Source organism: Triticum aestivum, chromosome 4A, assembly GCF_018294505.1.
Source record: "Triticum aestivum cultivar Chinese Spring chromosome 4A, IWGSC CS RefSeq v2.1, whole genome shotgun sequence".
Lineage (NCBI taxonomy): Eukaryota > Viridiplantae > Streptophyta > Magnoliopsida > Poales > Poaceae > Triticum > Triticum aestivum.
Genome location: NC_057803.1, coordinates 204975978 through 205048066, shown reverse-complemented (window position 1 = coordinate 205048066; position 72089 = coordinate 204975978).

The window sequence follows — 72089 nt, the reverse complement described above, 5'->3', positions numbered from 1 at the left end:
ACCTGGGTAAGATTCATCGGCTTAGGCGTTCTCGCTCACTCCTGCTTCTAGAGCCTGGCAACGTACTCTTGGCCCTCTCCATGATAAGCCACCCCTTGGCATATGTCGCCCCACAACCCCGACATTTGGCGCCCACCATGGGGCCTGGTGCACCGTCGTTCGGAAACACGTTCTGGATGGGAACCCTCTTCCTTCCCAGCGAACGCTGTCAGCCCGGCATGTCGGCTGGCGTCAACATCGACACGCTGCATGGCGTGGAAGCCGACTACACCGCGAGCACTCTTGCTGACCTCGCCGGTCAGATTCATCTCTCCGATGAGCCTGCACCCGACGAGGGAGCAGCCCGCTCCGAAAGCTGCCTTGTAGACTTCCTTCGCAAGATCGACATCACCAACGAGCCTACCTTTGACAAAGAGTCTGTCGGCTCCACCGACCCAATGCTTGTTGACTTCGACATAGCATCCCCCGATTCCTTCCCTGCCAACGTGGTGATCTTCGACGACCGGCTCCCACCTACGATTAGCGATGCCAGCGCCAGCACCATCACAGAGGTGATGGTCATTAGTCATGATGGAGCTTTTGGTGGGGCCGGCTAGGACCCGCTGCAGGCGGCGATGCGGGACCTGTCTGTGCCCATTGCAACAGACGCTAACGGCGAGACGCTGGAGGCCTGCCGTGTCACACTCGTCGAGTGCGCCAAAAAGTTGGCCGCCATGAGACACCTCACTAAGGCCTACCACCGTGAGATCGACCGCTTTGTATGCGACATGCCGACTACTGGCGAGCCCAGCTGGATGCGCACCGTTCGGCAGTGGGGTGCAGCCATCGCCAGCATGTTGGGGTTGACTGCCCCATCTACGCCACACCTTTAGAGAATCTGCCTGCTGCCCAGGCGGCAGAAGACGAATTGGATCAGCTCGAGGGTGACGAGCGATGCTGCATGACGGAGTGCGTCCAGCAGCTCCTCGACGCGGCTACCACATAGCAAGAAGTCGGCCGCCGCATGGTGCAACCCGGCATGCAAGATGAGAACCTCCTCCCTGTCCGAGAACATGGCGCGACCTCCCAGACACTGACAGGCTGCGCCCATGACCGAAGAGACACAGAGCCGGCTGCTAGCCGCAGCCGGACGCGCGTCACCATCGAGCGTGACCAAGACGTCCGCCCTCATGCAGTCGAGCAGCGGGGTGATCGACCGCCTCCCCACCGTAGGGAGAGGCGCGTCTCCCCGCTGGATGTTGATCACCCAACTCTCGGCGACTGGCTAGGCCGCCGTGTGGGTATCAGAGAAAATGATGCCTGCCACCGGATCAACCGCTTGGCTCGATCCCTGGCGCTTGAAGAGGAAGATGCAGTTGGCCTGCCTTTTTTCGGCCCCCGCATTCGCGACGAACCCTTCCCCAAAGAGTTCTAGCTCCCTCGAGACACTCCCAAGTACAACGGTTCCGTGAAGCCGGAAGATTGGCTGGTTGGCTACTCCACCACCATCAGCATAGCCAATGGCAACATGCGTGTTGCCGTGAAGTATGTTCCCCTCATGCTCCAAGGCACGCCCCGGACATGGTTGAACAGTCTCAAGCCCTACAGTGTCAACAGCTGGGTGGACTTCACTGAAGTCTTCATCCGCAACTTCACCAGCACCTACAAGCGACTGCCCAAGCCTCACCAGCTCTCCCTGTGCCTACAAGGCCTCACCGAGTCCACTCGTGACTACTTGACGCGGTGGGCCGAATTGCGCAACTCCTGCGAAGGGGTGCACGAGGTGCAAGCCATAGAATACTTCACTGTCGGATGCCGAGAGGGCATCCTACTGAAGCATCGACTCCTCTGCGATGAGCCAGCTACACTCGACGAACTGCTGATTATAGCAGACAAGTACGCCACCGCGGACCCCTCTGTCAAGTCAGAGCTCCGAGTGGACGCGTCTGGGAAAGTGCTCCCTCCAGCTCCTCAGACGCCGGCTAGTGATTACAGTCGGTGACAACAGTAGAACGACAACAAGCGCAAGGCCAGCAAGTGGCAATAGTTGAAGATCAACAACCAGAGGGTCAGCCTGGCCCCAAACGTCAGAATGCTGGCAAACCAGCTTAGCTGCCCTCCTTCTCCTATGAGCAAACCCTCGATGCTCCTTGCAAGTTCCACAGCGGCGCGATGCCGTCCAACCACACCATCCGGAAGTGCCACTAGCTCACCCGAATCTCCAAGGGTGAAGGACTGCTGCCTCCTCCGCTTGCTGGCTAGCCGGCACCGCCTCCTCAGCAACAGTCGGCCCATCCAATCGCCGCCATCGAAGACGAATTCCCTGAGGAATAGGGAGCCTATGTCGGCATCAACAACATCATGAGGTGAACGCTTTCACTTCAGAAGCCCTAGAATTCATGCACTGGTCCGAGAAGCCCATCAGCTGGAGCCGAGCTGACAAACCGGAGGTGATGCCTTCTCCGGGTTCCTATGCCTTGCTGTCGGCTACCACCTTTTCAACAGATAGGCGAGCTGCTCGCTTCTCCCGACTACTGATAGATGGTGGTAGCAGCATCAACATCCTCTACTGTGACACCATTGAGAAACTGCACATCAAAGAAAGACAGCTCCAGCCCAGTCGGACTGTTTTCCATGGCTTTGTACCTGGCCTTTCCTGCTCACCAATCGGCAAGATCAAGATAGATGTCATCTTCGGTGACAAAGATCACTTCCGTGGAGAGCCAGTTTGGTTTGAGGTAGTTGACCTGGAGAGCCCTTACCACACACTCCTAGGCCGACCGACTCTAGCCAAATTCATGGTGGTGCTGCACTATGCCTACCTCAAGATGAATATGTCGGGAACCAAGGGCATTATCACCATAGCCGACGACTACAAGAAGTCAGCCGCCTGTGATCGCTGCTGAGAAGAAGCTCCTTGACCGGGTTGTGGCAATGGTCAGCAAGCAGTCGGATCTGTCATCGGACCTCAGGGAGTCGGAAGCATCGGGTTCTTTCCAGTCGGCGAAGGAAACAAAGAAGATTCCCTTGGACCCCGGCCACCCGGAGAGGCACACTATCATGGAGACCAACCTCAATAGCAAATAGGAAATCAAGCTCGTCGATTTCCTCTGTGACAATCAGGACATCTTTGCATGGTCTCACAAAGACATGCCGAGTGTTCCGACGGATTTCGCCGAGCACAAGCTATATGTCAGATCAGATGCAAAACCAGTCAAGCGGCCCCTCCGTCGTCTATCAGAATAAAAAAGAAGAATTGTTGGTGAAGAGATAGCCCGACTCCTAGCAGCCGGCTTAATTATGGAAGTGTTCTTTACAGAATGGCTTGCCAACCCAGTCGTTGCACTGAAGAAGAACAACAAGTTCTACATGTGTATTGACTATACCAGCCTCAACAAAGCCTGCCTAAAATATCCATTTGCTCTGCCCCGGATTGATCAAGTGACAGACTCCATAGCCGGATGCGAGCTGCTGCCTTTCCTTGATGCCTACTCCGCCTACCATTAGATCAAGCTGAACTTAGCCGATCGGCTGAAGACCGCCTTCACCACACCATTTGGAGCCTTCTGATACCTGATCATGACATTCGTCCTGAGAAATGCCGGTGCGACTTTTCAGTGTTGCATCCAGAAGTGCCTCCTCAAGCAACTCGGCAAAAATGCCCACATCTACGTAGACGATATTTTGGTGAAGACGGAGAAACGTGGCGCCCTCCTGGAAGATCTCAATGAAACTTTTGATAATCTGCGCCATTTTCAAATCAAGCTCAACCCGACAAAGTGCATCTTCGGAGTACAGGCCGTCCAGCTCCTTGGTTTCCTTGTCTCGGAGCGCGACATTAAGTGCAACCCTGTCAAGATCATGGCCATCGAGAGGATGGAGAGACCCACCCGACTACGAGACACCCAGAAGTTCACTAGCTGCTTCGCGTCCATCAGCCGCTTCATCAGTCAGATGGGAGAGAAGGCACCTCCCATGTTCCAGTTAATGAGAAGAGTACTTACTTCGAGTGGAACGACAAGGCCGACGAAGCCTTTCTCCAGCTGAAGAAAATGCTGACTATGCCGCCTAATCTGGCGGCTCTGGCTGCTAAGAAACCCATGCTCCTCTACATCGCTGCCAGCAACTGGGTGGTCAGCACTGTCATTGTGGTAGCGCACCCGGAGGACGGCAGAGCACAGCCGGTCTAGAGGCCTGTGTACTATTTGAGCGAGGTGCTGTCGGCCTCAAAGCAGAACTACCCCCACTACCAGAAGATGTGCTATGGCGTGCACTTTGCCACCAAGAAGCTCAAGCCATACTTTCAAGAGCACCCCATCACGGTCGTCTACACCGCGCGCTTGCTGAGATCATAGGCAGTAGAGATGCATCAGGCCGGGTGGCTGGGCCATTGAGCTGGCCCCCTACACCATCTTCTACCAGCCATGCACCGCCATCAAGTCCCAAGCACTAGCCGATTTCCTCGTCGAATGGGCGGAAACCCAGTACCCTGCCGCTAGCTCCGGACTCCACTCATTGGCGGATGCACTTTGATGCCTCAAAGATGCGCACCGGCTTGGGAGCTGGCATCGTCCTAACCTCTCCGAAAGGCGACAATCTCAGATACACACTACAAATCCACTTTGCCGCCTCCAACAACGTGGCCGAATATGAGGCGCTAGTACATGGACTCCAGCTGGCCAAAGAGATCGGCATCCGCCATATCCTGTAATACGGCGACTCAGACTTGGTGGTCCAACAGTCGTCTAGCGACTAGGATGCCGAGGATGCAAACATGGCGAGCTACCGCTTCCTCGTCCAGAAAATCAGCGGAAATTTTGACGGGTGCGAGTTCCTTCATGTCCCACGGGCCGACAACGAGCAAGCAGATGCCCTGGCACGGATTGGCTCCACCCAGCAAGCCATACTAGTCAACTCCTCCCTTCAGTGCCTCCTCAAGCCGTTACCAAGCCTTCGCCGGAATCAGAGTCTATCTTCGTCCCGGCTGGCGGGGGCTGCATCAGTCGGCCTGGGGACTTCCGCCGGCGGCTCAGGGACTGCGGCAGTCGCACCTGGCCCGGGGACTGCGGCAGTTGGCCCGGGGACTTCGGCAGGTGGCTCGGGGGCTGCGGCAGTCACATCCGGCCAGGGGACTTCAAAACCCGGCCCTGGGGCTACAGCAGTCGGCCCGGGGACTACAATGACACAGCAAGCGGCGGCCGACTCCACCCCGCCAGCTCCCAACCCAACCACCCTAGTTTCAGTGGCTGTGTTAACAGCAAACAAAGTTGAAGCACCATCATGGGCGCAGCCCATCCTCAACTTCCTGGTGACCGGTGAGCTACCAGTCGACGAGATCTCGGCCCGGTAGGTGCAACGGCCGGTAGGAGCATACATGATAGTAGACAAAGAACTTGTCAGGCGTAGCGTCACTGGTGTGTTCCAGCGCTGCGTGGAGCTAGAGAAGGGCAAAGCAATCCTCAGAGACATCCGCCAAGGCGAGTGCGGCCACCACGCGGCCTCTAGATCCCTTATCGCCAAAGCCTTCCGCCACAGCTTCTTTTGGCCGACTGCTCTAGAAGACGCCAAGGATTTGGTCAAGAAATGCAAGGGGTGCCACAAATTCAGCTCCAAGCAACATTTGCCGGCTTCTGCACTAAATACCATCCCCCTTACTTGGCCTTGTGCCATGTGGGCGCTGGACATGGTGGGCCCATTCAAGACAGCATGCGGTGGCGTGACTCATCTGGTTTCCGCTGTGAACAAATTCACCAAGTGTATTGAATAAAAATCAATCAAGAAGTTGAATGGTCCGACTGTTGTGACCATTATCGCAGATATCACCGTCCGGTACGGTGTACCGCACAGCATCCCCGAACCTATCCCAAATGGGACAATTTTTTCACCACGATATGTTCATGCCGCTCCATGATAGCATGCCAAGTTTCATCAATTTCGTACGAGTTTTGGATTTACTAGAATTTAAAAACCATGCATCTCAACATTTTGCCGGCAATCAACAGTGCCCCGGTGTTTGAATTTCATTCCCATCTGTTGCATGGGACCTAGAAATTCACCCGAGGACACACATTAGATTTTTCCACCAACTTTAGTGCATTCGAGCATGTGCTGGTAGTTCAAATTTGAATTATGCACATAAAATGCCTAGAAAACCAAGTTAATGCATTAAAAAGTCCAAACGAACCCCGAAAAATCACAAAAATTGACATAACACTCCTGTTGTTCTATGTTGACACTAGAAATTTTTTGAAAGCAATAAGAGGAAAGGGATATCATTTCGTCCCCAAAGGTGGGACGTTCCCTATCGAAACCATCATGCTTGTAGTGAGAAGCTCTGGTTTGTGAGAAGCTTATACCCTAACCTGCCCCAAATGGGACAATTATTTTACCACGGCATGTTGATGCCGCTCCATGATATCATGCCAAGTTTCATGAATTTTATACGAGTTTTGGATTTACTATAATTTAAAAACCAGGCATCTCAAGGTTTTGCCGGCAATCAAAAGTGCCCTGGTGTTTGAATTTCATTCCCATCTCTTGCATGGCACCTAGAAATTCACCCAAGGACACATATTAGATTTTTCAAACAACTTTAGTGCATTAGAGCATGCGGTTGTAGTTCAAATTTGAATTATGCACATAAAATGCCTAGAAAACCTAGTTAATGCATAAAAAGTCCAAACGAACCCCGAAAAATCACAAAAATTGACATAACACTCCTATTGTTCTATGTTGACACTATAAATTTTTTGAAAGCAATAAGAGGCAATGGATATCATTTCTTCCCCAAAGGTGGGACGTTCCCTATCGAAACCATCATGCTTGTTGTGAGAAGCTCTGGTTTGTGAGAAGCTTATACCCGAACCTGCCCCAAATGGGAATTTTTTTACCACGACATGTTGAGGCCGCTCCATGATAGCATGCCTAGTTTCATGAATTTCATACGAGTTTTGGATTTACTAGAATTTAAAAACCAGACATCTCAATGTTTTGGCGGCAATCAACAGTGCCCTGGTGTTTGAATTTCATTCCCATCTCTTGCATGGCACCTAGAAATTCACCCAATGACACATATTAGATTTTTCAACCAACTTTAGTGCATTAGAGCATGTGCTTGTAGTTCAAATTTGAATTATGCACATAAAATGCCTAGAAAACCCAATTAATGCATAAAAAGTCCAAACGAACCCCGAAAAATCACAAAAATTGACATAACACTCATGTTGTTCTATGTTGACACTAGAAATTTTTTGAAAGCAATAAGAGGCAATGGATATCATTTCGTCCCCAAAGGTGGGACGTTCCCTATCGAAACTATCATGCTTGTTGTGAGAAGCTCTAGTTTGTGAGAAGCTTATACCTGAACCTGCCCCAAATGGGACAATTTTTTTACCATGGCACGTTCATGCCGCTCCATGGTAGCATGCCAAGTTTCATGAATTTTTGGCGAGTTTTAGATTTACTAGACTTTAAGAACCGGGCATCTCAACATTTTACCGACAATCAACAGTGCCCTGGTGTTTGAATTTCATTCCCATCTCTTGCATGGGACCTAGAAATTCACCCAAGGACACACAAGTGATTTTTCAACCAACTTTAGTGCATTGGAGCATGTGCTTGTAGTTTAAATTTGAATTATGCACATAAAATGCCTAGAAAACCCAGTTAATGTAAAAAAAGGCAAAACGAACAGCGAAAAATTCATTCCCATTTCTTGCATGGGACCTAAGCATGCACCTGAGGACACAAATTTGATTTTTCAACCAATTTGTATGCACTGGAGCATGTCCATGTACGTAGTTCAAATTTGAATTATGCACATAAATGCATTGAAAACTCAGTTAATGCATAAAAATGTCCAAACGAACCCCAGAACATCCCAAAAAATTGACACAGCACACCTGTTGTGCTATGTTGACACGATAAAAATTTTGAGAGCAATAAGAGGCAATGGATATCGTTTCGCCCCCAAAGGTGGCACATTCCCTACCGAAACCATCATGCTTGTTGTGAGAAGCTTTAGTTTGTGAGAAGCATATACCCGAACCTGCCCCAAATGGGACTATTTTTTTTACCACGGCATGTTGACGCCGCTCCATGATAGCATGCCAACTTTCATGAATTTCACACGAGTTTTGGATTTACTAGAATTTAAAAACCAGGCATCTCAATGTTTTGCCGGCAATCAACAGTGCCCTGGTTTTGAATTTCATTCTCATCTCTTCAATCGGACCTAGAAATTCACCCAAGGAAACATATTAGATTTTTCAACCAAGTTTAGTGCATTGGAGCATGTGCAGGTAGTTCAAATTTGAATTATGCACATAAAATGCCTAGAAAACCAAATTAATGCATAAAAAATTTCCAAACGAACCCCGAAAAATCACAAAAAATAACATAACCCTCCTATTGTTCTATGTTGACACTAGAATTTTTTTGAAAGCAATAATAGGCAATGGATATCCTTTCATCCCCCAAGGTGGGACATTCCCTATCAAAACCATCATGATTGTTGTGAGAAGCTCTGCTTTGTAAGAAGCATATACCCGAACCTACCCCAAATGGGACAATTTTTTTACCACGGCATGTTGATGCCGCTCCATGATAGCATGCCAAGTTTCATGAATTTCAGACGAGTTTTGGATTTACTACAATTTAAAAACCAGGCATCTCAACATTTCGCCGGCAATCAACAGTGCCCTGGTGTTTGAATTTCATTCCCATCTCTTGCATGGGACCAATAAATTCACCCAAGGACACACATGTGATTTTTCAACCAACTTTAGTGCATTTGAGCATGTGCTTGTAGTTCAAATTTTAATTATCCACATAAAATGCCTAGAAAACCCAGTTAATGTATAAAAAGGCCAAACAAACCCCAAAAAATTCATTCCCATTTCTTGCATGGGACCTAAGCATGCACCCAAGGACACATATATGATTTTTCAACCAATTTATATGCGCTGGAGCATGTGCATGCACGTAGTTCAAATTTGAATTATGCACATAAATGCATTGAAAACTCAGTTAATGCATAAAAATGACCAAACAAACCCCCAAAAATTCGAAAAATTGACACAACACTCTTGTTGTTCTATGTTGACACAAGAAATTTTTTGAAAGCAATAAGGGGCAATGGATATCGTTTCGTCCCTAAAGGTGGGACGTACATTCCCTACCGAAACATTTGCCGGCTTCTACACTCAATACCATCCCCCTTACTTGGCCGTTTGCCGTGTGGGCGCTGGACATGGTGGGCCCATTCAAGATAGCATGCGGTGGCATGACTCATCTGGTTGCCGCTGTGGACAAATTCACCAAGTGTACTGAAGCAAAATCAATCAAGAAGTTGAATGGTCCGACTGTTGTGACCTTTATCGCAGATATCACCGTCCGGTACGGTGTACCGCACAGCATCCCCGAACCTGTCCCAAATGGTACAATTTTTTCACCACGACATGTTCATGTCGCTCCATGATAGCATGCCAAGTTTCATCAATTTCAGACGAGTTTTGGATTTACTAGAATTTAAAAACCAGGCATCTCAACGTTTTGCCGGCAATCAACAGTGCCCCGGTGTTTGAATTTCATTCCCATCTGTTGCATGGGACCTAGAAATTCACCCGAGGACACATATTAGATTTTCCCACCAACTTTAGTGCATTCGAGCATGTGCTGGTAGTTCAAATTTGAATTATGCACATAAAATGCCTAGAAAACCAAATTATTGCATTAAAAAGTCCTAACAAACCCCGAAAAATCACAAAAATTGACATAACACTCCTGTTGTTCTATGTTGACACTAGAAATTTTTTGAAAGCAATAAGAGGAAAGGGATATCATTTCGTCCCCAAAGGTGGGACGTTCCCTATCGAAACCATCATGCTTGTTGTGAGAAGCTCTGGTTTGCGAGAAGCTTATACCCTAACCTGCCCCAAATGGGAGAATTATTTTACCACGGCATGTTGATGCCACTCCATGATAGCATGGCAAGTTTCATGAATTTCATACGAGTTTTGGATTTACTAGAATTTAAAAACCAGGCATCTCAATGTTTTGCCGGCAATCAACAGTGCCTTGGTGTTTGAATTTCATTCCCATCTCTTGCATGGCACCTAGAAATTCACCCAAGGACATATATTAGATTTTTCAACCAACTTTAGTGCATTGGAGCATGTGCTTGTAGTTCAAATTTGAATTATGCACATAAATGCCTAGAAAACCCAGTTAATGCATAAAAAGTCCAAACGAACCCCAAAAAATCACAAAAATTGACATAACACTCCTGTTGTTCTATGTTGACACTATAAATTTTTTGAAAGCAATAAGAGGCAATGGATATTGTTTCTTCCCCAAAGGTGGGACGTTCCCTATCGAAACCGTCATGCTTGTTGTGAGAAGCTATGGTTTGTGAGAAGCTCATACCCGAACCTGCCCCAAATGGGACAATTTTTTTACCACGGCATGTTGATGCCGCTCCATGATAGCATGCCTAGTTTCATGAATTTCATACAAGTTTTGGATTTACTAGAATTTAAAAACCAGACATCTCAATGTTTTTGCGGCAATCAACAGTGCCCTGATGTTTGAATTTCATTCCCATCTCTTGCATGGCACCTAGAAATTCACCCAATGACACATATTAGATTTTTCAACCAACTTTAGTGCATTAGAGCATGTGCTTGTAGTTCAAATTTGAATTATGCACATAAAATACCTAGAAAACCCAATTAATGCGTAAAAAGTCCAAACGAACCCCGAAAAATCACAAAAATTGACATAACACTCATGTTGTTCTATGTTGACACTAGAAATTTTTTGAAAGCAATAAGAGGCAATGGATATCATTTCGTCCCCAAAGGTGGGACGTTCCCTATCGAAACTAACTTGCTTGTTGTGAGAAGCTCTAGTTTGTGAGAAGCTTATACCCGAACCTGCCCCAAATGGGACAATTTTTTTACCATGGCATGTTGATGCCGCTCTATGGTAGCATGCCAAGTTTCATGAATTTCAGACGAGTTTTAGATTTACTAGACTTTAAAAACCGGGCATCTCAACATTTTACCGACAATCAATAGTGCCCTGGTGGTTGAATTTCATTCCCATCTCTTGCATGGGACCTAGAAATTCACCCAAGGACACACAAGTGATTTTTCAACCAACTTTAGTGCATTGGAGCATGTGCTTGTAGTTTAAATTTGAATTATGCACATAAAATGCCTAGAAAACCCAGTTAATGTAAAAAAAGGCAAAACGAACAGCGAAAAATTCTTTCCCATTTCTTGCATGGGACCTAAGAATGCACCTGAGGACATAGATTTGATTTTTCAACCAATTTGTATGCACTGGAGCATGTGCATGTACGTAGTTCAAATTTGAATTATGCACATAAATGCATTGAAAACTCAGTTAATGCATAAAAATGTCCAAATGAACCCCAGAACATCCCAAAAATTGACACAATACACCTGTTGTGCTATGTTGACACGATAGAAATTTTGAGAGCAATAAGAGGCAATGGATATCGTTTCGCCCCCAAAGGTGGCACATTCCCTACCGAAACCATCATGCTTGTTGTGAGAAGCTTCAGTGTGTGAGAAGCTTATACCCTAACCTGCCCCAAATGGGAGAATTATTTTACCACGGCATGTTGATGCCGCTCCATGATAGCATGGCAAGTTTCATGAATTTCATACGAGTTTTGGATTTACTAGAATTTAAAAACCAGGCATCTCAATGTTTTGCCGGCAATCAACAGTGCCTTGGTGTTTGAATTTCATTCCCATCTCTTGCATGGCACCTAGAAATTCACCCAAGGACACATATTAGATTTTTCAACCAACTTTAGTGCATTAGAGCATGCGCTTGTATATCAAATTTGAATTATGCACATAAAATGCCTAGAAAACCTAGTTAATGCATAAAAAGTCCAAACAAACCCCGAAAAATCACAAAAATTGACATAACACTCCTATTGTTCTATGTTGACACTATAAATTTTTTGAAAGCAATAAGAGGCAATGGATATCGTTTCTTCCCCAAAGGTGGGACGTTCCCTATCGAAACCATCATGCTTGTTGTGAGAAGCTCTAGTTTGTGAGAAGCTTATACCCGAACCTGCCCCAAATGGGAATTTTTTTACCACGGCATGTTGATGCCGCTCCATGATAGCATGCCTAGTTTCATGAATTTCATACGTGTTTTGGATTTACCAGAATTTAAAAACCAGACATCTCAATATTTTGGCGGCAATCAACAGTGCCCTGGTGTTTGAATTTCATTCCCATCTCTTGCATGGGACCTAGAAATTCACCCAATGACACATATTAGATTTTTCAACCAACTTTAGTGCATTAGAGCATGTGATTGTAGTTCAAATTTGAATTATGCACATAAAATGCCTAGAAAACCCAATTAATGCATAAAAAGTCCAAACGAACCCCGAAAAAACACAAAAATTGACATAACACTTATGTTGTTCTATGGTGACACTAGAAATTTTTTGAAAGCAATAAGAGGCAATGGATATCATTTCATCCCCAAAGGTGGGACGTCCCCTATCAAACCATCATGCTTGTTGTGAGAAGCTCTAGTTTGTGAGAAGCTTATACTCAAACCTGCCCCAAATGAGACAATTTTTTTACCATGGGATGTTGATGCCGCTCCATCATAGCATGCCAAGTTTCATGAATTTCAGACGAGTTGTAGATTTACTAGAATTTAAAAACCGGGTATCTCAACATTTTACCGAATATCAACAGTGCCCTGGTGCTTGAATTCCATTCCCATCTCTTGCATGGGACCTAGAAATTCACCCAAGGACACACATGTGATTTTTCAACCAACTATAGTGCATTGGAGCATGTTCTTGTAGTTTAAATTCGAATTATGCACATAAAATGCCTAGAAAACCCAGTTAATGTAAAAAAAGGCAAAACGAATAGCGAAAATTCATTCCCATTTCTTGCATGGGACCTAAGCATGCACCTGAGGACACAGATTTGATTTTTCAACCAATTTGTATGCACTGGAGCATGTGCATGTATGTAGTTCAAATTTGAATTATGCACATAAATGCATTGAAAACTCAGTTAATGCATAAAAATATCCAAACGAACCCCGGAACATCCCAAAAATTGACACAACACTCCTGTTGTGCTATGTTGACACGAGAAAAAATTTGAGAGCAACAAGAGGCAATGGATATCGTTTCGTCCCCAAAGGTGGCACATTCCCTACCGAAACCATCATGCTTGTTGTGAGAAGCTTCAGTTTGTGAGAAGCATATACCCGAACCTGCCCCAAATGGGACTATTTTTTTACCACGGCATGTTGACGCCGCTCCATGATAGCATGCCAACTTTCATGAATTTCACACGAGTTTTGGATTTACTAGAATTTAAAAACCAGGCATCTCAATGTTTTGCCGGCAATCAACAGTGCCCTAGTTTTGAATTTCATTCTCATCTCTTCAATGGGACCTAGAAATTCACCCAAGGAAACATATTAGATTTTTCAACCAACTTTAGTGCATTGGAGCATGTGCAGGTAGTTCAAATATGAATTACTCACATAAAATGCCTAGAAAAGTCAATTAATGCATAAAAAATTTCCAAACGAACCCCGAAAAATCACAAAAAATAACATAACCCTCCCATTGTTCTATGTTGACACTAGAAATTTTTTGAAAGCAATAATAGGCAATGGATATCCTTTCGTCCCCCAAGGTGGGACATTCCCTATCAAAACCATCATGATTGTTGTGAGAAGCTCTGCTTTGTGAGAAGCTTATACCCGAACCTACCCCAAATGGGACAATTTTTTTACCGTGGCATGTTGATGCCGCTCCATGATAGCATGCCAAGTTTCATGAATTTCAGACGAGTTTTGGATTTACTACAATTTAAAAACCAGACATCTCAACATTTCGCCGGCAATCAACAATGCCCTGGTGTTTGAATTTCATTCCCATCTCTTGCATGGGACCTATAAATTCACCCAAGGACACACATGTGATTTTTCAACCAACTTTAGTGCATTTGAGCATGTGCTTGTAGTTCAAATTTTAATTATCCACATAAAATGCCTAGAAAACCCAGTTAATGTATAAAAAGGCCAAGCAAACCCCGAAAAGTTCATTCCCATTTCTTGCATGGGACCTAAGCATGCACCCAAGGACACATATATGATTTTTCAACCAATTTATATGCGCTGGAGCATGTGCATGCACGTAGTTCAAATTTGAATTATGCACATAAATGCATTAAAAACTCAGTTAATGCATAAAAATTTCCAAAGGAACCCCCAAAAATTCGAAAAATTGACACAACACTCTTGTTGTTCTATGTTGACACAAGATTTTTTTTGAAAGCAATAAGGGGCAATGGATATCGTTTCGTCCCTAAAGGTGGGACGTATGATCTCTACCGAAACATTTGCCGGCTTCTGCACTCAATACAATCCCCCTTACTTGGCCTTTTGCCGTGTGGGCGCTGGACATGGTGGGCCCATTCAAGATAGCATGCAGTGGCGTGACTCATCTGGTTGCCGCTGTGGACAAATTCACCAAGTGTACTGAAGCAAAATCAATCAAGAAGTTGAATGGTCCGACTGTTGTGACCTTTATCGCAGATATCACCGTCCGGTACGGTGTACCGCACAGCATCCCCGAACCTGTCCCAAATGGTACAATTTTTTCACCACGACATGTTCATGTTGCTCCATGATAGCATGCCAAGTTTCATCAATTTCAGACATATCCTGTAATACGGCGACTCAGACTTGGTGGTCCAACAGTCGTCTAGCGACTAGGATGCCGAGGATGCAAACATGGCGAGCTACCGCTTCCTCATCCAGAAAATCAGCGGATATTTTGACGGGTGCGAGTTCCTTCATGTCCCACGGGCCGAGTAGGATATGAACACCATGAATATAAATATTGTAGAGGCTATGTTGATTTTCATTCAACTACATGCATGAACATGTACCAAGTCAAGCCACTTGAACATTCAGAGAAGGATACCATATCATTATACTACATCACAATCATCTTAACGCTATGTTGATATCCAAGATAAATCATTATTAACTCCCAGCTACTTATGCATGGCATGAGAAACTATAATCTCTAATTGTCATTGCAAACATGTTTAATCATAACGGGCTGAATCATGGACACTAGGTTAAACATATATACACAGACAAGACAAGTCGAGTTCATACCAGTTTCTCTTTGCCACGGCCAGTTCATCGAATGTCGTCATTATGGCCTTTAACTTGCATGACCGAATGATATGAAAATAATAATAGTGCAAGAGTGCCATGGACTAAGCTGGAATATGCAAACAGTTTATTCAACAGGAGAAGACAAGGTAAAATGGGCTCTTTATTAGTTCAACAATTATTCATATGAGGTCCACTCAACATTTTCATCGTGGTCTTCTCCTCGGTACAACTTGAATAAAAGAAAAGAAATTCGGAGAAACACACTGAAATAATGTTGGAGTTTTTGGTTTTATTTAGCAAGCAAATAAAAGGAAAAAGAAAAAACAAGAAAAACTATTTACACATGAAAGCTCCCTACATGCAAAATAAGAATAAGGAAATATTTTTGGAGTTTCTTTTTAGTACTACTAAGCACGCATAGAAAGTAAATTAACTACAACTATTATTTTTGGTTGTTTTTCTGAAGTTTTTCAAACACACAAGAAGAAAGAAAAAAATAAATCTAAGCATGGATGATACAATGAAAAAGTGTGAACACTGACAAATGGAATAAGTGGACATGAATGTGAAGTCGGTGAAAACACGTACTCCCCCAAGCTTAGGATTTTGGCCTAACTTGGTAATCGATCAGTAGCCTGGAGGGTAGTATGGATCCTGAGGAGCAGACATCCACCCATCCCACTGTTGAGGAGTGGGCATCCACTGATCCCACTATGGAGGCTCCTCTTGTGCCGCCGCCTCAGCGGCCTGAGCTTTCCGATAGGCGATGATGTCTGCAGGCATAATCCTATATCCGCCCCTATCAATAGGATCAAACAAAGCAGGAGTAGGCAATGGAATAACATCACGAGTCCTCACACTAAAGACCAGGTTACACAAATTAGGGATGTGAGGAGATTCAATATCAATAAAATGGTGGTGATCCATGGCTGCATGATCTAAGTAAACTTTGGTCAGAGAGAAATCATGAGGGCGTGTCGCTACCTTGAAATGAGCTGCCAAATGAGTGGCAAGAACCCCATCATGTATTTTGCCCTGAGTTTTATTAAGATGGAGGCGACGTGCCACAATAGCCCCCAAGCTATGCGTGTTGTCGCCCTCCAATGCACGACATAAAACAACAATGTTTGGTGAACTAAGTGCACCCACCTTCTCCCAAGCAAGCAAGCATTTGGCAATAAAAAGTGCAAAGTAACGAACAGCGGGAAAATGTAACCCAGCGGCAGTGATGGTTGACACTCCTCTCTCATCACCCACTGTTAGAGTGCAATAAAAGGCCTCAAACTCGTCCAGCCTAGGCTCAGCCAAGCTCCCATCAGACGGGATCATGCATATGTCACCAAACTCAATGAGTGGTATCTGATGGTTTTCAGCATATAAATCAAAGCTCACTTCAGAAAAATTATTTCTAGTCAAGAAACTAAAGCTCTGAACAAAGATGTTTGTGAGGATTTGGTGCTGGTCACACTCATCTGCGATGAAGTCGGTGAGGCCAGTGGTAGCAATATATTGCGCGAACTCCTCAAGAAATCCAGCCTCTTGCAGGAATGCGGTGTGCGGCCATTCGCACGGCCGTACCTCCGCCAACCTCCGAGGGTGGAGATCAGTGTCAGAAGACTCCCCAATAACACCCTTGGAGTTCTTCTTAGAAGCAAATTTCCTGAAGATATTCATGTCCACGTACAATTTTCTGAAAATAAAAATTTTGGAGTGACAAAAATTTGTCAACAAAACTTTGTAAGATTGATAGCAACTACTCATAGGGATACATAGAGGCCATAGCAAGCATTCAAACTACTTAGAGCACTAAGAATTGAACAACCAAGCACATCTACAGAAGCACCAAGAGTGGCTAATTATTCAAAGTATAAGCCACTAACACAAAAACTAATTGGACAAATGGTGGAGTCACATACCAAGCAACAATCCCCCAGAACAGTTTCGGAAACGGAGCTTCGAGCAAAGAGATTGAAATCTAGGGGTTTGAGCTCAAGAACACGGGAGAGAGAGCAATGAGGATTTTTTTCTTGAGGTAAGTGATGATGTGGTATGAAGAGGTAAGTGAGGGGGCCCACGTGGGGACCACAACCCACCAGGGCGCGCCTGGGGGTGCTGGCTCGTCCAGGTGGGTTGTGCCAACCTGGTGCACCTCCCTCTGATGTTTATTGCTCCAAAGGTTCTCAAATATTCAGAAAAAATCGTATTAAATTTTCAGGGCATTGTGAGAACTTTTATTTTTGGGTCATTTTTTATTGCATGGGAAATTCAGAAAACAGACAAAACATGGCATTTTATTTTATTTAACTAATAAAAACAGAAAAAAATGGTAAGTACGGAAGGTAGTTCTTACTAAATTCATCAACTTCATACCGTTCAAAAATGATCCATTAATAAGGTTGATCAGGCCTTATTAACAACCACTTTCGATTAGCATGAAACCAAAGAACTTTCGTAAATCACTAAGTTACCTCAATGGGGATATTCACTTCCCCCACAATAAGCATTTCATATTTGTTTTTGACATTAGGTAGAGGTGTATTTGAAAGTTTCCAATAATGATTGTCGGAGATTTTTCAATAAAATTAATACCATTCACTTGGAATTGTTTCTTTGGAAAGTGCATTGTATGCTCATTGCCATTAATATGAAAAGTGACCTTACTTTTATTGCAATCAATAACAGCCCCTGTAGTATTCAAGAAGGGTCTACCAAGGACAATCGACATGTTGTCGTCCTCGGGCATCTCAAGTATAACAAAGTCAGTCCAAATAGTAACATTAGCAACAACAACGGGCACATCCTCACAAATATCGATAGGTTTGGCAGTTGATTTATCGGCCATTTGCAAAGATGTTTCAGTAGGTGTGAGTTTATTCAAGTCAGGTCGTTTATATAAAGAGAAAGGCATAACACTAACACCAGCTCCTAAATTACACAAAAGAAGTTTTCACATAATTCTTTTTGATAGAGCAAGGTATAGTTGGTATTCTCGGATCTCCATGTTTTTTAGGTACTCCATCTTTAAAAGTGTAATAGTTGGTATTCTCGGATCTCCATGTTTTTTAGGTACTCCATCTTTAAAAGTGTAATTAGCAAGCATAGTGGAGATTTCAGCTTCCGGTAATTTTCTCTTATTTGTGATAATGTCTTTCATATATTTTGTATCAGGAGGCATTTTCAAGATATCAGTCAAGCAAGCACGCAAAAATACTGGCCTCGGCATTTCAGTAAAGCATTCAAATTCTTCATCATCATTCTTTTTAGTTGACTTGGGTGGAAAAGGCACAGTTTTTTGAACCCACGGTTCTCTTTCTTTACTGTGTTTTCTAGCAACAAAGTCTCTTTTGTCATATCTTTTATTTTTAGGTTGTGGGTTATCAAGATCAATAGGTGGTTCTATCTCAGCATCATTATCTGGTTCTTTTTCATTACTTGGTTGAGAGTCATCATGAACCTCATCATTAACTTTTTTATTATCATTAGGTGAGTGTTCATTACTAGATTGAGTTTCAGCATCTGAGATAGAAATTTCATTTTCATTATCAGAGGGTTTTTCTATTTCGGGTTCACTAGAAGTGTTCAAGGCCCTATCATTTTTATTTTTATTTTTCTTCCTAGAAGGACTAGGTGCACTACTGTTAGCTCTTTGTGAATGTTGTTCAATTATTTTAGGGTGTCCCTCAGGATAAAGTGGTTCCTGAGTCATTTTAGCAACTCTAGTTGCAACTCTAACATCAAAGTCATGCATATTATGATTCATTTCATCAAGTAATTCTCTTTGAGATTTAGCAACTTGTTCTAATTGAGTTTGAACCATAGAAGCATGTTTTCCCACACCTCTAACATCATTTGATATTCTAAATAAAAAGTCAATCAAGCGAGCAATCATATTAGAATTATATTTCAATTTTTTCATAACATTTGCATTGAAGTGATCTTGTTTTCTAATATAGTTTTCAAACTCATAAAGGCATTGACTAGGATGCATATTGTGAGGATTATCATTATCATTGAACTTCATAAGAGAATTTAATTCTACCACCTTAGGAATTGGTGGTGTATTAAGCCCATGTATTTCTTCAATAGGAGGTAAATTTTAACATCCCCATCTTTAATACCTTCTTCCTTCATAGATTTCTTTGCCTCTTGCATATCTTCGGGACTGAGATATAATATACCCCTCTTCTTTGGAGTGGGTTTAGCTGGTGGTTCAGGAATAGTGCAATCATCATAATTTCTCAATATGTTATTCAATAATTCTTCAGCTTGTTCAATAGTTCGTTCCCTAAAAACACAACTAGCACAACTATCTAGGAAGTCCCTAGAAGCATCGGTTAGTCCATTATACAAGATATCAAGTATTTCATTTTTCTTAAGAGGATGACTAGACAAAGCATTAAGTAACTAGCAAAGCCTCCCCAAAGCTTGTGGGAGACTCTCTTCTTTAGTTTGCACAAAGTTAAATATTTCATTTAAGGCAGCTTGTTTCATATGAGTAGGAAAGTATTTTGCAGAGAAGTAGTAAATCATATCCTGGGGACTACGCACACAACCAGGAGAAAGAGTATTCTACCAAGCTTTAGCATCACCCTTTAATTATAAAGGAAATAATTTGAGAATAAAGTAATAGCGAGTTTTCTCATCATGAGTAAAATGGGTGGCTATGTCCTTCAACTTAGTAAGATGTGCCACAACAGTTTCAGTTTCATAACCATGGAAAGGATCAGATTCAACCAAAGTAATTAACTCTGGGTCGACAGAGAACTCATAATCCTTATCATAAATAAAGATAGGTGAAGTAGCAAACTTAGGATCACATTTCATTCTAGCATTCAGATATTTCTCTTTATACTCGTGTAGTAATTTCTCTAGATCATGTCTATCATTGCAAGCAAGAATATCTCTAGTTGCTTATTCACTCATAACATAACCTTCCGGTACCTTAGGCAATTCATATCTAGGAAGGATAGTTCTAGCAAGGGTTTCAGGAGATTCAGTTTCAAGCTCATTATCAGATTCAACAACATCATGTTGTATAACTCTAGCAATTTGTTTATCAAGAAATTCACCAAGTGGCACATCATCATTATCAAGCAAGGTACTAGCATCATCATAAGCATCATTCATAGTATATGTAGCATCATCAATAACTTGTGACATATCAGAATTAATAGCATGTGGTGGTGTTGCAAGTTTATTCATAACAGAAGGTGAATCTAAAGCAGCACTGGATGGTTGTTCCTTACCTCCCCTCGTCCTTGAGGGAAATATCTTAGTATTTGGATCCTTCAGATTCTTCATAGTAATAATATGATAATAATCCCAAGTGACTCGACAAATATAGCTATGCTCCCCGGCAATGGCGCCAGAAAAAAGGTCTTGATAACCCACAAGTATAGGGGATCGCAACAGTTTTCTAGAGTAGAGTATTCAACCCAAATTTATAGATTCGACACAAGGGGAGCCAAAGAATATTTGAAGGAATTAGCAGCTGAGTTGTCAATTCAACCACACCTCGAGATTACTTATCTGCAGCAAAGTGATCAGTAGCAAAGTAGTTTGATAGTTTTGATAGTAGTGACAATAGTAGTAGTATCAGTAATAGTGATAGCAGTAATTTTGTAGCAAGTGTAACAGTGATGATAGCAGTAGTAACTTAGCAGAAACAATATGGAAAAGTTCTTAGGCATGGGTTCGGTGACTTGTTGGATTATATTCATCATGAGACAGTTATAACCTAGGGCGATATTGCACTAGCTCTAGTTCATCAATATTATGTCGGCATATATTCCATAAATAGTCATACGTGCTTTATTAAAAGAACTTGCATGGCATCTTTTGTCCTACCCTCCCATGGCAGCAGGGTCATATTGGAAACTAAGGGATATTAAGGCCTCCTTTTAATAGAGAACCAGAACAAAGCATTAACACATAGTGAATACATGAGCTCCTCAAACTATGGTCATCACCGAGAGTGGGCCCGGTTGTTGTCACTCCGAAGTTGTTGGATCATAAAACGTAGTAGGTGACTATAACTTGCTAGATCGGATCTAGAACATGGATATAATGGTGAATTCATAAATGGTTCAGATCTGAAATCATGGCACCCGGTAAGGGAGTCCTGGATTAAGGGGTCCTCAGGCGTCCGGCCTATTAGGCGTGGGCCGGACTGATGGGCTATGAAGATACAAAGACCGAAGACTCTACCCGTGTCCGAATGGGACTCTCCTTGGCGTGGTAGGCAAGCTTGGCGACCGAATATGAAGATTCCTTCCTCTGTAACCGACCTTATGTAACCCTAGATCCCTCATGTGTCTATATAAACCGGAGGGCTAGGTCCATAAATGGCTCGGCATAATCATAGTCAGACATGCTAGACTTTTAGGGTTTAGCCATTACGATCTCGTTGTAGATCAACTCTTGTGATACTCATATTCATCAAGATAAATCAAGCAGGAAGTAGGGTATTACCTTCATAGAGAGGGCCCGAACTTGGGTAAACATTGTGTCCCCCATCTCCTATTACAATTGATCTTAGACGCATAGTTCCGGACCCCCTACCTGAGATCCGCCGGTTTTGACACCGACATTGGTGCTTTCATTGGGAGTTCCGCTGTGACCTCGAAAGATAGGATTGATGGCTCGCCTTGTTCTCAAGGACAATGTCACCTCCGGAGAAGCACTGGCCCTAGGCCAAACCCTCCGGCTAAGCGGCTTGATCATGACTGCCCGTTCGGCCGTTAAGCCGACGATGACTTCTCGAATCATCGAAAATCCCCTTCATGTAGACTCCAAATAATCCAAGCAAATGGATCCAGTGGAGCTATCATCTTTAAACAATCTCCAAGATTGCATCGCAGCTCTGGGGTTCTCCACAGACTATGATCGGATTGGGCTTAAACCCGATCAGAGAGAAATTAAAACTCCATCAATCACCCATCAGATAGCGGTAGTAGAGGAGCAAGTCGACAACTCTTCCGCTATATTGCGGATGAACCATGTTCGGATCTCCGAGCTTGAAGAGCCGGACACCTACCTGCAGAAGGACATGCCTTGTCTTCCGAACATAGAATTGGACTACATGCCCAAAAAACCAGTAGACATCCCGGAGCCCGAACTACTAAGCTTGGAAGTTCTTCAAACTCCGGATCCTAAACTGGGTCAGGGTTCAGATTTTATACCACCCGCCCACCCAGATATAAGTGCTCTCATGGGCATACAACAGCAGTCTCTGGAATCGGTTAATCACTTCTGGGCCAGATTCCTCCTTGTCAAAGATAAGATTGAAGATTGTCGCGATGAAGACGCGATTTCAGCATTCTGCAACAATTGCACGGACGAAGGAGTCCTCAACGCCATGAACCGTCGTCCCATATCATGCTTCGCAGACTTGACAACTATAGTATGCAAGTACTAAGCAATGGAAAGCACCTAGAAAACTCAGGCAGCTCGTTGGGAACCACCGGTTTCCACCCAACTCCTTGTTCAGGTGAAAAGGACGCACCCTCGTGGCACGCCCCGCCCAATGGTAAAAAATATAAGCCCGTTACGGGACACGGAACCGTTCTGGAGGGATGGCTAGATGGACCATGCAAGTTACATGCAACACATGATACTATATCAACCCACAGCCTTAGAGCAGGTTGGGTACTCCGGCAGATGGCCAAGAGCGGCGAGGATGTCCTCACCAAAAACAACCCACAACAATATCCCCCAGAAGACGAGGACCCCATAGTATTGACGGTCATCGAAACTTTTGCTTCAAAGAGTAAGCACAAAAGGGCACTCCGCAAACTCGTCGAAGTCTGTCAAATCGCAGCAACAAACCCTTGGAATGACACGGCCATAACTTTCAATGCCGACGAGGAAGCAAAATTCAGGACAGTCCGGACACTACCGCCTTGGTCCTCAGTCTGATCATGGATGGCTTCCAGCTCACCAAGGTTCTCATGGACGGTGGCAGTGGACTAAACCTCATTTACGAGGATACACTCAGTAAAATGGAAATAGACAGGAGCCGCATCGAGCAAATTAGCACGACCTTCCGAGGTATTATTCCTAGTCGGGAGCCACGATGTGCGGGAAAAATCACGCTTGACGTGGTATTCGGCACACCGCAGAACTATCAGACCAAGGAATTAACCTTCCAAGTGGCCCCTTTCAACAGTGGATATCACGCCCTATTGGCGTGAGATGCATTTACACGCTTCCAAGCTATACCTCACTACAGGTATATGAAGCTCAAGATGCCCGGGCCCAACGGCATAATCACTCTCACCAGTGATTCAGACATAGCACTCCGCGCCGAAAATAAAACCGCATCCTTGGCCCTTGAGGCATTATCCGAAGCCCTAGTGGCCGAAGAATTAACCGCATTATGCTCCATGGTGGATAGGGACGATGTAATCCTGGAGAAATGACCCAAATCCACCTCCTTCAAACCAGCAGAAGAAATAGTCAAATTCCAAGTCCATCCAACGGACCCCAAGAAGACAGCATCTATTGGGGCACAACTAGACCCAATGGTTGACACCGCGCTATGAGAGTTTCTGCGCGAGAACTGGGATATATTCGCGTGGCACCCCTTAGATATGCCAGGAATCCCACGCAGATTGGCTGAACACAGCCTCAATATATCGAAGGGATATAAATCGGTCAAGCAAATACTACGGGGCTTTTCCGAACCCAAACGTCAAGCTATGGGGGAGGAGCTAGCCAAGCTAATCGAGGCTGGATTCATTAGAGAAATCAAGCATTCGAACTGGCTAGCAAACTTGGTGATGGTATGAAAGAAGGATAAATCCTAGCGCCTGCGCGTCGATTTCAAAGACCTCAATAAGGCCTGCCCTAAGGATCCCTTCCCCCTCCCCCGCATCGACTAGATCATTGACGCCACTGTAGGACACGACTCACTGTGCTTCCTCGACGCATATTCCGGATACCATCAAATCAAAATGAAGGAGTCCGATCAAGCCGCAACGGCATTCATTACCCCATTTGGTCCATTTTGCTTCAACACCATGCCCTTCGGGCTCAAAAACGCCGGCGCCACTTACCAATGCATGATTCAAACATGCATGGAGAAAACAGATCGGCAAGACTGTCAAAGCATACATGGACAACATAGTCATTGAAACTAGGCACGCCGGTTCACTGATAGACGATTTACGACTCACATTCGACAACCTCCGTGCATATGACATCCAGCTCAATCTAGAAAATTGTGTTTTCGGCATCCCTGCTGGAAAGCTGCTGGGCTTCATCATTTCCAATAGAGGAATTGAAGCAAATCCAGCCAAAATCTGAGCTTTGTCACAATTGGCTACACCAATGGACCTTAAACAGGTCTGAAAACTCGCAGGATGCGTGGCAGCTCTAAGCCGCTTTATCTCTAGATTGGGAGAGAAGGCATTGCCACTATATCGCCTCCTCCGGCGCACCGATCACTTCGAGTGGACGAATGCGGCAACAGCCGGACTTGCAGAAATAAAAACCCTTCTTGTGAGCAACCGAATCCTGACCGCACCCAACGTCGGCGAACCCATGTTACTATACATATCGGCAACACACCAGGTGGTTAGTGCCGTTCTCGTCGTTGAGACAGAGCATGACGGACACAAATTACCGCTTTAGAAGCCGGTGTACTACGTATCCACTGTCCTCACACCATGCAAATCCCGGTACCCTCATTACCAAAAGATAGCATATGCGGTCTTCATGGCATCCCGGAAGCTACGACACTACTTCCAAGAATTTTCTATCACGGTAGCTTCCGAAGTACCAGTCAATGACATAATAAACAACCGCAATGCTACAAGCCTGATAGCCAAATGGGCCATTGAGCTCCTTCCATTCGGCATAACATACAAACCGCGTAGAGCCATCAAATCCCAAGTATTGGCGGACTTCGTCGCCGAATGGACAGGGGCCGAACTCCCTAAATAGTATGACACGTATTCCAACTAGGTTATGTATTTCAATGGTTACAAAATGCTGGCAGGATTAGGGGCGGGCGTTGTTTTAATGTCCGCCACTGGAGACATAGTCCATTACGTGCTCCAAATATTGTACACAGACTCCAATAACACAGCCGAATATGAGGCCTTATTGCATGGTCTCCGGATGGTTATCTCCATGGGCATACAACGCCTGGAAGTGCGCGGGGACTCAAACCTCGCAATATCTCAAATAAATGGATATTTTGATGCCCTAGAACCGAAGATGGCGGCTTACCGCAACGCCGTCCTAAAAATGTTGGCTCGATTCGAGGGGCTCGAGTTTCATCACGTGGCTCGAGAAAGTAATCAAGCGGAGGACGTCCTTGCTCGCATCAGTGCTAAGCGCGACCCCGTCCCACCCAACATTTTTCTGGAAAGGCTTTTCAAGCCATTAGTGGTATGGCAGGGGGAGAGCGGCAGTACCAGTCCGGATCCGAAGACAACCCCAGATTCCAAACACAACGATTTTATCGGGGGCTCAACCACTGAAATAACACTGTCGGCCCATCTCATCATGAAAGTTATTGCCCCATGGACCAAACCCATCTTGGCCTACCTTAATAGGAGAGAACTCCCGGAGGATCAGAATGAGGCTCGCTGCATTGTCTGGCGCTCGAAGGCCTAAAAGGTTCACGACAGAGAGCTCTACAAGAAAAGCGCTACCGGAGTTCATCAATGATGTATCTCCGAGGAAGAGGGGCGGCAGCTCTTGGCTGAAATTCATGCTGGACACGCTGGTCACCACGGTGCAGCTCGGGCCCTTGTTAGTAAGGCCTTCTGCACACGTTTTTACTGTCCTATGGCCCGACCAGATGCACATGACCTTGTCCAACATTGCGTCGGATGCCAGCTATTCGCCAACCAAAGCCACATGCCCCCACCGCTCTGCAAACAATCCCCATCACTTGGCCTTTCGCAGTCTGGGGGCTCGATATGGTCGGACCCCTTAAAGGAGAAAGCCATAAGAGAAAGTATCTACTGGTCATGGTGCATAAAATTACTAAGTGGATAGAGCCCAAACCAGTTAAAACAACCGAGGCGGGGCCAGTGATAGAATTCATATCTGGTGTGGTGCACCGTTATGGTGTTCCACACAACATCATCACCAATAACGGCTCCAATTTTACAGTCGGTGAGGTGAAAACTTGGTGTGCTAATCTAGGCATTAAGCTCGATTACACCTTTGTCTATCACCCACAAACAAACGGTCAAGTCGAACGGGCCAATGGTCTTATTATGAGCAGCATCAAACCCAGACTAGTGCGGTCTTTGAGAGAATCAAACAAGCACTGGGTTGAGGAGCTTCACTTCCTACTCTAGGGGCTGCAGACCATGCCCAACCGTACTACTGGATAGACACCTTTCTTCATGGTGTACGGCATAGTGGTTGTGTTACCCTGCGATATTATCCACGACTCACCTCGAGTGCGCATGTACGAAGAAAGAGAGGTCGAGCTTGATCAGCAGCACAACCTAGATTCCCTGGAGGAGGAGTGCGATATTGCAAAGGGATGTTCCGCATTTTATCAACAACAGGCCCGCAGATACCAAAGAAGATAAGTATGGGCCAAGACTTATAATGTTGGTGAACTCGTTCTACGCTTGCCGGACAAGAAAAAGGACAAACTCAAGCCCAAGTGGGAGGTTCCCTTCATCATTGACAAAGTTCTCACAGGAGGAGTGTACCGCCTGCGGGCTACATCAGACAATTGCCTAGAGCCGAACCCTTGGAAAGCTGCCAGACTTTGATGATTCTATGCCTTGCGCCGAACTATTCATTCGTCTCCTTCCCCCTAATGTTTCCTTTAATTTTTCTTCTTCTTTCGTTCTTCTTTTTTCTTTTTCTAAGCCTTAAAGCTTTTGCACGGCTAAACCATGCACCTGTGACGTACACACCCTCGAACATGTACGTCCATCATGCCTTGGGGCTTCCCGGATAGAAGCTTATTCTTATTTTCTGAGCATCAAGCTCATCACATATGCGTTTTCCCACATGAACCTTTTCTTCACCATTATATGCATCGATATGACTTAAGTTTTGGCCAAGCTGGGTTGCCTGGCTCCTGTGCCCTACATTCCCGTTAGTTCGGCTAGGGCATAAATGGAGCACCTCTACGATTGTTACTGTCGGGTCATCCGAATGTGTACCTCAGACTGGGTGAAGCCGAAAGCTAGCGTTCTTAAGGGAATAATCGGTCGGTGGATTAAAGATGTTTCTACATTCACCCCATGGGGAACCCCAGATGTTATGTATACTGCGATTTTTTCCAATCATAGTTCGGACATGCATTTTCACGCATGCACACCCAGGGAAAGGAACCCTTAACGGAACTATTCTCTCTGGAAGATGTTTCTTACAATCATAATGTAATATAACATAACTAGCCGGATATAACTTGTCTTTTCAAGCAACTATGACCGCTATGCCTGGTTTCCACGCATACCCCGGTCTATTTTACCGCTCAGGTATTCGGAAACACTCTGCACCTTCGGGTCCAGAGGTCGAAGCAAAAAGGTCTGCCATGACAATCATTTTTACAATCCAGCTAGAGCTACATATATCAAGGAAAGTACATAGTCACTTGGACTCAAAAATTTCCTCCTCTATACCATCCAGCAGGCTATCTAACTTACGATCCTGCTGGGAATACTTGGCGGCTGCTTCTACTTGGTCATATACCAAACTAATAGGAACTTCTTTTCCATCTGACCCTAGAGGTTCGACCTGAGCCATATGATTTGGATCAAGCTTGGTATACCGTGTTTTCACCATGGCCCAGGCCTATTGTGCACCTTCCTGGCAGGCCAATATCTTCCACAATATAAAGCGCCGTCGTGCTCCCTTGAATAGTTGTATAAGCTCCTCCATCTTTCTTGGAGGGGAGGTAGATGGCCATAAGGCCTTGGCCACACTTTGCATCGCCTGCTGAGCCTGCTCGTGCACTTGCGACAACTCTTGTAGAAGATCGCTAGAGGATCCGGACATCTCCTCTTCGGGACGACCGGTCAGCATACCTGCAAACATAACTCTATCAGTCCTCTCTATCTCCGAATTATTTGAAGGCAAGTTTGACCACATACCGAATATGCCGCCCCGCAGCCTTTTATTCTCCTTTACGAAGTCCACCAGCTGGGCCCGTACATCGTTCAGTTCCTCGCCCAGTTGGGTATTGGAATCCTGGAGCTTGTTTTTCTCCATCACGACTTTTGTTAGCACACGCTCGCCCGTGGCTAGCAGTTTTTTGGCTTCTCATTCCCCGCCTTGAGTAGCATTCAATTACTCTTGTAGTTGATCTAATGATCCTATTATGAGGCGAGCAACTGTGTTAGCATTATTGGCATACCACTATGTGTTTTTCGCTAGAGGGGAACATTACCAGGAGATGCCTTCTTGGATTTCTCCAGTTCGGCATTGCCAGCAGTTAGCTGGGTCTGATACTTTTCAAGCTCCTGAGATAGCAAGCTGTTCTTCTTTGTAAGCAGATGGTTATACAATGATCTTTAAATCAGTTGTATCAACCGCTTTAAGTCTCGGGGGCTACTGGTGTATGATTATTAAGTCAACATTTACCCGCATATCTTTCAGATGCTGGTCCCTGGCTCTGGCAAGACCATCCCGAGCAGCTCGGATGTACGCATCAGCCAAGCTGAAGGCATCAAATGCCTCCTTTGAAAAGCCGGGATCACGAAGCACGACCCTCCGACAATGATGATTCATGCTACTCTCCACCTCAGAATTCATGACGGACATATCGTCCGAACACTCTGTGGAAGGACAGTTCGGTGCCACTCCCGTGTCAGCCCCCATCCTCAAGGCAGGGTCCAAAACCTGCCTAGTGGATGCGCGTCCGGCCGGATCCCCAGACGCAGTTCGGTGGATACTTTTCCTAATAGAATGCACCGAGTGACATCATGATTTGATGTGGCGATTAGAGTATGCATTCCTCAAAGGAAAGCTTTACCACTTTTGTGAGGGTTCTGCCGTATTGTCATTTCCCTTCCTCTTCAAAGATGTGCTCGGTGCGGGCACCGCTCTCCTTGGAGACGCTTCTGGCGCACGTTGCAATGTCAAGCGCCTCCCCTTTGAAACACAAAATAGTGTGGTGTATGAGGCATAGTAAGGGAACTCTTTCGAAGAATGTGCCTTTTAAAGTACTTACATGCGAAGCAGGAAGGAGGACGGAGTAATCGTCAATGATAGGTACTTCCGTACCATCGTAGCTCGTGTGATAGAATATTCCATCATCGAGGTCCACAAATATGTCCAGATCTTCTTCAAATCCAGGGTGAAGATCTCGATTGTGACTCTCCGGCTAAGGGGCGGGGTTATGGATCCCTTCGATAGCCTTTCGCCATTCCTGTTATGAGTGGATAGGATACTGTCCGTCGAAGATAATTTGAGGAGAGGAGTAAAATGGTGGTGTCAGAGCTTACCCATCTTGGAGGATTATACATGGAAAATCTGTCTCGATATTGGAGACGACTGAACTCCTCCTTCTCCCCTTTATATAGTTCGGCCAATATTTTGGCCAAACCGGCGGGGGTCTTTGGGCCCTTCTGAAAGTAGCGTGAGGTGTCACCTTCCCCATTATAGTGCCACATTGGAAGCCCTCTGTATTGGAGTGGTTGGACCCCCCGCACTATGAAGATCAACATTACCTCAACTATTGACAATCCGGACTAGGCAAACATCTTAATCTTGCCCATCAACTGACTGACTTCTGCACTATCTTCCTCCTTGAGGCTCCGAGGACGCCAGCTATGGCGTTTCTTAAACGGGGTGCTTGAAAATCCGGGGAGGCCCATTCGGACAGGGTCGGTGTCGGTGTCAAAACCGGCGGATCTCGGGTAGGGGGTCCCGAACTGTGCGTCTATGGTGGACGGTAATAGGAGGCGGGGGACACAATGTTTACCCAGGTTCGGGCCCTCTCGATGGAGGTAATACCCTACTTCCTGCTTGATTGATCTTGATGATATGAGTATTACAAGAGTTGATCTACCACGAGATCGGAGAGGCTAAACCCTAGAAGGTAGCCTATGGTATTATGTGGCGAACACTCCCTAAGGTACGTGCATTAGTGTGACATGGTGAAAATGCCAATAACGTCAGCATCCCTCTTGGTTATGCTAAGTATCCGGAGGGCGTGAAGCAACAAGAGACAGTGAGAAAGGTTTACACAGGGTCTTAATCTAAAAAGAAACCTTTGAGCGGGGCCATGCTGCACGTCTGCGCCTGTGTCTCCATTGTGTCGTGTCCTGGAAGGGTGTAGCACGATGTCATCTACAAGAGAGAAAAAACCCAGGTGAAAGTCTACGTGCGGAAAATTGGTTATTTTTAATAGACCATTGAAATTCAATCTAAGAAAGGTCAAACCGAACTATAGTCCTTTTTACATGCGGGAAGCCCCTAGCGCCACCTATGGGGGTATATCCATTGACCCAATCTCGGGTTTATCTGAACTGTTACAGCGAGGGGTGCGCCGGACTCGTCTAGCTGTGTCCGCGGTCTTGACGACCGATCATTTATTCTAGTTGGAGGGGTCGTTCAGTGTTCGGTTGCGAAAGCCGCCGTACATTCCTCGCCATGTAAGGAACGCTCTGAGTTTCTGCTAACTATGATGATGCCACGTGGACCGGGCATCTTGAGCTTAAGATAAGCGTAATGCGCTATTGCATTAAAACGAGCGAAGGCTGTTCTTTCGAGTAGTGCTTGATAGCTGCTTCGTAATGGAGCGATGTCGAAGGTTAATTCTTCGCTCTGGAAGTTGTCGGGAGAACCGAATACAACCTCCAGTACTATAGAGCCCGTGTAGCGGGCCTCTGGGCCTGGTACTACTCCTTTAAAGGTAGTATTGCTTTGGCTGATGCTTGTTGGGTCTATCCCCATTTTGCGGACCGTGTCTTGATATATTAGATTAAGACTACTGTCGCCGTCCATAAGGACTCGGGTGAGATATTATCCATCAATTATTGGGTCTAGTACCAAGATAGCCGATCCTCTGTGTCGGATACTAGTCGGGTGGTCCCTGCGATCAAAACTGATTGGGCAGGCCGACCAAGCATTGAACTTGGGGGTAATGGACTCTACGGTGTATACGTCTCGGAGTGCGCGCGTGCTCCTCCTCTTCGTTACGTGAATCATATTCACTCTTTTGACTTCTGGTGGGAATTTTTTCTGTCCCCCAGTGTTTTTGTTGGTGAGGCTCATCCTCGTCTTCACTTGGTGTCTCCCTCCCCTTGTGTTCGGCGTTTAGCTTGCCGGCCTGCTTAAAGACCCAGCATTCTCTATTGGTGTGATTTGTAGGTTTATCGGAGGTGCCGTGAATCTGACATAATCTGTCCAGAATCTTGTTTAGGCTGGACGGTCCATCTCTGCTGCCTTTGAATGGCTTTTCCGTTGACTAAGTTGAGAGCCCCTGAATCCGGTGTTTACCGCCGTGTTGTCTGGGCTTTCTTTGTTGCTTCGCCGCTTGCTTTTATTGCGTCGTGGTTTTCCATTGCCATCCCTGACTTCGGATGTGCTTGGGTCGCTGGTGCCGCTGCAGGCCAGCCAACTATCCTCGCCCACGCAAAAGCGGGTCATAAGGCTTGTTAGGGCTGCCGTTGTCCTTGATTTTTTCCTGGCCGAGGTGGCTGGCAAGGCATTCGTCCCAGACACTATGATTGAAAGCCACTAAGGCTTCGGCGTCCGGGCAATCGACAATTTGATTCTTCTTAGTCAGGAATCTGTTCGAAAGCTTTCGGGCTGACTCTCTGGGTTGCTGAATTATGTGACTTAAATCGTCTGCATCCGGAGGTCGGACATAGGTCCCTTGAAAATTAGCCCTGAAAGAGTCCTTGAGCTCTTCCCAACTTCCAATTGAGTTTTCGGGGAGGCTTTTCAACTAGTGCCTAGCTGGTCCTTTCAACTTTAAGGGCAAGTATTTGATGGCCTAGAGATTATCTCCACGAGCCATGTGAATGTGAAGGATAAAGTCCTCAATCCAGACCCCAGGGTCTGTTGTTCCGTCGTATGACTCTATGTTCACGGGTTTGAATCCTTCAGGGAATTCATGGTCTAGTACCTCGTCGGTGAAGCATAGGGGGTGTGCGGCACCCCTGTATTTGGGTGTGTCTGACGGTTGTAGTGTTCGGTTTTGATTCCGAACTATTATTCTATCAGTATAGTCATTTGGGCGGCGATGATTCTATGCCGGAACGTGCTTCCTAGGTCCATAAATGCACCTGGTCAACCCGTCTTTTTTGTGTAGGTCCTCACGTAGGTCGTGTGCTGACTTGTGTACGTCATCATTAGCCGCCCTGTCGCGACCACGGGGTGGCCAGTCTAGTTGATCAGCCGTTTTATTTTCCGGCTGAGTGGGCTCTAAGGCCTCATTGTCGAATTCAAGCAACAGCTTGCTCTTTGGACAGCTTTTTGTGTGGCGATTACCGCCGTACTTTTCTTCCATGTCAAGCACTTTATTCCATCTGCTGTTGAGCGTATTCTGCGCGGTCTTCAGCCTTTGCTTCTGCTTCTTCAGGCTCCACACGGTTTCAATGAGCCTTTTATGAAGGTTCTCTTGTTCCAAGTGTCTTTCATGGATGAGGTGTGCATCGCCATCCGGACTATTCATGTCTCCGGAGACATGTTGATGAGTTTTACTCGGGGTCGTCGTGATCGGATAGTGGCTCTGTACTATGTTCGCCGTCTGCTGGTTTACCCTGCTCCGCCGCTGGGTTCATGTGGTCGTTGTATCCTTTGGGGTCGACTAGGGTGTTACTCTTTCTTGCACTATTATCGCTGTTTTTGCTGGGGTGGGATTTGGAGAGGCGCTTACACCGTCGCTTTGGTTGCTTCTCGAGGGAATTGTCCTTTGCTGCTTCCTCCCGTTCCTCGTCATCATTTTCTTTGGGTGTATCCACCATGGATATATCATGTGATGAAGTGGCAGTCCAGCACCCTGCGGGCAGTGGTTCCTATTCGTCTCCCGCATCGTCATCCATACCGTTGATGTCTTCAGAGCCGAAATAAAGCATGTCGGTTAAGTCGTCGACAATGGCTATTAAGTGGGTGGTGGTTGAGGAACGAATTTCTTCGTCATCCGCTTCCCACTCGAGCCGAACACAGTTCGGCCATGGGCCTCCTGACAAGGAGAGATACCTTAATGAATTTAGCACATCACCCAAGGGCGAGTGCTGAAAGATATCCGCGGAGGAAAACTCTATGATCGGCGCCTAATGAGATTTGATAGGTACGGACGCACGCGGTTCGGAGACCGTGGCCGGGAACGAATCCAAAGGTCTGGTGACACAGGTCTTGTAGGAGGTGAAGTCAGTATTCGGCTCTATCGCCGCTGAGTGTGCGGCCTCCGTGGCGGGGTCTATCCACCCGTCCTCGGACGGTGCGATCTGTTCTGGATTGAGGGCCGGAATAGTTACAGTTGTGATCTCCCGAACATTGTCCGATGGCAGAGCTAAATCATGCTCACCGTGACTATGCGGCGTACCTGACATGGGTTCGAATCCGTTGAAGATCAAGTCTCCGCGGATGTCGGAGGTATAGTTCAAGCTTCCAAACCTGACCTGATGGTCAGGGGCATAGCTCTCGATCTGCTCCAAATGGCCGAACAAGTTGGCCCGCAGTACGAAGCTGCCGAATACGAAGATCAGTCCGGGGAGGAAAACCTCACCCTGGATCGCATCGTTGCCGATGATTGAAGGAGCCATCAAGCCTTATGATGATAACACAGTGGAACTCTCAATGAAAGCACCAATCTCGGTGTCAAAACCGGCAGATCTCGGGTAGGGGGTCCCGAACTGTGCGTCTAAGGCAGATGGTAACAGGAGGCGGGGGACACAATGTTTACCCAGGTTCAGGCCCTCTCGATGGAGGTAATACCCTATTTCCTGCTTGATTGATCTTGGTGATATGAGTATTACAAGAGCTGATCTACCACGGGATCGGAGAGGCTAAACCCTAGAAGCTAGCGTATGGTATGATTGTTGTTGTCCTACGGACTAAAACCCTCGGATTTATATAGACACCGGAGGGGGTAGGGTTACACACAGTCGGTTACAAGGGAGGAGATCTACATATCTGAATTGCCATGCTTGCCTTCCACGCAAAGGAGAGTCCCACCCGGACACGGGACGAACTCTTCAATCTTGTATCTTCATAGTCCAATAGTCTAGCCAAGGGATATAGTCCAGTTGTCCAAGGACCCCCTAATCCAAGACTCCCTCAGTCGGGAAGAGCAACGTCGTCGATATAGAACCATTCGGAAGGCCACACTTCGAAAGCCTTCTTCGGTGTGCCGGACAAGTATCCGGTCCCGGCGATACGCCACACTTCGGCTCCCCCCACTCTGAATATTGGCCCTCCTTGATTACGAGGGACGAGGCAGAACAGTCTTCTCCATAAATCGAAATGGGCCCCACAGCCTAGGAATAGCTCGCATAGAGCGACGTAGCCCGCGATGTGTGGGATGGAGGTGGGAGTGAGACTTTGAAGTTGGACGACGTCAGCCCTGCTCGTATTGGGGAAGTTCTCTGCCTGAACCCCGCCATTGAAGGACGACATCCCTGCTCGTACGGGGACTAAATCTGTGGGAGGAAGAAAGCCCTGTTTTTGCATCTTCACTAGCTGACTGTGAGATACGGAACATCTCTCCCAATCACCCTTTTTGGAGCTGTGGGGACGAGAGGAAGAGCTGGGAGCGTTAGCCATGTTGGGGTGGTTCTGCTCAGCAAGTTCTGAGGGTTTTTTCTGTGAGGTTTGGAATGGATCTGTGATCCATTCTCTTTAAATAGGCACCTTTCTAGTATGGTTAGGGTGGTATGTGTAAAAATACCCCGACCTCTTGTAGTCACTCGACACATGGAAGCTAAAGATAGGAAGGCACGGAAGCCGAGGGGTACGACATTAAATGGAAAGCCGAATACATCACTTGAAGGTCATCGGAGGACGAACCCGCCTTGCAATGTCGAACACTATGTGCGTGCTAGACACCTCGTCGTTGAAGTCTGGTTCGGGGGCTACTGAGGGAGTCCTGGACTAAGGGGTCCTCGAGCGTCCGGCATATTAGGCATGGGCCAGACCGATGGGCTGTGAAGATACAAAGACCGAAGACTCTACCCGTGTCCGGATGGGACTCTCCTTCGGGTGGAAGGCAAGCTTGGTGACCAATTATGAAGATTCCTTCCTCGGTAACCGACCTTATGTAACCCTAGATCCCTCATGTGTCTATATAAACTGGACGGCTTGGTTCATAGATGGCTCGGCATAATCATAGTCCGATAGGCTAGACTTTTAGGGTTTAGCCGCCATTACGATCTCGTGGTAGATCAACTCTTGTAATACTCATATTCATCAAGATCAATCAAGCAGGAAGTAGGGTATTACCTTGATAGAGAGGGCCTGAACCTGGGTAAACATTGTGTCCCCCGTCTCCTGTTACCATCTACCTTGGACACACAGTTCGGGACCCCCTACCTGAGATCCGCCGGTTTTTACACCGACACCCGGACCAAAAGTGACAACCATTAAGCATAGCAAAGTCATAGCAACATCAATCTAGAAACATAGTGGATACTAGTGTAATGCCCCGAGACCGATGTGCCAGGTGTCGTTCAGTTATTCGCTAGTGTTGCCTTGTCATTGCTTGCGTGTCATGCATTGCATATCATGTCATCATGTGCATTCCATTCGCATACGTGTTCGTCTCATGGCCCGAGCATTTTCCCCGTTGTCCGTTTTTCAATCTGGCATTCCATTCTCCTCCGGTGGTCATTTCTACCTTTCTTTCTTGTGTGGGGATTAAACATTTCCGGATTGGACCGAGACTTGTCAAGCGGCCTTGGTTTACTACCGGTAGACCGCCTGTCAAGTTTCGTATCATTTGGACTTTGTTTGTTACTCCAACGGTTAACCGAGGGACCGAGAAGGCCTCGTGTGTGTTGCAGCCCAACACCCTTCCATTTTTGCCCAAAACCCACCTAACTCTGCTCCATCATCTCGGTCGTTCGATCACGATCGCGTGGCCAAAAACCGCATCTCATTTGGAGCTTCCTAGCTCCCTCTACCTCTATAAATAGACCCCTTCATTTTCGTTTTCAGATCTTTTCCCTGAAACCCTAAAACTCCTCCCTCAGCGCCACCGGACATGTCCACTCCGCCGCCGGACGCGTCCACCGCCTCCCGCCACGTCGCTCCGGCCAATAGCAGGCCGCCACATCATCACATCGCCACCCTCACCCAATCGGCGCCCGCCACCTCAGCCTGCGCGCCGCCCCACTTCGCCGCGGCCCGCCGAGCCCATCTGAGACCCGTGCAGGCCCAGATCCCCGCCACCGTGCTCGCTTTAGGTTCCGCTCGAGGGGAGGAGCCCCTCAATGATGCAGCTCGTCGCCGGGGCCCGCTGTGTCGCCGCTGCTGATCTCTCAGGCGAGAGCCTCGCCGTCTGGCCTTCTTCCCGTCCTCCCCGTGCTCTCTCTCATGTCCTCTCTCTCTCTCTTCTTCGCAGGGCTACCCCTCCATGTAGCCTCGGGTCACCTAGTACACCGTCCTCCGCCGCCGAGGGCCGAATCCACCAGTTCCCGGCCTGATCTGCCCGTTCTGTCGTCCCTGACCTCCACCCTCGCCGGCCCTGTCGTGGGCCGCCGCCATGACCGCTCGGGAGCGAGCAGAGGAGCCGCTCGCTACCCTTGCCCGTTGACCTCACCCCCGCGCAGGCCAGCGCCCCGCCTTCGGCCCAGCTCTAGCCGGCCTCCCTCGGCCTGCCTCTCCCTCCCTTCCTGGGCCGAGCCCACTTGGGTGAGGCCACCGCCCCCTCCTTTTTTTTCTCTCTCTCTCGTTGGGCCGGCCAGTTTCGGCCCAGCTCTATATTTTTTTCTGCCTGAACGTTTTTCCTATTTATCCAGAGATCACCAGTTTTGCAGAATAGTCCCCCTAGTTCATGCATTTAATAACTCACTAACCGTGCATCGGATTAAAATGTTTTACATATGAAACTTGCTCAGAATTTTGTGTAAATTAATAATATCCAACTTTCATCTATGTTTGAAATGTTAAAAAAATGTTGTTTGCATTAATTTGCTCCTATGCCATGTTAAAATGATTTAATTCATAACTAAATAACCGTAACTCCGATTTTAATAATCTTTATATGTAATTGGGGTAGAAAAATGCCTAGTTTAACATGGTGCACTCATCTTGCATGTTTAACAACTCTGAAATATTGTTTAGGGCAGAACAGTACCAAACCTAATATATGCATATGAGGAGTTTCTGGAATTGTTGTTCGTTGCTTCCCGCCTCATTTAACCTTGACTAGATAGGTAGTTTACATTTGCTTCACCCTCTTGCCATGTTAATCAACATTTAATATTGTTGGGGCACATAAACGAGAGAGAACTAAATAATTGATGTGGTGTTTTGTCAATATGCATCCCGATGCATATTGAGCTCCACTTAATTTGTAGGATTGTTTGTGCACTTTGCGATGCCATGCATACTTAAACCGGACATGCATCATACTTGATTGTGCATCCTACCATGTTCATGTCGTGGTTGTTTACTATGTTGTTTGCTTCTTTCCGGTGTTGCTTCTTCGGGTTGGTTCCGTTAACGTCGAGTTTGTGAGGATCCATTCGTCTACGTCCGTTTGTCTTCTTCATGGACTCGTTCTTCTTCCTTGCGGGATCTCAGGCAAGATGATCATACCCTCGAAATCACTACTATCTTTGCTATGCTAGTTTGCTCGCTCTTTTGCTATGCCCATGCTACGATGCCTACCATTTGCTTGTCAGCCTCCCAAATTGCCATGTCAAACCCTTAACCCCCCATGTCCTAGCAAACCGTTGATTGGCTATGTTACCGCTTTGTTCAGCCCCTCTTATAGCGTTACTAGTTGTAGGTGAAGATTGGAGGCGTTCCTTGTTGGGACATTTATTTACTTGTTGGGATATCACAATATATCTTATTTAATTAATGCATATATATACTTGGTAAAGGGTGGAAGGCTCGGCCTTATGCCTGGTGTTTTGTTCCACTCTTGCCGCCCTAGTTTCCGTCATATTGGTGTTATGTTCCCGGATTTTGCGTCCCTTACGCGGTTGGGCTATAATGGGAACCCCTTGACAGTTCACCTTAAGTAAAGCTTCTCCAGCAATGCCCAACATTGGTTTTACCATTTGCCACCTAGCCTTTTTCTTTTCTCTTGGGGGTCGCGCGCCCAAGGGTCATCATTATTTTACCCCCCCCCCCCGGGGGCCAGTGCTCCTCTGAGTGTTGGTCCAACCTGTCAGCTGCCGGTGGCCACCAGGGGCAACTCTGGGCTGGCTTGCCCGTACCTAGGACAATCTGAGTGTGTCCTGAGAAAGAGATATGTGCAGCTCCTATCGGGATTTGTCGGCACATTCGGGCGGTGTTGCTGGTTTAGTTTTACCCTGTCGAAATGTCTTGTTGTACCGGGATACCGAGTCTGATCGGAATGTCTCGGGTGGAGGTCTATTCCTTCGTTGACCGTGAGAGCTTGTGATGGGCTAAGTTGGGACACCCCTGCAGGGATTTGAACTTTCGAAAGCCATGCCCGCGGTTATGGGCAGATGGGAATTTGTTAATGTCCGGTTGTAGAAACCCTGAAGTTGACCTTAATTAAAATGAATCAACCGCGTGCGTAACCGTGATGGTCTCTTTCCGGCGGAGTCCGGGAAGTGAACACGGTTGTTGGAGTTATGCTTGACGTAGGTAGTCCAGGATCACTTCTTGATCATACTTTTATCGACCGTGCTTTGCCTTCTCTTCTCGCTCTCATTTGTGTATGTTAGCCACCATATATGCTAGTCGCTTGCTGCAGCTCCACCTCATACCTTTACCTTACCCATAAGCTTAAATAGTCTTGATCGCGAGGGTGCGAGATTGCTGAGTCCCCGTGGCTCACAGATACTTCCAAAACCAGCTTGCAGGTGCCGATGAGTCTGTGCAGATGACGCAACCAAGCTGAGGAGGAGCTCGATGAAGATCTTGTCCTTTGTGTTGTTTCGTTCTAGTTGTTCAGTAGTGGAGCCCAGTTGGGGTCGATCGGGGACCTTTGTCGCATGTGGGGTTCTTCTTTTATTTTGGCTCCGTAGTCGGGCCTTGATTGTATTTGGATGATGTAATGCTTTATTCATGTAATTGTGTGAAGTGGCGATTGTAAGCCAACTATGTATCTCTTTCCCTTATGTATTACATGGGTTGTGTGAAGATTACCTCACTTGCGACATATGCCTTCAATGCGATTATGTCTATAAGTCGTGCCTCGACACGTGGGAGCTATAGTCGCATCGAGGGTGTTACAACTAGGGACAAAGCCCTAACAAAACTAACTCGATTACATGATGAATCTCATCCAACTCCTCACTGACCAGCGAGCCTACGTAGGAATTACTGACTCCCGGTGGGGAGCATCATGGAATTGGCGATGGAGAAGGGTTGCTGATGATTGAGAATGAAGATCCCCCTCTACGGAGCCCCAAACGGACTCCAGGTCTGCCCTCCTGAGGAAGAACTGGGCTTGGCGGCGGCTCGGTCTCGTTGATCGCAATATTTCTTTCTCTCGATTTTTTTGGAACTATGTGATTTTGTAGTATCAGGGGGTCATCTGCGGGGCCACCAGGTGGGTTGTGCCCACCCACGGGCCCCTCTCTGGTGGGTCTTGGCTCTAGAAATTCTTATTATTGATATAACAAATCCTCGCAAAGTTTCGTTACATTCCAAGAACTTTTATTTCTGCACAAAAACAACACCATGGTAGTTCTGCTGAAAACAACGTTAGTCCAAGTTAGTTTCATTCAAATCATGCAAATTGGAGTCCAAAACAAGAGGAAAGTGTGAGAAAAAATAGATATGTTGGAGACGTATCAGACAATAGTGAACTGCAGGATGGTAAGTAAAAACCCTCTAGCCTTTTTATTAATGCCCGTAATGAGTTGTGTTAGATGACAATATCTAAATCTTTTTTCTTTTGCAGTGGATGCTGAAGCAGTTTACTCAAGATTACCTCTCAAACTACATGATTGGCGGTTGGCCATCACAAGGGGTTGGACTAGAGTCCTGCATGCCTTCTGCATCCAGGAGAGCACAATAGGGCCATTCCGCTTCACCTTGTTTAGCAAATGGAATGTCTGTTGCCTCTTTCTTTACCATTTGTAATAGTACAAGTATAGAACCATGGTACATCATTCTTTATTTGGTTCTTATTTAATTCTTAAACATATGTACCTGTGAATCGAATAATGCATTGGTTGTTTGAATCTGATGGATATGAATAAAGCTATAGCCTACTATCAAGTTTAAATTAGGTACAATTTTAAATAGCAGCAATTAAATTAGGGTGAAATTACGTTGTGCAGGTCATTACGGCACACACGGTTGGTAAAACACAAACATTTGCAATATACACCATATTCCGAGATGGTTCACAGAGAGGAAACATGTGCAAGCATGCACACAGTTGTCGTTTGCAAAGCATGTGTGATGTCAGACACAATCACATATTGTGCGGGAAAACTAAATGTGTGTGATTGTCTACCTACCGTACACGGTTTATAATCATGAACTATTTGTGATGTGCCACGCATCGTAAAACTCCCGTGCATAGAATCTGCTTGGAAAACTCCTGTGCCTGGAATCTGCCTAGTTTTAGGCAGAACCAGAAAACTCCGACTACGATGGCAATGCGAGCACAAACGAGTAGCAAGGATGAAGCATTTGGTATATTCGAGATATCAAAAACGGTTATATAGGGACAACTGTATGAATCAAGGCTCCCTATCCCCGACGGTTTCTGTGTCGTGTGGGAAGGACCCCCTTATCGCCCACACTCACTTGGCGACGGTTCCAAATTCCGTCACGGAAAGGGTTAAAAACCGTTTGTTTAGGACCGACGCGCACCAGTGTTAGCATTGTTGAGAGATTGCACTAGCGAAAGTACGGACCCTAGGCCTCATTTTGATGCATTGCAATACTGTTTGTGTGCCTGTTTACTATTTGCTACCTTGCTGTTTTTATTTATTCAGATTATAAAAATATATTTCTACCATCAATATTACACTTATATCACCATCTCTTCCCCGAACTAGTGCACCTATACAATTTGCCATTGTATTGGGTGTGTTGGGGACACAAAAGATTTCTTCTATTTGATTGCAGGGTTGTTTGAGAGAGACCATCTTCATCCTGCGCCTCCCACGGATTTATAAACCTTAGGTCATCCACTTGATGGAAAATTTCTACTGTCCTACAGATCTTTGCGCTTGGAGGCCCAACATGTGTCTACAACAATAAAGCTGCATAGTAGACATCACATGGAAACAATGCCCCACCTAACCACTGACCAAGGCCGGCGTGGCTACAGTGCGCCCATCGTCACTGATGTAGCCAGCAGACGGCGACCTGGCGGTGCGCCACTGCAGCGGACTCGAACCGGCCACTCCATGACGATCGACAAGACAGGGAACAGTGCCTTCTAGCGCACAGGGCCCGCACCCGGAGAATCCGGCGAGCGCTAGTACCTAGCAGGTCCCAGCACCGGCTTCCCGGACGATGACAACCCAGCCCCACGGCCTTGTAACATTACCATTGTATCCCTGGGGGTTGACCTGTAAAACCCCCCAGGTGCCCTCATGCATATGGGCGACCAGATCAGATCAGTAGAACACACACACACACACACACATATATGCAAGGAGAAGGAGCAGCCTAAGCCCTGGCTCGCCTTCCTTCCTCCTCCAAACGGCTCTAGGAGCAACTCTATACTGATACATATAAACCAAACTCAACAGGAGTAGGGGTGTTATCTCTTGGGAGAGCCCTGAACCTGGGTATGTCTTGCGTACCTCGCTCACTCATACTGACCTCACCTCTGGAGCCCACCGGTGCCCTCGAGCCACCTCCTCTCTTTAGCCATTCTTTGGCATCTACTACGCACCCACCACGACAGTTGCCGCCCACCGTGGGGCAGCTCGAGGTTCCAACCAGAGACATGTTGCAGAGGGGGCTCCTCACCGACTGCGACGAGCCTGTCATGCTGGCGGACGATGTCATCAATGTGCTCGCCGCCTCCTTCACCGCGCTGGGCATCTCCGATATGCCCGCGGCTGACGAATACCCCAGCGGGGTGCTTGACATCTCCGACCCCACATTTCCCTCGGCGGCGATGCTTCTACCGGGATGATAGACCTATGCATCCAGGTGGAGGTATTCGCCACCGACACCGGCACCTCTTCTTCATCTAGTGCTGCGAGGAAAGCCGCCAAGGCCGCAGCGGCTCACGCTAATGTGCCCAACCTGCTGCACGCCATGATGCAGAGCCTCCGCATCCCCATCACCATGTCGGTGCCTCCAATGCCGCTGTCGGTGTCAATACCAGCGGATTTCGGGTAGGGGGTCCTGAACTATGGGTCTAAGGCAGATGGTAACAGGAGCCAGGGGACACGATCTTTTACCCAGGTTCGGGCCCTCTTGATGGAGGTAAAACCCTACGTCCTGCTTGATTATTCTTGATAATATGAGTAGTACAAGAGTTGATCTACCACGAGATCAGAGAGGCTAAACCCTAGAAGCTAGCCTATGGTATGATTGTATGTTGTCCTACGGACTAAAACCCTCCAGTTTATATAGACATCAGAGGGGGCTAGGGTTACACAGGGTTGGTTACGAAAGGAGGAGATATACGTATCCGTATTGCCTAGCTTGCCTTCATGCCAAGTAGAGTCCCATCCGGACACGGGACGAAGTCTTCAATCTTGTATCTTCATAGTCCAACAGTCCAGCCAAAGGATATAGTCCGGCTGTTCGGAGACCCCCTAATCAAGGACTCCCTCAGTAGCCTCCGAACCAGGCTCCAATGACGATGAGTCCGGCGCGCAGTGTTGTCTTCAGCATTGCAGGGCGGGTTCTTCTCCAAATTTCGAACATTTGTTAAGCAGTGTCTGGTCCCATAAATGTTGAACCTCTTGGCTTCTGCGCCCAATAAGGCCTATCTTCCACGCGTCAAATGAATTCGAGGCGCCAGGGAGTTTTTACATTCGCCCCCCTAGCTAGATAAATAAATTGTCTACTAAAGGGATGGAGATTCTTAGATCCAATCCACACCATCCTGCCCTAGTGAGAATCCATCGGAGCATGCTTCAGAAAGATCCACTCCAGCATGGCCGACCTTCGCAGCTCCTCCCGCCCCCGTAGCCCTAAGCTCGGTGATTGGGAGAGGTGTTCTGTCCCACACAGTCCATTAGTCGAACTGTAGACTAATGGATTTCTCCCTCCGGTGTACATGGTGCCCGTCCGAGCCGGGCTCGCCACCTATAATGGCGGGGAGCAAGCGGAGAGCTTCCCCGGCCCCTCTACGGGGGAGCGGGCATGCCCTGTCCCTTATTTATTGAGGGGACTCAGATTTCCGATTCATCCATTCCTCCGCGGGCTCATGGAGTTTTACGGCCTCCAACTGCATAATTTCACCCCTGCTTCCATTTTACACATCGCCGACTATGTTGCCCTTTGCGAGTTATTCCTGGGCTGCGAGGCTCACTTCGAGCTGTGGAAAAGGTTATTTTTCCTCATCCCTCGCACACAGAAGGGGTCACTTTATCAAGTGGGCGGAGCCGAAATATGGTGCATCGCCGAAACCGGATACCTATCCGGTACTCCGAAGAAGACGTATGAAGACTGGCCATGGAAATGATTTTATATGGAGGACGTCCCCCTTCCGGACCCTGTTCGGTGGGGTCTTCCTGAGTTCAGCAATGCTCCTCTGGAGAAACACCAAAGTTGGCGCCCACGGAGCCCCCAGGAGGAAGACAACGGAGAAGTCCTTTGCTTGATGAACCGGATTAAAGTGCTGGCTCAATCAGGATTGACTGTAACCGAGGTTATGTCAATATGCATAGTGCGGGGAGTGCAACCACTTCAATATCGAGGGCACCCCTTGTGGTGTTTTAACGGGGAAGATGACGCCACCCGTTGCGGGCGTAAGGGTCTGGACAACGCCGCCGCTTTAGTAAAAAATTTGTCCGAATTGTTCAAGGGAGAGGAAGAGGAGTTCATCCGCATCAAGCCACGAGAAGGATTCTCCATGTACAACCCCCCAAGCTGGGTGAGTTATATCTCCTTACTCCCGTTCTTCCCGCATTCTTTGTCGTAGGTACTCACCTTGCCATTTTGCGGCACGAACTGCGAAAAGCCATAAGGGAGGTCAGCAGCCCATCTCCACAACCAGAGGACCCTGATCGGGCTCTCGATGCCAGACTCGAAGAATATCCGGTCATATTCGTGGAGCTGATAGACCGGCAGTTCTATCAATTGAGCTGTGATGACGCCATGGTGGCCATTACAGCCGACTATCCCGGACTGCTTCCTGCGTTGCATGTAAGAAAAAACAAAATTCCCAACTCCAAAAACTAGGATCCCCTTTTAGACACTTCACCTACCATATACATATGGTGTTTTTACAGGGAAGGCATTCGGGACGCCATGCCAAACCCGCAGCAACTCGCCAACAAGAGGCACCGAGGCCGGGCAGGCCAAAAAGGAAGGCAGTCAGGACGGAGACGCCGGCGCAGAGGTATGACAGAAACTCCGCTCCGTGGTTGTCGTCTTTCTTGAAATGTAATGACGTCCATGTTTCTTTAACAAAAAAATGCTCGTCGGTATATGTCCGGCGATGCTGCCGATCATGCTTCCACCAGTCGGGCTCTAGGACCGGACATAGATGCGGAAGCTGACATGGGGCGGACGCCGAATAGTCCCCCTACAGAGGATGCGGATAGGCTATCCGCTAGACATTCAGAAGTGGAGAGCGCCATGAATCATAGGCGTCGCCGGGCCGTACTCCGCGACACTTGCTTCTCACCAGAGGCATTTGATGCCTTCAATTCTGGAGAGGCGTACCTCCGTGCTGCTCAAAGTGGTCTAGCTGGAGCCACGGACCAGTATGTAAAGGACATATGGGTCAGAAAATCTGACGATTATATGTATCAGTAGCCCTTGAGACTTGAAACAGTTAGCAGAACTGATTTAAGGATCATCTTATAATGCAGGTTCTTACAGAGAAGAATAGTCGACTGTCACAGGAGCTAGAGGAATGCAAGACCCAACTTTGGGCCGCTATTGCCGCATTGAAGGAACCTAAAAAGTCCCCAGCTGGTAACATTTCTTTCAAAGAATGATAGGTATCATATAGCGTGTGGCATGGCTGCAGATCTAATAATAGATGTTGAAGATAAATCCGGAGAGAATCCGGAGGAGCAGCACGCCGTACGACAGCTAAAGGCTGGCAAACGCATGTTGACTAAGGTCAGGTGGGAGAAAAACAATCTCCAAGATGCCAATACCAAGTTGAGCGTGGAACTGAAAGATGTTCGAGCCCAGCTGGCGGACTCCGAGAAGGAGAATAAGAGGGTTCGACGCGGCATATTTAGTAAGTGCTTGAACGAACCGTTAATAAAGGGAACGGCGAAGAAGCCGGCTAACAGAGTTATGTCTGCAGGTATGCTGACGGTTCATCCCGTGGAGGAGATGCCCGGGTCTGCGGGTGATCTTCTATCAGAGCTCGCACAACTGCACGAACAAGTTCAGTAGGTGATGCAAGGTATTGCCCAGGCCTTGTGGCCATCCGTCTCCCTGCCAGAAGGCGTTGGAGAGCTTGTGGAGAAGCTCAAGGGAGCATGGCGACGCTTCTGATTATGGAAGATATCTGCCTGCCGTCAAGGTGCCAGGGAAGCCTGGGCCATGGTGAAGACGCGATATACCAAGCCTGACCCAAATCACATGGCCGAGGTCGGACCTGTGGGGCCCGACGGGAAAGAGATCCCCGTTAGCTTAGTCTATGGGCAAGTAGAATTAGCCGCAAAGTATTCCCAACAGGATTGTAGGCTGGACTGCCTGTTGGATGGTATAGAAGAGGAATTTAGTCAGTCTACATGACTATGTAATTAAAATGACATGTATAATGCCTTCTAGCCAGATTGTAGATCATTTGTCATGGCGGACCTTTTCGCTTCAACCTCGGGACCCGATAGTCCAGAGTGTATCCGAATAACCGCTCAGTTATATAAGAACCGGGGTATGCGTGGAGACCAGGCGTAGGGGTCATTAGTGCTTGAACAGACAAGTGCCCAACTAGTTATGTTATATTACATGGGTAGTAAGAAACATCTTCCAGGGAGAATAGTTCCGTTAAGGGTTCCTTTCCCTGGGTACGCATACCCTAAAATGCATGTCCGAACTGCGAGAGGAAACGCAGGAAAAACATCTGGGGGCCCATATGGAAAATAAATAAATAAAAATCATCTTTTGTTAACCGACCGAGTATTCCCTTAAGAACGCTAGCTTTTGGCTTCACCCTATCTGAGGTACACATCTGGCTGACCCGGCAGTAACAATCGTAGAGGTGCTCCCCATATTCGCTAGCCGAATTAACGGGAATGTAGGGCATAAATAAAAGAGCCGGGCAACCCAGCTTGGCCAAAACTTAAGTCATATCGATGCATATAATGGCGAAGAAAAGGTACATGTGGAAGAATAACACATGTGCTGGGCATGAAGCCCAGATGGATATTTAAGCTTCTGTGTAAGAAGCCCCCAGGTATAATGAGCGTGGTTAGTGCATCTATAATGTGCAAACAAGGCACAAGCTGGCACTTGAAGGCCGTCAGAAAGAGTAAAAGAAAGAAAGAGAAAAAAGACAGAGAATATATATTCAACAAATGGACAGAGGAAGGAGACAAACATAGAGTCCGACGCTAGGCGTAGAATCTTCGGAGCCTGGCTGCATTCCATGGGTTCGGCTCTGTCGGATTTTGGGTTCCGGTAGACCCTTGAGGTTCGAACACTGGGGTGCGCACGGAGATCTCTCCCCTACCGATCTACGTCCGATCCTCTTGTGCGAACTAAGACAAAAATGATGAGCAACACAAGAGACACGAGGTTTATACTGGTTCGGGCCACCGTTATGGTGTAATACCCTACTCCAGTGTGTGGGATGGTGGATTGCCTCTGGGGCTGATGATGGACAGTACAAGGGAAGAACAGCCTCGCGAGGGGTGTTCTTGAGCTGGTGCGGTGTGCTCTACTTAGTCTCTGCTGGGTCTTCTCCTCCTCCCTTCTCTTTGTGGAGGCTAGCTCTATTTATAGAGGCCCTGGGCCTCTCCCCGAATAATTGAGAAGGAAGGGCGCCAACAATTGGCCATTTTGAAGGGGAACATCTAGTACAAGTTATCCTGAACAAAGGTGGTCTTCGGCTGCCAAAAGCACTGGTGGTGACGCCGTCTTGGGCTCCACGGTGACCTCCGTCCGGCCGTCCGGCTGGTCTTGGTCTCGTTGCACCGGAATGGTAACCTTTGCCTGATACCTTGGCCGGTGCTTGCCCCCTTTGCACCAAAGGGGAAACAAGGACCCTGCGCAGGCCGGCGCCCGCCTGGTGCCCGCCTGGCCTTGATCGTCATGGCTTGCGTCATGGGATCCTCGCGACGTACCCTTGCATTGATCTCTTCGCCTCCTCGCGAGCCTGCCTGATGAGGCCGCTCTTGAGGAAGCTTCCTGTCATCCGCCCCGCGAGGCTTGGCCCCTCGCGAGGGTCTTGAGCTTGGGCTGATGAAGATGGGCCGCGCTAGGCCCCCGCCTCAGCCACGCCGCAGGCCGCAGGCAGGAAAGTCTGGGGACCCCCGTTCCCGGAACGCCGACAGTAGCCCCCGGGCCCAAGGTGCGCGCGGGCTTGGCTTAGCAGAGAAGCGAAGGGGCAAGCGCAAAGCGCTGTGGGCCCTAACAGCCTATGGCCTTGGGCGCCGCATGGCGGTTGATTCGACGTGGGCGTCTGCACTTCCCACGATGCCTCGGTAACTACACAACTTGACAAGTCCCTGCATGCAGAGATATGGGTCCTGATCACCTGAGGTCGTGGTGCTCGGCGATTGGCCTTCCCCGGCTATAAGTACGGGGCCGTGTGAGCTTCCTCAGTTCACCCCTTTCTGCTACTCCCTTCTTCTTCTCGGTCACTCGCCGTTCTCATGGCTCCGAAGAGATTCTTGGCCGCAGAGAAGGGAAAGGCCCGCCAGGCAGGGCCCGACTCCCCCCCGGCCAAGCGCGGCCGGGGTCATCCTTGCAAGCATCCCACGGTCCCCGCAGCGGCTTTCCGCGGCCATGGAGGCGGTTCCCTGCATGGTGGTGAGCACTCGGCTGCCGAGGGGAGGCATGTCGTGACCGCGCGGCCCCCCAGGCCGCGCTTTCACTCGGCGGAGGTGCTGCCGGAGTTCGTCGTGTGGTCGGCGGACCCGACCAGCACCTGGCTCCAGCTCCCCCGCTTCTTTGTAGGTGAGGTGCGTCCAGCGCCCGGTGCGGCTTCTGGCTCCAGGCGGATGGTTGCTGCAGCAGGGCCTTCTGGTCTTCGCTAGAGGTCTCCCCTTTCGGAAATGGGGCCCTGACTGGTGGCTGGCAAACGTTTGCCCGGGCGCGCGGCCTGGGTTAGTGGTGCACCCTGCACTTCCAGTTTGATGGCGATGCCACCCTCTACGTGAGGGTGTTTGGGGAAGATGGTCGCCGCGCCGGGTGCTGCCCCGAAGATGGTGTCCACGGCCACCTGCCCAGCCCCGGCAACGACCAGGATGAAGACAGCGCCAGGTGTGCCGGCGGCGGTGCTCGGGGCTCGCCAAGTTTCGGCGACTCTCCCTCAAGCAACATCTCCTCTAGCGGTGGCCGCGACCAGCCCCCGCACCGTCGCGCCCGCCTGGGTGAAGGCAGCGGGTCCACCCGCCGTCGCGCCCTGGTGAAGCGAGAGGAGGTGTCCGCCTGAACCCCAGGAGCAGCTCGAGCTTTTGCTGTAGGTTGGTGTTGGACAGGCCGTGTCCATTTTGTTTCCTTCCTTTCCTGCGTAAGAAGAGGGTAGTATAGGGCCCCGTGGAGGCGTGTTAGAACTGTTGCTGTCAAGTGTCGCGTTGCTTTTGCCATTTCTGCGCTATGTTTCCGTGCTGCGTGTCCATGTGTGGGAGTCATTCGAGCTTGGTGGAGCTTGACGCGGCCCTCGCCTCCGGAGGCTGAGGCCTCGCCGTGCGCTTCATGCCCTGCAAGGATTAGTTAGAAGGGTAACCTTTGGTCCCGGCAGCGGGGGCGATCAGCCTAGGTCCTGCGTTTGTGTCGCGATGACCGTGAGGCATGGACTGGGAGGGGTGCTCCCATGGAGGACTCAGGCAGGAAAGCTCCAGATGATCGGGGCAGAAGACGCTCGCGAGGGCGCCCGCGAACATCCCTCGCGAGACTTGTGCGAGAGAAAACGAGGGGAGTGGATGAAAAAGATAGAGAGTCACAAGCCAGGAACGCCAACAACTCCAATAAGACTTCAAACAGGAATAAACACGCAAACTTCAGAAAGCAAATGAAAAAGCCGCGTCCGGCACCTATTCTAGTCTTCGACGTCTTCTCACCAGCGCGGAGCTAAGTGCTACCAGTGGGCGTGGGCGGGAGCCCCCGAGGCCCAATGGTGGCACCCCGGAGACTCCGGGGCGTGTACAGCCCCACTCATTATTACGTGAGAGTGTCACGGGCAGCGAGCTTCACAGGGTTTGCCTTCTTCACAGGCACTGGACCTTTCCAAAAACGTGATAGCTTCACAGGCATTGGCCTTCTTCACAGGCACGGGGCCTTTCCCAAAATGCAATAGCTTCACAGGCATTGGCCTTCTTCACAGGCACCGGGCCTTTACCAAAACGCGATAGCTTCACAGGCATTGGCCTCCATCACAGGCACTGGGCCTTTTCCAAAATGCGATAGCTTCACAGGCATTGGCCTTCTTCACAGGCACCGGGCCTTTTCCAAAACGCAGCGGCTTCATAGGCATTCACCTTCTTCACAGGAACCGGGCCTTTTCCAAAACGCAGCCGCTTCACAGGCATTCGCCTTCTTCACAGGCACTGGGCCTTTCCTAGGCATTAGGCCTTGCTCAGGGATAGAACCTCCAGAGATGATGAATGTTCCTCGCGTTCTGGATGGGTACCCCCTCCGTGGTCTCCAAGCACGCGGAGCCAGGCCTGGAGACATGAACAACCTTGAACAGGCCCTCCCACATGGGAGAGAGCTTGTGCAGCCCCTCCCTGGAGAGAACCCGTCTGAGCACGAGATCCCCTACCTCAAGAGTTCTGGGGCAGATGTTGCGGCAGTGGTATCGTCGCAGCGCCTATTGATACCTTGCCACTCACAGCGCGGCTTCTCGACAACGTTCCTCCCCCAGCAAGAGATCCGTCCCCCGCATGGCGTCCTGCTGCGTCTCGTCGAATGCTAGGACCCGTGCGGAGTGACGCCTGACCTCGTGAGGGAGGACAGCCTCTGCTCCGTAGATGAGGAAGAATGGGGTCTTGCCAGTCGGCTTGGTCGCAGTTGTGCAGATTGACCACAGCACGGACTGGAGCTCGTCGTACCAGCCCCTGCCGTAGGACTCCAGCTTCTTCTTGAAGGTCCTGGCTGTGAGGCCCCTGAGGGCCTCCGCGTTGGCCAGCTCGGCCTGGCCATTTCTCCGAGGGTGTGCTACCGAAGCGTAGCATATCTGCGTTCCAAGGTTACCATAGTACAGTTTGAAGAGATTACTGGTGAATTGCGAACCTTTGTCAGTGATGACGCGGTGGGGCACCCTAAATCGGCTCACGAGGCCCTTGATGAATTTGACCGCAGAGCCGCTGGGATTGTGCGGACGGCTTCCACCTCAGCCCACTTGGTGAATTTGTCCACGGCGACGTAGAGGTAGCGATAGCCCCCTGGCGCCCGAGGAAACGGGCCCAGAATGTCCAGCCCCCAAACTGCGAATGGCCATGAGAGGGGTATAGTCTGTAGACCCCTCGCAGGCTGATGGATCTGCTTAGCGTGAAACTGGCAGGCCCCGCAAGCCTTCACAAGCTCAACGGCGTCATTGAGCGCCGTCGGCCAGTAGAATCCACTGCTGAACGCCTTGACGACGAGGGTCCGCGATGACAAGTGGTGCCCGCAGTCTCCGCCGTGTATGTCCGCCAGTAGCTCCTTCCCTTGCTCTCGGGAGATGCAGCATAGGGACATGTCATTTGGTTGCTTCCTGTAGAGCTCGCCATCTTGGATGCAATAAGCCGTGGCCTGCCGTGCCACACGCTCCGCCTCCTCCTCGTTCTCCGGCAGAATCCCTTACATTAAGTAGTCATTGAGCTCTGAGATCCAACATCCCTCCTGAGGCTCCAATGCTAGGAGCAGGCGTGCCCCTAAGGCCGGGCTGCATACCGGAGCTCCCGAGGCAGGCGGCTGAGGAGGCTCCTCCCTTGGTTGCGCCGTGCCCAATAGCGATGGCACCGCCGAGGGCTTGAGGAGCCGCTCCTCGAAGACGCCAGGTTCCTGCGGCAGCCGCCTAGACGCCCTCTTGGCAATGTCGTCGGCCTCCTGATTGGTGCCGCGAGGCACATGCTGCAGCTCCAGCCCCCGGAACTATTTCTCCATCCTGCGGACTTCAGCAAGGTAATATTCCATGTGCTCGTCCTTTGGCTCGTATATCTTGTTGGAGAAGTTGACGCGGAGATGTGAATCACCCTTCATGGTGAGGCGCTTTAGCCCTAAGGTGATCGCGGCTTTCAAGCCTGCTATCAGGCCTTCATACTCTGCTATATTGTTGGAGACATTCTCTCCGTGATGGAAGCAGAGTTGCACGGCGTAATAGAGTTTGTCTTGAGTGGGGGATACGAGCACCGCGCCATCTCCCGCGCCATGTCGGGAGAACGCCCCATCGAAGTACATGACCCAGCCGTCCGACGCTTCGCTTCCTGGCGAAAGTGACCGGTCTTCGCCTGCCTCGAGACCCGGTGCTTCTGCCCATTCTGCCACGAAATCCGCAAGTGCGGATCCCTTGATGACCCTTCTCGTACTGAATTCCAGCTGAAATTCTTGTAGTTCGATGTTCCATTCAGCGACCCTTCCAGCTAAGTTGGGGCTCCTGAGTATCCTCTCCAAGGGGTATGCTGAGATCACCTTGATGGGGTGGCCTTGGAAGTAGTGCTGCAGCTTGCGTGAGTCCACCAATAGTGCGAGGAGGAGCTTTTGAGGCATGGGGTACCGCGCCCTCGCGTCCCGTAGCACTGTGCTGACGAAATACACGGGGGGCTCGACGAGGTTGAGGGGGCTGACGCAGGTTGCGTCCCCTAGGGGTCGAGGCGTCTCCTGAGGCAACGGAGCCCCCAACTCTTGATCGTTTGAAGGGGCCTCCCCTGCCCCGGGTGCACCCTCCTGCTGCGGCTGCCCCTCTCTGGCTGTGGTCGCAGTCCTCGCAAGGCCCTCCTGGCCTCGCTCTGCTTCATCCTGGTCAGTCGATGCGGCCTTGGCCCGGCGCTCCTCCCTGACCGCCACAAGAGCAACGCTAGCGGACTAGGGCGTGGCCGCAAGGTAGAGCACCAGGGGCTCCTGAGGACGAGGGGCTACCATCACCGGTGGGCTGGTAAGGTACCTCTTGAGTTCTTGGAACACCTTGTCGGCCTCTTCAGTCCATTCGAAGGGGCCTTTCTTCTTCATAAGCTTGAAGAAGGGCAGTGCTCGCTCCCCTAGCTTGGATATGAAGCGCCCTAGTGCGGTTACACGCCCGGTGAGCTTCTGCATCTCCCCGAGGGTCTTCGGCGGGCTCATGTCCTCGACTTCCTTGACCTTCTCCGGGTTGTCCTCTATGCCTCTGTGGGATACTAGGAAGCAAAGGAGCTTGCCCGAGGGGACTCCAAACATGCATTTCTCCGGGTTGAGTCGTAGATCCACTTCGTTGAGGCTCGCAAAGGTTTCCTCCAGGTCATGTATCTGGGCTTTTGCCTCCCGAGACTTCACCACGATGTCGTCAATGTAAGCCTCAGGGTTCCTCCTGAGCTGCCGGCCTAAAGCGATGTGCATCAGCCGCTGAAAGGTTGCGCCTGCGTTGCGCAACCCAAATGGCATGCACGTATAGCAGTACACCCCACACGGATTAGCAAAGTAGTCTTCTCCATGTCTTCCACCACCATCTTGATCTGGTGATAGCCCGAGAAGGCATCCAGGAAGAACAATAGGTCACACTCTGTGGTGGAGTCGACTATCTGGTCAATGTCGGGGAGCGGAAATGGGTCCTGCGGGTAGGCTGTGTTGAGGTTGGTGAAGTCGACACACATGCGCTCCTTCCCCCCTTCTTTGGCACGACAACAGGATTAGCCAGCCAATCGGGTAGCGGACCTCGCGGATAACCCCTGCCGTTTCCAGTTTCTGGGTCTCTTGAACGGTGAAAGCCTGTTTCTCAGTAGACTGCCTCCTTGCCTTCTGCTTCATGGGGCGTACGTTGGGGCACACGTTGAGGTGATGCTCGATCACACCTCTCGGGACTCCTGCTAACTGATCAGGTTCCCACGCGAACACCTTGTTGTTCGCGCGCAGGAATCCGATCAGGGCCTTCTCCTGTTCGGGCTCGAGGTTGACCCCTATGATGAAGGTGGCGCCGGTGGACCCGTCCTCGTCGACCAATACTTGCTTGGTTTCCGCCTTGTCATGGGTGAACAGCTGCTTCTTTTTAGCCGGCGCAGCCCCCTTGGGCTCAAGGGCGTTGATGCTGGTGGGTTGTGCCACCGCGGCCGCCTTGAAGGCGAGTTGGAGCACCTGTAGTGCATTCCTCGCGTCTCCTGGCACGGTGAGGACGCCGCTGCTCCCGGGCATCTTCATGAGGTTGTACGCTAGGTGAGTTGCGGCAATGAACCGAGCCAAGGCCGGATAGCCAAGGATGGCGTTGTAGGGGAGGCTGATGGGGGCGATGTCAAAGTCGATAAGCTCCGTGCGGAAGTTGTCGCAGGTGCCGAAGGTCACTGGGAGGCGGATCTGTCCCAAGGAGGCGGTGGAACCGGCTCCGACGCCCGAGAAAGGCCTGCTGGGTTGGAGCCGCTCCAGCAGCACGTGGAGGATGCTGAAGGCCTCCACCGAGAGTACGTTGAGGCCGGCACCACTGTCAATGAGGGTCCTGGTGACGGTCACCTGGTAGATGGTGGGGGTGCACAGCATCGGGAGCGCGCCTGAACAAATTGGGTTGAAGGGGTGATCCTCCGAGTCGAAGGTTAGATCGGCCTCGGGCGCCACCCATCCCGGGGGGGCTTCTCGGCGCTTCGAGGTGGCGCTGATCCGGCGGGCGAATGGCTTGATGTGATGACTCGAGGGTGGTGCCTGATAGCCACCCAGGAGAGTTGCGACAAGAGGCGGCGCTGGTGCGGTGAAATGGGCGAGGAAGAGGTCGCGCAGCTCCTCCCAAGAGGTGACAGAGGCCGTCAGCAGGTGGAGGAGCCACGCGTGCGGGATGCCGGTGAGGGCCATGGGTAACCAGTTGGCCATCACCCGATCGTCGCCCCCGGCTCCGAGGATAGCCTCCTCGTACGCCAGTAGGAAAATCATCGGGTCCGTCGCGCCGTCGTGGCGCGGCGGCATCTCGGGCCTGAACTTGCGAGGCCACTGCTCCAGTCGCAAGGCGGGGCCCAAGGCCCGGAGCCCCCTGGCCCCAGTGTCGGCAGTCGTTGCTGGAGCGGGCGGCGCGTTGTCCGCCATGAGGGCGGGATGCAATGTCGGGGGAGAGCGGGTCGTCAGGAGGGAGGACTCTGGCGCACCCCTACCTGGCGCGCCAAATATCGGATTTTGGGTTCCGGCAGGCCCTTGAGGTTCGAACACTGGGGTGCGCGTGGATATCTCTCCCCTACCGATCTACGTCCGATCCTCTCATGCGAACTAAGATGAAAATGATGAGCAACACAAGAGACACGAGGTTTATACTGGTTCGGGCCACCGTTGTGTTGTAATACCCTACTCCAGTGTGTGGGGTGGTGGATTGCCTCTGGGGCTGATGATGGACAGTACAAGGGAAGAATAGCCTCACGAGGTGTGTTCTTGAGCTGGTGCGGTGTGCTCTACTTAGTATCTACTGGGTCTTCTCCTCCTCCCTTCTCTTTGTGGAGGCTAGCTCTATTTATAGAGGCCTTGGGCCTCTCCCCGAATAATTGAGCAGGAAGGGCGCCAACAATTGGCCATTTTGAAGGGGAACATCTAGTACAAGTTATCCTGACCAAAGGTGGTCTTCAGCTGCCAAAAGCACTCGTGGTGACGCCGTCTTGGGCTCCACAGTGACCTCCGTCCGGCCGTCCGGCTGGTCTTGGTCTCGTTGCACCGGAATGGTAACCTTTGCCTGATACCTTGGCCTGTGCTTGCCCCCTTTGCACCAAAGAGGAAACAAGGACCCTGCGCAGGCCGGCGCCCGCCTGGCGCCCGCCTGGCCTTGATTGTCATGGCCTGCATCATGGGATCCTCGCGAGGTACCCTTGCATTGATCTCTCCGCCTCCTCGCGTGCCTGCCTAATAAGGCCGCTCTTGAGGAAGCTTCCTGTCGTCTGCCCCGCGAGGCTTGGCCCCTCGTGAGGGTCTTGAGCTTGGGCTGATGAAGATGGGCCGCGCTGGGCCCCCACTTGAGCCACGCCGCAGGCCGCAGGAAGGCAAGTCTGGGGACCCCCATTCCCGGAACACCAACAGGCTCAAGTCGATTATTCGATGCATCCCGCAGACGGTACGCTCCACCGGTCAGAACTTGGTCAATAATGAAGGGACCTTCCTATTTGGGCTCGAGCTTGGGCTTCTTCTTGTCCGGCAGGCGTACAACTAATTCGCCAACGTTATAAGTTTTGGCCCGTACTTCTCTGCTTTGGTATATGCGAGCCTGTCGCGCTCCTCCTCCAGGGTGTCCAGACTGTCCTGCCGATCAAGCTCGGCTTCTCTTTCTTCGTACATGCGCACTCGAGGTGAGTCATGAATTATGTCGCAGGGCAGGACTGCCTCTGCGCCGTACACCATAAAGAAGGGTGTATATCCGGTACTATGATTCGGCGTGGTCTGCAGCCCCCAGAGTACGAAGTCGAGCTCCTCTACTCAGCTCGTGTTAGACTCCGTTAAGGACCGCACTAATCTGGGTTTAATGCCGCTCATGATAAGACCATTTGCTCGCTCAACTTGGCCGTTGGTTTGTGGGTGATAGACGGAAGCATAATCGAGCTTGATGCCCGTGTTGCTGCACCAGAGTTTTACCTCATCGGCCGTGAAGTTCGTGTCATTGTCAGTGATGATGTTGTGGGGGATGCCATAACGGTGTACAACCCCGGATATAAAGTCTATCACCGGTCCAGATTCGGCTGTTTTAACAGGTTTGGCTTCTATCCATTTGGTGAATTTATCCACCATGACTAGTAAGTATTTTTTCTTATGGGTTCCCCCTTTAAGGGGTCCAACCATATCAAGCCCCCAGACCGCGAAAGGCTAGGTAATGGGGATTGTATGGAGGGCGGTGGGTGGCATATGGCTTTGGTTTGCAAAAAGCTGGCAACCGGCGCAACGTTGGACCAATTCCTGTGCGTCTGCCCAGGCCGTCAGCCAATAAAAACCTGTACGGAAGGCCTTGCTTACAAGGGCCCCGCCTGCAGCGTGGTGGCCGCCATGTCTGGCGTGAATTTCTGCCAAAAGCTTCCGCCCTTCCTATTCGGAGATGCACCTTTGAAGGACTGCGGTAGTGCTTTTCTTATATAGCTCTCCCTCGTGGACCCTGTAGGCTTTAGATCGCCGCACTATGCAGCGTGCCTCATTTTGGTCCTCGGGAAGTTCCTGCCTAGTTAGGTAGGTCCGGAATGGTTCATCCACGGGGCGATGATGACCATTATTACGTGGGCTGAAGGTGTTATTTCGCTGGCAGAGCCTCCGATTATGTCAGAGTGTTTGGTATCGGGTGTTTTGGCCGAGTCCGGACTATTGTTACCGATGTCCCCTTCCCATACCACCGATGGCTTAAACAACCTCTCCAAAAAGATGTGGGGGGGGACCGTGTCGCGTTTTGCGCTGATGCGGGCGAGGATATCCGCCGCCTGATTGTTTTCCCGAGCCACATGGTGAAATTCGAGCCCCTCGAACCGAGCTGACATCTTTAGGACGGCATTTCGATAGGCTGCCATTTTCGGATCCTTGGCATCAAAGTCTCCATTTATTTGGGATATTGCGAGGTTTGAATCCCCACGCACCTCCAGGCGTTGAATGCCCATGGAGACTACCATCCAAAGACCATGCAACAGGGCTTCGTTCGGCTGCATTGTTGGAGTCTGTATACAATATTCACAGTACATACTGAATGGTATCTCTGGTTGGGGACGTTAGGACGATGCTAGCCCCTAGACCAGCCAGCAGTTTAGAACCGTTGAAGTGCATGATCCAATTGGAGTATGCGCTGTCCTCTTTAGGGAGTTCAGCTTCCGTCCATTCGGCGGCAAAGTCGGCCAATACTTGCGATTTAATGGCTCGCCGAGGTTTGTATGTTATGTCGAACGGGAGGAGCTCAAATTCCCATTTGGCAATCTGGCCTGTAGCGTCACGGTTGTTTATAATATCGTTAAGTGGCACTTCTGAGGCTACTATAATCGAACACTCTTGAAATTAGTGTCACAACTTCCGGGATGTCATGAATACTACATAGGCTATCTTTTGATAATGTGGGTACCGTGATTTGCACGGAGTGAGGACAGTGGATACATAGTATACCGGCTTTTGAAGAGGGAATCTATGTCCGTCAGCTTCTTGTTCGACGACGAGCACTGCGCTTACAACTTGATGAGTTTCCGCAATGTACAACAACATTGGCTCACCGATGTTTGGCACGGCCAGGAATAGGTTGGTTTCTAGTATGGCTTTTATTGCTTCCAATCCGGCTGAGGCAGCGTCCGTCCACTCGATGTGTTCGATGCGCCGAAGGAGGCGATAAAGGGGTAATGCCTTTTCTCCTAAGAGGGAGATAAAGCGGCTTAGAACCGCCACACATCCAGTTAGTTTCTGGATTTGTTTGAGGTCCGTTGGGATAGCCAACTGTGACAGAGCTCGGATTTTTACCGGATTAGCTTCAATCCCTCTACTGGAGACAATGAAGCCCAGGAGCTTTCCTGCTGGTATGCCGAAAACGCATTTTTCTGGATTGAGCTTGATGTCGTATGTTCGGAGGTTGTCGAATGTGAGCCTCAAGTCGTCTATCGGAGAGTCGACGTGTTTGGTTTTAACGACCACATCATCTACGCATGCCTCTACTGTTTGCCAATCTGTTTCTCCAGACATGTCTGGATCATGCGCTGATATGTCGCGCCGGCGTTTTTGAGCCCAAAAGGCATTGTGTTGAAACAGAAGGGGCCATATGGTGTTATAAATGCTGTTGCGGCTTGGTCGGACTCCGCCATCTTGATTTGGTGGTAGCCGGAGTATGCGTCGTGGAAACACAATGACTCGTGTCCTGCGGTAGCATCAATAATTTGATCAATGCGGGGGAGGGGAAAGGGATCCTTTGGGCAAGCTTTGTTGAGGTCCTTGAAATCGACACATAGGCGCCAGGATTTGTCCTTCTTTGGTACCATCACCAGGTCTGCTAGCATCTCCGGGTGTTTTATTTCTCTAATGAATCCGGCCTCCAATAACTTGGCTAGTTCCTCTCCCATGGCATGTCTCTTAGGTTCAGAGAAACACCGAAGAGCCTGCTTGACCGGCTTGAATCCCTTTAGGATATTGAGGTTGTGCTCGGCCAGCTTGCATGGGATTCCTGGCATGTCTGAGGGGTGCCAGGCGAATATGTCCCAATTTTCAAGAACGAAATCTCATAGTGCGGCGTCCATGGCGGGGCTTAACTGTGCCCCGATGGAGGCTGTTTTTGTAGGGTCCGTTGGGTGGACTTGGAATTTTACTATTTCATCCGCTGGTTTAAAAGAGGTGGACTTGGATCTCTTGTCAAGTATTACGTCGTCCTGTCCACCGTGGAGCATAGCGCGGTTCATTCCTCGGCCAAAAGGGCTTCGGATAATTCCTTGAGGGCCAATGCGGCTGTTTTGTTTTCGTCGCGGAGTGCCGTGTCTGGATCACTACCAAGAGTGATGATTCCGTTGGGCCCGGGCATTTTGAGCTTCATGTACCCATAATGGGGTATGGCTTGGAAGATCGTGAACGCCTCCCGTCCTAGAAGGGCGTGATATCCACTACTGAATGGGGCCACTTGGAATGTAATTTCTTCGGACCTATAGTTCTCCAGCGTGCCGAATACCACATCTAGTGTGATTTTCCCAGCACAATGTGCTTCCCGACTGGGGATGATTCCTCTGAAGGTTGTGCTGCTTTGCTCAATGCGGTTCCAGTCTATTTCCATTTTTTGAAGAGTTTCCTCGTAGATGAGGTTTAATCCACTCCCGCCGTCCATGAGTACTTTGGTGAGTCGAAAGCCATCCACAATTAGACTAAGGACCAGTGCAGCTGGTGCTGGAGCAGTTCGGAATTTAGGTTCGTCACTGGCACTGAAGGTAATAGCCGTGTCACTGCATGGATTCATTGCTGCTACATGGCAGATTTCGGCAAGGCTGCGGAGTGTTCGCTTGCGCCTATTATTTGATGTGAAGGTTTCAAAAACTTTTAATATCGTATTGTTATTGATGGGATGGTGCTCTGTGGTATTTGGGATGAGAAGATCCTCACCACTTTTGGCCACCTGCCGGAGTATCCAACATGCTCTAAGGATGTGCGTTGGTATGGTATCCGCTGTGCTATGAATTTTGCAGGATCCATTAATCCATCCCTCCAATACGGTTCCATGCCTTGTAGAGGGTTTTGCTTATTTGTAATTAACTCGGGTGTCTTATGATAGTGCACCCTTTTACCGTGGACCGGGTGTATATTCGGAGCCGGATTATCCCAAAATTTTGCTTCGGTTTTCCAGGCACTTTCCATCGCACAGTACTTTCGTACCATGGACTCCAAGTGGCGAAGCGTGATATGTCACGGTGACTTATGGCGTTAAGGATTCCCTTGTCCGTGCAGTTATTGCAGAAAAGTGAGATTGAGTCTTCCTCGCGGCAGTCCTTAACCTTGTTCTTCACCAGGAGGAATCTGGCCCAATAATGATGTACTGTTTCATGGGGCTCTTGCCTGATGTGGGAAAGATCGTTTATGTCTGGGTGGGTGGGTGGTTTTGAGTCCGAACCCCTACCCGATCTAAGACAAAGGGGCCTAGGAGATTCCGATCTTGGAAGTTCAGATTCCGGGATGTTGCCCGATGAGTCTGGCCCACTGCCTAACTCTAGGTTCAGGGTTTCGGTGATGTCCTCTCGTAAACGGGTATCCGGCTCGGAGAGCTCAGGAATTCGGACATAATTAGTCCTCAAGATAGAGGAAGAATCGCCGCATTGTTCCTCCACCACCGGGTGACCGGTGGAGAGTTAATCTCCCTTTGATCAGGTTTAAGCCCAATCCGATCATAGTCCGTAGCGACTCCCAAGGCGGCGATGGGATCCAAGAGCTCGTTTAGAGAAGAGAGCTCCATTGCATCCATCTGCTCAGCGAATTCTGAGCCGACGAGGAGGCTATTTTCGATGACCCGAGAAGTCATCGTCGGCGCAGCAGCGGAACAAGCGGTCATGACGAAACTGCCTAGCCGGAGAGTTTGGCCGATAGCCAGGGCTCCCCCAATAGTAATGTTGTTTTTAACAACGAGATGAGGCATCCTTCCTTATGGTGACGTCACAGAGGAACTCTCAGTTAAAGCACCAATGTCGGTGTCAAAACCGGCGGATCTCGGGTAGGGGGTCCCGAACTGTGTGTCTAAGGCGGATGGTAACATGAAGCAGGGGACACGATGGTTTACCCAGGTTCAGGCCCTCTTGATGGAGGTAAAACCCTATGTCCTGCTTGATTATTCTTGATAATGTGAGTAGTACAAGAGTTGATCTACCACGAGATAAGAGAGGCTAAACCCTAGAACCTAACCTATGGTATGATTGTATGTTGTCCTATGGACTAAAACCCTCTGGTTTATATATACACTGGAGGGGCTAGGGTTACACAAGGTTGGTTACAAAAGGAGGAGATATACATATCTGTATTTCCTAGCTTGCCTTCCACGCCAAGTAGAGTCCCATCCAGACACGGGACGATGTCTTCAATCTTGTATCTTCATAGTCCAACAGTCCGGCCAAAGGATATAGTCCGGCTGTCCGGAGACCCCCTAATCCAGGACTCCCTCAGCCGCCGAGACCCAGGCTCAGCTCGAGGAAGACCAGTAGCGCCTGCTAGCCTTGTGTGAGAAGGTCGCTGCCACGTAGCGCAGTCTTGACTACGCTCAGCGGGAGCGCGACGCCGCGTACAGCTTCACACCTACCGCCACTGAACCAAGTCGGGTTGCCAACATGCGGGCACGGGGCGGCGCCTTTGGCCGCGCCCTTGGCGCAATCCATCCCATCTACGAGACACCGCCAGCGAAGAAACAACCCGACCGTGGAACGCAGAGCTCTTCCGCCCGTTTTACAGATAGTTGTGTGCATGTATGTATCACTACCTTTTGTAACCGCATGAAAGACTACGGCGTCCCCGTACGACGCTCGGGGGCTGCCCTTTTCAACCAAGTTATTGTGTCTCAAACGCTTGTTCAAGTTCTTTCATCAAAACCCCCCACCGCCAGGTTGACCCGCTCAACCCGGGGGCTCGGGGCTAGCCGGCTTGACCACTAGTCGCCGCCTTCCTTAGCACATCCCAATGTTTTCGAGTCAACGCGGCCCTCCACTTCGCCCTACGCCATAGAACCGGCTTCAGCTGTCGGCCGACAATAATTATGGGCCAACGCTCCAACACGTCACGAAATCCTAAGTTAAGTCCGCCAGATTGGCCAACCTTGCCACGCCGCCTCAACTTACCATACGACCGGCTGCTCGCCAACTGGCTTTGCCAGATTGCCGGCAGCCGACCCAGTGGGTGTTTCACTTGCACTCAATGTTTGAAGAGCCTAAGTACCATGCACTCCTTCCAAGGGATGAACACCTTCCATTGGACTCATGGGGGGGAGGCTCGAGAATGGTGGCAGGCAAGAAAATGGCTCAAAAAACAGAAAGCGAAAGTGTAAACACTCACGAAATATTCACATCACAAATTCAAATAGGCCCAAGGACGGAGTCCGTTACATTAGACCCAAAAACACCCTAGTGAGTGGGTGGGCCTGCTACTTAACAAAAATTGTTGCAAAGATAAAGCAGTATAGCCATCGGCTTCAGGCATCTCCAGCGCCGGGTTGCGCAGCTGCCGGCTCCCCCTCCGTGGCCTCTGGGTTCACTGAGGCGTTGGTATCTTCTGCCACAGCATCCTTGCCCCATAGAGGCCCGTCTCCTCGGAGATACCATCCGGAACGTCTAAAAGCAGGATGAAGTGTTCCGGAGGAACGATCGCGCCATCATTTGTTTGCTCCGGCTGGAACTCATCTTGGATCGAGAACCCGGTGATGTAGCTGGCCCGAGCAGCAATTGGTCCAACCTCCACCTACAACTAGCGCTCCGCGCCGGCTCGCTGGCCCATCAGCCGGTCCAGCGCCAGGTCTGGATGCCAAGACATCATGAACCTGAGCGCCATCGCGGCACCGACATGAGCGGCGGAGACACGCCACGTGTGAAGCCACTCTGGTCTAACCTCCAACCAGCTCGCCAGCTGCGAGAAGCTGTTTGGCGCAATGGCGCCAGGCCAGAGGGCCGCCGTCATCCCCGCGCCAGCCTGGGAGGGCCGCGCCATCTGCTCGCCCAAGACTTGTACGCGAGCCTCGACCATGGCCATGATCTCCGAGAAGGTCCAGGCGACCTATGGGTCAGTCCCAGTGCCCATGATCCCCTACAACGACCATTGGAAGCGAACAGTGTCCTCCGCCACCCTGTGCGTCTCCGGGAAGTGCCCTACCAAGAAAGAAGAGCAAGACAAGTCAACAACCAAAGGAAAGAAAGCCGACTTCTCAACCCGGTAGAAACAAAGAATGCATTTGCTGGCGAAGGTCTCGTCTAGCTGTTGCGCCTCAAGAAACATACTGTGCCGCTCCCTAGTGCTGGCACGGTCGCGATGCTGAAGTGCCTTCTCCAGATCGGCGACCTTGGTGTCGGCCGCCTTCAGCTCGGCGTCCTTGGCAGTGGTCGCCTTTTGATGGTCCTCCTTTAGACGAAGGAGCTCCGCCTGATGGGCCTCCGCTGCTATGGTCGCCGCCACCTTTAGGCGCTCCAACTCGGCCTGGAGCTGGCCCTTGTCGTCGGCCAGCTTGTCGCGCTACTGGCTGGATTCAACAAGGGCCTGCTAGGCCTACGCCGCCTTGGCCACCTCTGCCTTGAGACGGTCCACCTCGGCCTGAAGTCGGCTCATGTCAACCGCAAGCTGCACCTGGAGCCTGCGGGCTTCGGAAAGCGCCCGCTTGGCCCCTGCCGACTCCACCCTCAGCTCCGGCACCTCGACACGAAGCCGGCCGACTTCGGCAATGACCCAGTTGTATTGGTAATCGACCCGAATTAGCCGGGCTCGGGAGGATGACACCTCGGCTGCGCCGGCTGCACCGGCTGCGCAACAAAGACTCAAAATCAGAACAAAAGCAAGACTACTTTAAGATTCGGCCCAACTACTTGATAGTTGGCCCGAATCTCCGGGTGCTACACCCAGTGGGTGCACTAGCGTGCCCCCACTAAAGAGCAGCAAGAAGAAAAGCAGAATACAAAAAGGAAAACATACCATCACGGCTCGTTCCAACTCGCGCGCCTGCTCCGTCTCGGCCTAGGCGAAGGTCTGGACCCTCTCCACGTGCCCGCGGAGGTGCTGGCTCACGGTGGCCATCGCCACATCCTCCTACATCAGGGGCCCAAAGAAGACCTCGCTGGACCAAACCCGAGCTGGCTGCAGCCTGGCGGCCTGACGGTTCCCTGGCCTAATGACCAGGGAGTGCTCCTTGCTTGCCACCTCCTCCGAGGTTGGCATCCCCTCCGGCACGACGACCAGAGTTGTCCGCAGCACCATAGGCTACGGTGCCACACCCGTCGACGCCTGAGGGGCCCCATCCGGCGTCGCCTCCTCCGGAACGGCTTCACTGCCTCCTCCCTCGGCTTAGGCCCACTCGACCGCATTGGCCCATGGCGGGGTGTCGTCCCCAATCACCACGACCTCCTGGTCGAGGTCCACCACCTCCACACGGCTGTCATGGCCACGCTCCCCCTCTAAAAACAGTGGCATGAAAACCGTCGCTGCTGGCTCCATGCCCTCCAGCATCTCGGGCCATGCCGGCTCCTTGGCGGCCCATCCCCACGCCGCCGCGGCCCTGGCCCAAGCCTGGGCAGACGCCACCTCCATCTTCACCTCTGCCCAGTTCCGGTCGCTCCAGGACAGGCCCTTTGTGTTGGCCGGGTCCAGGCCCAGGTCTGAGTCGACCATCTCCTCGTCCCGGTCGATGACGTTGGACCGGGTCTTCCAGACCATGGCGCCACCATTGGACGCAGCCCCCGTCGCCACCAGCGCCAGCAATATCGGCGACCTGAGGCATAGCAAGATGAACAAACAGGAACCAAGGGAAGCCGTCCGGCGGCTCGCCAAAAATCAACAAAAGAGAACTCATCCAGCCACCAGGGGAATGGTCAGCCTGGCTGGTGCCTCCTGCGGAGCGCGGCATCTCCTCTTGGTGGGCGGCCTGGTGCCGGCAGCTGGGTCCACTTTGCACTTTGCGGTCGGCTTCTGAGGTGCCACGTCTCCCTTCCCATGCGACCGGCTTGCTGCCGCCGCTCCGTGAGACGACCTGGCTATGGCCGCGTCACCACCTCCTCTCAGCACCACTGTGTCATCAGCTTGCATCACCATCCGTATGCTGCCACACAGACAGCGTCTCAACAAATGAAAGTACAGAAGCTTACCTGCGCGGCGCACCTCGCCGGTGTCGGTGTCGGCCTCCTCCGGGTCCTCGCACTAGACCACCACCTCCTATGAGCCGAGACACTCCACCTGCGTCGACGCTCGGTCATACGAATGTCGGATGTCATTCAGTAGCACCTCCCTTCTTGCATTAGGACGAACAAGAAGATAAGAAGTGGCAAAGTATAGAGACCGAGGACTCACCACCATTGTCGGGTTCGCGTGGCTGTAGGGAGGCTTCCTGAACTGCCTATCCTCCTTCAGCCCCCGACCTTGGACATGTCGTTGACCCGGAGGGCGATCTGGTCCGCCCCCAAGCGCAGGGGCGAATTCTGTTTGGGTCTTGAAGACCGGTCATCAGACCGATGATATGGGTATGGTGCTACGGCGGTAGCACACGTCGCATGATGAAGGTGGCGGTAAGATCCGTGCCGGTGAGCCCCTCCCCCTCCTGCATCTCCGCCACCCGTTGGCACAGATTGAGCACCTCCCGCGATGGGTGCTTGGGGAAGTAGTACCAGTTCTGCATCTCCTGCGACGTTGCATCGACGAAGGGCGGCAGATTCAAGGCCGCCCTGCAGGAGGACATCTCCCCGGCCTTCGGGCCCTACTGCTTCAAGGAGAAGAAGCGCACCCAGAGGTCGAACATGGCTCGACCCCCAGGTACCCCTCGCACAGGGCGACAGAGTCGGAGAGCTGAAGAATGGCATTTGCACAAAGGTGGTGTGGTTGGAGCTCGAAGAACTCATGGAAGGTGTGGAAGAAGTTGCTCGCGGGGAGGCTGAACCCACGCTTGAAATGCATGTAAAAGACCACACTCTCGCATCCCTCCGGCCGCGGCTCTTGCTTGCCCTCCGGCAGGCACACGACCACCTCTGTCTCCCTCGGTAGGCACCTGGTGTCGTGCAGATACATGATATCCTCCTCGGTGATGGTGGAACCCATCCACGAGCCTGACGGCAACGCCATTGAAGGTGTGGAGAAGAATGGAACAAGGAAAGAGAAGTTTGGCGATGAAGTTTTGCTCAAAGCGCGGCCGAGCGTCGTTGCGCAAGCGGTCGCAAGGGCAAGCGGAAGGAGGAAGAAGAAGGGGAGCGCGAGCGAGAATGATTTCTGCCACCCCCCCCCCCCACCACCTCTCAACTTATAAGCCACGTTGGGAACGTGGGGAGGTGGGATCATTTGCACCCGCCCCTCCCACTTCCCCGCAATAACTGTGCATGTACCATGCGCAATAACTGCCTCGACAATGGCAATCGACCCATGGACGCCGCAATAAATCCATTCGCGTGGGCCGAGGGTGCGCAGTGGCGGGCCCCAGCTTGTCGCCCCATCCCGTCGCTCGCGTGGCCTGTCTGGTCCCTTCGGCTCTCGGGCCCCACGTGGCACCTGCGCCGAGCCCAAGAGATTGTTTCAAGATTCGGTAGACTCCTCAATTTCCCGCCCACACCAGGATGGCGCGATCCAGCTTCCGGAACCCGGCACACAGTGGGTGTTGCCGGATCCGGCAGTCACAAGATTCACCAATAGCCGCCTCCTCAAGGGGGGAAACTGCAAAGGCTCTCCTACTTGAAGTCGGCGGCCCTTCACAGCTTCAGGGAATAATGTCGGGGGGATGCACCTCTGGTAGGCTACGGAACCCAGATCCTTTTCAGAAACATTAGGGCCAGCATCGCCCCTCAAGTCGGCTCACACTTGGCCGGGTTCCTCAACCTGGCCAAGCCCCTCAACGCGGCCGAACTCTTTGACCCAACGAAAATGGGAACCCGGCCCTGCCGGTAGGCACAAACTGACCGAACTCTTCGACCCAACCAAAATGGCAACCCGGCCCTGCCGGTAGGCGCAAACCGACCGAACCTGGCGAACGAAGACTTCTCCAGCAAGCCAGCTCTCCCGTGGTATGTTCTTCACCTGGCCACGGGTCAGCTCCTATCCCATCCGATGTACGATGGAACGGGTCTCCACTAAAGGGATGAGCATGGTAACAGTGCCTCACCAACTCCTATGACCGGCGAAGGCATGGCAGCAGTGCCCCACCTACCTGCTGACCAAGGCCGACGTGGCTATAGTGCACCCATCATCCCTGTTGACGCCAGCAGACGGCGACCTTGCGCTATGCCACTATACTGGATACGACCCGGCCACTCCGTGATGATTGACAAGACAGGGAGCAGTGCCTCCTTGCACACGAGGACCTCGGCCAGAGAATCCCGCAAGCCCTGGTACCTGGTGGGTCCCAGCACCAGCTTCTTGGATGATGACAACCCGGCCCCATGGCCTTGTGAAATTAGCACTGTATCCCTTGGGGGGTTGACCTATAAAACCCCTGAGGAGCCCTATGCATAAGGGCGACCATATCAGATTAGTAGAACACACACACATACGCAGGGAGAAGGCGCAACCTAAGCCCTGCCTCGCCCTCCTTCCTCCTCAAAACGGCTCTAGGAGCAACTCTGTACTGATACATATAAACCAAACTCGGCAGGACTAGGTGTGTTATCTCTCCGGAGTGCCCCAGACCTGGGTATGTCTTGCATCCCTCGCTCGCTCATGCCGACCTCGCCTCTGGAGCCTAGTTGTGCCCTCGAGCCTCCTCCTCTCTTTAGACATCCTTTGGCATCTGCCGTGTGCCCAGCACGACTGTTGGCGCCCACCACGACACTATGACTGGAGAGTATTGCAAAGGTTTGAGCAGAGGAATTCGTTTAATGAAGTTGCACAACAAGATGCTGCTTACACTGCTCCTGATGTAGAAGATTCCACATATGTTCGTATTATCTTTGAGAACCATCACGTCAATAAAACTGGTGAAAAGATTCCCTATCGGGCTATGGACATACGAGAGTTGATCAATAAGACGCCAACATTCGAGGACATTGATGATGAAGAGGAAGATGACACTGGGGGAATTACGTTTCATATTGATACACATGACGAAGATGTTGACGTTGTCGCTGTGGATGATGATTAGACTACTTTTGTCGTATTTGCATGTGAGAAGATGGCTCTTTATCTACAATGTGAAATTTTGTTTGCTATGACAACTGAAACCTGATTAAATTGTTGTTTAGTATTTTGCTGTGAGAAAATCACTTATTATGTATGTTGATTTGTGTTTGGTGATTGTATGACACCTAAAACATGATGACATTGTAGTTTAGTTGTACTCATATTTGGCTGTGAAACTTGTATTTGATGGCATAGTTTGTTGTCGGACTGCAATTTGCTCCACATCTTCGAATGGGAACAAAGCTGACCTGATAGGGCCTCTGCTAATGTATTTATGTTCTCCCTCTGTTCCAAATTACTCGTCGTGGTTTTAGTTCAAATTTGAACTAAAACCACGATGAGTAATTTGGAATGGAGGGAGTATTAGCAAATGGGCCTCTGCTATTTATTTATAAGAAAAAGGGGATACCCCCCGATTTCTAGTAATGGAAATAATTAGATTTTCACAAAACTATGCCCAACATGCTAAACAGGTTTCAATCATTACTGTCAGATTTCGGGTTCCAGTAAAACCCTTGAGGTTCGAACACTAGCGTGCGCACAAAGATCTCTCCCCCTCTCTAGCTCACACACTCTACGATCTCATGGCCTAGCTTGATGAACCCAAAGAACATGAGACACAAGATTTATACTGGTTCGGGCCACCGCTCTGGTGCAATACCCTACTCCAGTGTGGTGTGGTGGATTGCCTCTTCGGCTGAGGTTGAATAGTTACAAGGGAAGAACAGCCTCGCAAGGAGAGCTGTTCTTGTTCTTGGTGAACTTGAGTGGTTGGGGTGCTATGGATTCGATCTAGGTCTGAATTAGATGCCTCCCTATGGTGGTGGCTAGTCCTATTTATAGAGGCCCTGGTCCTCTACCCAAATATTTAGCGGGAAGGGATCCCACAACGGCCAAATACGAAGGGAGACTACTAGTACAAGCTATCCTGACAAAAGTAGTCTTCGCCTGCAAAAGGCTCTGGTGGTGGCGCCGTCTTGGGCTCCACGGTGACCTCAGTCCTGTCGTCCTACTGGTCTTGGTCTTGTTGCACCAATATGGAAACCTTTGCCTGATGCCTCAGGACTCCTCGCCTGCGCTTGCCCCTTTAGCACCAAAGAGGAAACGAGGACACTGCGCATGCTGGCGCTCACCTGGCTTCAGTCGTCATGGCTTGCATCACAGAAGCCTCATGAGGTTCCCCTTGCCTTCATCTCTCCGCCCCTCGTGAGCCAGCCTAGTGAGGCTGCCCCTGAGGAGTTCTTGCATCATCCGCCTCGCGATGGTCTTGAATGCTTGCTAGTGAAGATGGGTCATACGGGGCTGCTGGTGGAGCCACATTGCGGGCCTCAGGCAGGCAAGTCCGGGGACCCCCGTTCCCAGAACGCCGATAGTAGCCCCCGGGCCCAAGGCGCGCTTGGCCTGGACTTCGAGGCGAAGCCAAAGGGCAAGTGCGGAGCACTGCGGGCCCTATCAGCCTGTGGCCACGATTGGCGCGTGGCGACTGATTTGATGTGGGCGCCTCCGCTTCCCCATGCTGCCTCGGCAACTACCCGACTGACAAAAAGGACAGTGCGGGGAACACTTGCCTTCATTGCCTTCCTTCGCCTTGCTCCAGATCCCCTCTCTTGCTGCTCACTTCTGAGATCTCCAGATCTTCTCCGATCTCCTTCCGAGCTTCCGACCAATGGCACCCCAAAAGACCAAGGTTGATTGGCCGCCTTCCTAGTACAAGTCGGCTCTGGAGGCGCCCAATGTCTCAGTGAAGAACCTCGCCGCCACGCGTCTGCTGACGGCGGGGGAGAACAACGAGAAGAGGAAGATCGACCTCCGGGCTGGCTCCACCATGCCCGAAGCTCCAAAGAGCTCCTTCTAACCCTTCTTCATGAGCAGCGTCGCCGCTGGCCTCGTTCCCCCATTCTCCGACTTCTTCTACGTAGTCCTCCAACACTACGGGTTACAGGCTCTCCACCTCCATCCCTACGCCATTCTTCTCTTATCAATCTTTGCCTTCTACTCTGAGACGTATGTCGGGGTGATGTCGCCCGTGGCACTACTGCGCCACTTCTTCTTCCTCCGAATCAACGACGGCCACACCACAGGGTGCGCCAACTTCGTCGCGGCTGGCAAGGCCAACACAATCTTGAAGGCCGCCAAGAAGGGTGATGACTTCCGAAGCAAGTAGGTTATGATGGATGCCAAGTGCATCCACCCACGGCTGAAGCTGCCGACGGAGATGCTCCAGTCTGACCAGGGGTGGTCTCGTGCGAAGCTTACCAATGACCGGGCGAAGGTAGTGCTGGAGAAGATGACCGTCGACCTAAGGCCATGCAACGTGAAGGCGGCAAAGCTAACGGGGGCCATGCTTCCGAGGGAGTTCCTGGCGCTGTGGGTGGCTCCTCTCCAGACGCGCTTGCGCCCCTTGTGGATGCTAGGGGATGGAGAGGACAAGCTTCGCCTGAGTCCAGAAGCTTTTTCTGAAGGGGAGCTGGCCGTGGCTCTCCGCCTCTTGGTCGGGCACAACCAAGAGTATCCGCCGAGTGCCCACGCTCCTTTGTTCCTTCGGAACGACAGGGTGGCTACCACGGCCACCATGCCCACCTTTGATGGGCACGGCTTGGTGCCGCCGGTGCCCTCTGAAGTCCTGGTGGCGACGGTGATGGTGGACATGTCTTATAGCGATTCTCACAGGACAGGGAGGAGGTGGAGGACGAGGAGTGCAACTCAGAGGCAGCCCCTGAGGGGATGGGGGAGACCTCCCCTTTGCACAAGGCCGACGCCATTCGCCTCTTGCCTAATGACGATGGCGATGCCGACATCCTCCCGGAGAAGGGGGAGCCGCATGTGGTTCCGAGAAGGGCAGGTCGGCACTGCTCTCCCGGGACGACGCTCCTGCCTCACCTCCCCCTGGAGCTACTTCCGGTCCAGCTACTGCCCCTGCTTCTGCTCCTGGAGCTGGCGCGCCACACCTCGGGATGTGAAGCTCTCCGGCTTCATGCTTACGAAGCAGAGGGACTATGCCGCGGTGGACCAGTAAGTGTTCTCGTCCTGCCTTGTTCTCGCTTCCGCTGCTTGTTTCTAACTCTTCTTCTTCGTTGTGCAACTAGGCCGACGCCTGTGATGAAGAGAAGAAGGGCGGGCAAGGTGGTACTGCTTGAGCCCAGATCGCCTCCAGCCCGATCAACCTTGCGAGGCTGGGTGGAGCATCCTTGGGAGGAGTCAGCCCCCGAGGCCCCGCCGGCTCCGAAGGTGCCAGCGCCCAACTCGGGTGCTGGGGTCCCCGAGGCTCAGGAGCCTCTGGCCTCTCAGGCCATGGTGATGACGATGCCTCATCCTCCTCCTTCTGCTATACTGCTGACCCCAGGTTCCTCCGCCTCTCCTGGCGCCCTATTGCGAGAAGACCTTCAGGGCACCGACCATCGCCTGGTGGCCGGAAGCCTAGAACTGGGCTATGGCTGGCTGCACTCCGACGCGTCTGTCCAGGTGGCACTGAGCCAAGCTGCTGCTGACTCCGAGAAGGACAGAGAGGCCGTTTCCCAGGCTGTGGCCGCCCCCGAGGTGACGCTGAAGGACACCGAGGTCGCCCAGGACAACTACCGATCGCTGGCGGCCGAGCTGGAGACCGTGCAGAGGGAGCACGTGAAGGAAGCCCGAGTGCGCAAGGCGAAGGAGGAGAAGATGAAAGCCCTAGAGGACGCCATCAAGGATCGAGATGCGAAACTGGAGTAGTTGGAGCAGAAGCTGAAGGCGGAGAAGGCCGAGCTAAGGCAAAGGTCCTGATTGAGGACCACGCGACCATCAAGCTCCTTAAAGAGAAGGCTCGGACGGTGCTGAAGTCGCTCTACAAGAAGGGCTTGGAGGAGCCGCTGGTTGTCGACAACGAGGGCCCCATCCAGCTGGTTCCTTATCTAGTTGGTGCACTGGAGGACGTTGTGAGCAGCATCGGCCCCATGGCGGAGGAAGAGGCCAGCGTTCCTTATCTGGTTGGTGCACTGGAGGACGTTGATGAGCTGCTGGAGCCTGTGAAAGACGAGCATTACGAGGTCGCTACTTTACCTGTGAAGGGTCAGGTGGAGGCCCTGCTAAAGAGGTTCTGCAACTCCGGCTGGTGGTGCACGTGAAGGCGACGCCATTGGAGAAGAAGCATTCCTTGCAGGCGACAGCAGCGTCCA